Source organism: Diplotaxodon limnothrissa, linkage group LG4 (assembly GCF_057381915.1).
Source record: "Diplotaxodon limnothrissa isolate DT_005_m linkage group LG4, D_limnothrissa_male_GT1.1, whole genome shotgun sequence".
NCBI classification, from domain to species: Eukaryota; Metazoa; Chordata; class Actinopteri; order Cichliformes; family Cichlidae; genus Diplotaxodon; species Diplotaxodon limnothrissa.
Genome location: NC_140599.1, coordinates 21,991,586 through 22,063,674, shown reverse-complemented (window position 1 = coordinate 22,063,674; position 72,089 = coordinate 21,991,586). Strand labels below are relative to the sequence as shown.

Here is a 72,089-nt window from a genome sequence, read left to right as displayed (position 1 = left end):
ACGAGTTGAGTTTATACCAAAAAGTTCTACTTTGGTTTCATCTGACCACATGACATTCTCCCAATCCTCTGCTGTATCATCCATGTGCTCTCTGGCAAACTTCAGACGGGCCTGGACATGCACTGGCTTCAGCAGCGGAACACGTCTGGCACTGCGGGATTTGATTCCCTGCCGTTGTAGTGTGTTACTGATGGTGACCTTTGTTACTTTGGTCCCAGCTCTCTGCAGGTCATTCACCAGGTCCCCCCGTGTGGTTCTGGGATCTTTGCTCACCGTTCTCATGATCATTTTGACCCCACGGGATGAGATCTTGCGTGGAGCCCCAGATCGAGGGAGATTATCAGTGGTCTTGTATGTCTTCCATTTTCTGATGATTGCTCCCACAGTTGATTTTTTCACACCAAGCTGCTTGCCTATTGTAGATTCACTCTTCCCAGTCTGGTGCAGGTCTACAATACTTTTCCTGGTGTCCTTCGAAAGCTCTTTGGTCTTGGCCACGGCGGAGTTTGGAGTCTGACTGTTTGAGGCTGTGGACAGGTGTCTTTTATACAGATGATGAGTTCAAACAGGTGCCATTCATACAGGTAACGAGTGGGGGACAGAAAAGCTTCTTACAGAAGACGTTACAGGTCTGTGAGAGCCAGAGATTTTCCTTGTTTGAGGTGACCAAATACTTATCTTCCACCCTCATTTACGAATAAATTCTTTACAAATCCTACCATGTGGATTCATGGATTTTTTTTTCACATTCTGTCTCTCACAGTTGAAGTGTACCTCTGGTGCAAATTACTGACCTCTGTCATCATTTTAAGTGGGGGAACTTGCACAATCGGTGGCTGACTAAATACTTTTTTGCCCCACTGTAAGTAAATGGAGGCCAATGGTAAGAGTGAGTGGACACACCCAGTCTCTCCACACTTGTAGAAATCGCTTTCCTTTGCCAGAGTTTTGTGCAATTTCAAAGTCAACTGGCACAAAAAAGAAAAAAAATAACAGATTACTTTACGGGTGGTGACATTGTGGCTATTTGCTGTCACTGTTTAATTAATCACAGCCAAATCTGGGTCATTCATAATCATTCATTTTTCATTTTTTTCTATATAGTTGACAGCACAAAAACACTTTCTGAAGCATTTCCCCTGAAAACTGAACCTGACACCTGCCGAGACTTTTCCTAGTGTTTGTGTTTATATCAAAGTGAGCCGTTGCATGTTGCAACAGATGCTAAATTCTACATTGCTGATCAAGTGTAACCATTCCTTTCACTTTTTGTTCTTCGGGTTAACAGAATAAAAGAAAAAAACTACCCTTTGACCAACATTTAAAGTTAAAGAAGATCTAACATAATCTTGTACACATTTCCTGTCTTGCCAAAGGGAGGTTGTTTTACAAAGCGCTTCTAGCACAAGGTTTAATTAACCCCTGTCACTGTACTGCGCAAAACTCACGTCAGACTTAAATGTTCAAAGAAGCTTAGATGCACAATTTACTCGTAAAACTTAACTAAAAGCTGATTCTTCTTGGCCCCTCAATGTCAAACACACTGAATTAAAGTCACCAACAGCAACTATGAAACTCAAAAGACTCTGAGCACATTTACCGTTGATTTTTCCCGTAACCAAAACTGTAGAACCTAAAACATGGCCTGAAAAATTAACAGGTCAGTGAGATTGTTAATAGTGACTGTTATTGCCGTGACGTCCAAGGTTGCGTGGGGAGAGCCAGTAAACAAAAAAAGCTTCCTTTGAAGTTTGTGTGTGGGCTTTGGGAGGCCTGTGGAAAAGCCTCAAACAGCACAGCGATTAATTCTTCTAGGCTTGTTTTTGCTACTGCCATTTTCATGGAACTGCTAAGAGCCGTTTCTGGAGAATTTTCTGAGCAGTGTGTTGTTCTCTGATATGAAAGGTCTGTCTCAAGTCTATATGTCCATGACTGTACAAGTAGAGTGAATGGGGTTCTGTCAACACCCTGCCCCCCTCTTCTGTTGGATCTTCCAATAGAATTAGAAATCTAACACCACTGTATTTTTTCCCTTTTCTCTTCTATGAAATGGGGTTTCATGTGCAGATGTCTCTGATGTGACTTTTGGTTCACTTGTAATCCTGTCTCATAGTACTGTTACACCCCGGCCTAGGCAACCGGGGTGCAACGCAGAAAAACAAAAATAAGGAAAAATAAACCACAAAAATCATCCCAAAACGAAAGTATCAACAACTAATTTCTTTAAAGCAAAACACAATATTTATTTACATCACACACAAGGCGCCAAACTATTTACAACGGGGGGGAAGAAGATCGCGACGTTGACATACAGAAACACAGGGCTTAAATACATAGAAGGAGCAATTAGGGAATGGACCACAGGAGGGAAACACAGCTGGGGCAAATTAGACCTGACGAGACAAGGAAACGTAAACTGAACACACTAAGATAACAACAGACCTTCAAAGTAAAACAGGAAACACATGACAGTCACGCAAAAACAAAACACTGACAACACCGAAACGTAACATTTCCCCCCACCCAAAAATCAAACATGTAACCCCAAGTGAAATGTTTGATCAAAAGCGGATGAAGGCTGGTGGAGGCTGGAGCGGTCCCACGGACCCTCCAGCAGACGACGAAGGCTGGAGCGGTCCCCCGGACCCTCCAGCGAAGACGGATGAAGTCTGGAGCGGTGCCTCGGACCCTCCAGCGAAGGCAGACGAAGGCTGGAGCGGAGCCTCGGACCCTCCAGCGAAGGCGGACGAAGGCTGAAGCGGTCCCTCCAACGGACCCTCCAGCGAAGACGGACGAAGGCTGATGAAGGCTGGAGCGGTCCCACTGACCCTCCAGCAGACGACGAAGGCTGGAGCGGTCCCTCGGACCCTCCAGCGAACACAAACGAAGGCTGACGAAGGCTAGAGCGGTCCCACTGACCCTCCAGCAGACGAAGGCCGGAGCGGTCCCTCGGACCCTCCAGCAAAGACAAACGAAGGCTGGAGCGGTTCCCCGGACCCTCCAGCGAAGGCGGATGAAGGCTGGAGCAGTCCCTCGGACCCTCCAGCAGACGACGAAGGCCGGGACGGTCCCTCGGACCCTCCAGCGAAGGCGGATGAAGGCTGGACCGGCCCTCGGACCCTCCAGCGAAGACAGACGGCTGAAGCGGTCCCTCCCTCGGACCCTCCAGCGACGGCGGACGGCTGAAGCGGTCCCCGGGCCCTCCAGCGAAGACAGACGGAGGCCGAAGCGGCCCCCGGGCCCTCCAGCGAAGACAGACGGAGGCCGAAGCGGCCCCCGGGCCCTCCAGCGAAGACAGACGGAGGCCGAAGCGGCCCTCGGACCCTCCAGCGATTGGACGAGCCCCCATATGTTACACCCCGGCCTAGGCAACCGGAGTGCAACACGAAAAAAAGTAAAAATAAAGAAAAAAAAACACACAAAAAAAAAACCCACTAAGGCTCTCCACCAAAGACGTCAAACTATTTACAACGGGGGGAAGATCGCGACCATGACATACAGAAACACAGGGCTTAAATACATAGAAGGAGCAATTAGGGAATGGACCACAGGAGGGAAACACAGCTGGGGCAAATTAGAACTGACGAGACAGGGAAACGTAAACTGAAAACACTAAAATAACACAGACTTTCAAAGTAAAGTAGGAAACACATAACAGTCACGCAAAAACAACACATTACCAACGCCAAATCGTCAATCCCGGAGGAGCACCTAGACACTCAAATCCACACACAATTACGGTCACAGTCGTAACAGTACGATGACCTATGGTGCTACAGAAATTTTTGTGACTCAAAACACAAAAGAGAGTTTTGATTTGTAGCGTCAATGCTTCTTCAGAGAACTCCAGAGTTGCACAGAGTTTTGAAGAAAATATACAAGTTAGGACCTGCCATTAAACACATGACAGGGGATTGAAAGCAAAATTCATAATCCACACACTATAAAGCAGCAGTCTGAAAATAAACCACACTCAGGCTCACTCAGGATGCATTTGCACAAAATCCTTTCTTTGTTGTTGTTGTTTTCTGGGGCGGGGGTGTATTTTTTTATTTTGTTTTTGTGTGTTCTCTTAGGCTTACTACATTTCAGTGCCGTTTAAAAGCTAACCACAGGCTAAAGCAGGGAATGAATCAGTTCTAACTAATGTCCTCCATGACACAGGATATCCATTGTTCCTTTTAATGGAACATGCTTGTTTTTTGACAGAAACACAGCTGTGAGAGTGCCCCCAAAAATAAAAAGCTTAATTTCAATAAAGCTTACACACACACATATGGATAGGCATATACTCAACAAGCTGGCAGCAGTTTTTGATGAAAAATACAAGTAGAAGCACTGCCAGAGAGGAGATATGGAGTTGGGTGTTGTTTGTTTTTTATCCGGGTGCTCTGTAGTGATCAGCAGTAGGCAGATGGAAATCAAAATCAGCTTTCCATTATAGTTGGAGAGATCACCTGGCTGGTTCAGATAAGATTGTCTAGCTTGCATTTGCAAAAGTCCTCAGGAAAGAACAAACAGATATCAAAGAGGCCCAATCTGGTAGAGAACAGCAGAACTATCCAGCCTTTAAGTACCATGAACTTGATATAACAACAGGATACCCAAAACCATAGCTTTCTAGGATAATGGCAAGCCATAGACTGCCATAATATAATGTCAGTGGCATCATTTGAATTGGAGTGCTGCGTGATAGTTTAAAAGTTGCAGGCATAGACTGTAGGTGAACTAATTTGTGTCTAATTCAAGACTTAGACACAATTTAGTTCAAAGTAAGATACAAATAAATTACAATAACTGACTTAACCAAACGGGAGCACAAACCACTAGTCAATAAATTGTGCGGCACTGGAATTTATTTATCATTAAATTTCAATCTTAAACCTCCTAGGACCTGGTGTCCACATATGTGGACATCACATTTTGGGTTATTTAGACCAAAATACTAAATTTTGCTCTACAAGGGCCTGATATCCACTTACGAGGACATTATACTGCTACTGTTCTACTGAATTTTTAAACGAATATCCTCATATGTTGCTCTCATTTTTCTTAGAAACAAAAATTAGGTAAAAAATAAAATAAAATCTGATAATTCTTTATTTTTACATTCATCAGGTCCCAATCAGCCCAAATATCAAAGAGAAATTAAAAATGCATGCCGTGGAAGAGTTTGGGTCTTAAAAAAGACGAGAAAAAAAGAAAGAAAAGAAAAGGCACAGTGGAGAGGCCCGATCTGGTGACTTGAATTAGGTGATGTGAAATATAGCAGACAGCTTCTGTGTACAACCATCAGGTGTAAGTCAAAGTGGTTACAGTTCCTGCTCAGACCACCCCATTTCCTCTCAGTAGTAAACACTGACGTACTAGATGAGGCAGCAGCAGTAGTGAGGGAAAAAATACTGAGAAAAAAAAATACTGAGAAAAAAGCAGTGTGAGTGGCCCCCGCGTCGGAGACAATAACTGTTGGCCTGTTTGTTGTTCTGAAGAAGTGTGGGGGAGGGGGTGTTAGACAAAACTGTTAAATATCTGCATAACTTCAAAATGCTAACAGTTTGACACATGGTCATGGTCTTGTACAAGTACACACACACACATACACACCACAGTTACTACTAAGGCAGTTACTCAATTCTGCATTAGATGGTGTCCTATAAATACCTTGTGCTGCTTTTCAGTTAACAATCTGACAGGTGACTGTGTTAATCGGGGTAGATATGTGTAACTGAGGTTTCACAAATGTCAATGACCTGGATAAAGGTCTCTTTAACCAGTACACACAGGAGTATGACATCGCATGCTATATATCTATTGTGCCCCAGTCGCCTTCTTCAGGGAACAGAAGTTACAGACATAACATTTATTTTCATTCACTAAGTTTGGAGCTACGGTACACAGACAGTAATTAACAGTGCAGGAAGGTGGTTAGCACTTTTACCTCACATCATTGGGTTATTTTCTTTTATATCCACCCAGGATGATGAACACATCACTGCCAGCATGTCCCGTGTATGTTACTTTCAAGCACATTTCTCCTTTGCTCTTATAGGATTTATTATTGGCCAGTGTCAGGTGTCACGTCTGATTGGTGTCTGCTGCTCTGAACTGATGTCTTAGCTTCACAAACTACAACGCTTAGCTAAGAGCTTTCAATGGAAAAAAACACACGCATGTGGTCCACAGTATGTTCATGGTTTACCATTGTTCAATTCGTGAGGTTCCTTTTAGTTACAGTGTGCTATTTTACGCTATCTGTTCGACTCATGCACCATGCCTCGGTGATGGAAAGCAGCACACACTTGTTTAAATACTGAATAATAATTCTGATGATGATATATTTATAAATCGAAGCTTTGCTGCTGCATTTAAAATTAGCTGGTCCAGCACTGTTTCCCAGCACTGTGTGGGGTCATGCAGGGTCATCACCATTCCCCTAATAACATCTGTTACAGGAAAAACCTGCTGATTCCACCTGACTGAGCATTAGTGTTGGTTGTTTTTGTTCTGTTTTTATAAAAATATTGCCCATGTGTGCAGATTCAGAGTAAATAGTAGAACTTCCAGCTAATTTTTAACATATAATTAGCTGCTTTCAAAAAACTTTTTTTTTTGTTGTTTTTTTAATGTTAACCGCTATAAACCGGAACAGTTCTTGCTGCCAAGGGTGGCACAACCAGTTATTACGTTTAGGGGGCATAATCTGAAACATGAGTGTAACAGATGAGCAAAAAATAAGACGTGAATACTTTTTCACAGGACTGTATTTAATACAATAGAACTTTACACTTACATAGAACTGTTACCCATTGTGTGATATTTGGGCGTGCCGGACAAAACGCCCTACTTTGTCAAAACATCCTACCATGGCGTAAATTTATAGTCATGTCTATCAATCCGTGTTACCTTATCAGAATGTACTACCTTACGTGGTTTATGCCTCCATCGTACATATCTATAGGTAGGACGTTCTGATGGCCAAATCACACTATCAAAACATGCCTCCAGCACACATTGTTTTTACACATTAGGTAAGACGCAACGCACATACAGTAAATAAAACGACCAATGTCAAGGTTAAACAACGTTATCGCTCAGTATGTATACACAAGTATGTAGAGCAATATTACTGTCTTCGACATAACAACAGAGCGTGGTGTCCACTAACTGCAGGAGGACTAAAATTAATTGACAAGGTTTACGCTGAATGCCAGTTTACAGAAGTTTAGAAGTACTAAATCAAGACTTGAAATATGACTTCAATTGAGACTCCAAATTGGAGTATTTTTGCACATAAAACAAAACACACGTTAGCTTGAAAAGTTAACAAATTGACAACAGCTTAACAAAAACAATTGTCAACTATAATAAAGAAGTAAAACATATAATACTAACCTTTTTTCATCGGGGTAGGATCAAATAATATGTACTATTAACACCGAAACCATGGCCTTTTTGAGTTGTGCGCATGCGCAGTAACAATAAGTAGGTTAGCTTGATAGGTAGGGTGTTTTGTCAGAACACCGGCCCACTTTTTAATGGTTTCCAAAATAATAATTATGAATTTTATTGCCATTTCAACGTCATTCATCACTTTAGCTCACGTTTAGCTTATCTCTCTGAACAACACATAAAATAAAACAAATTTTCAGTGACTTCAGACTGTCCGTTCAGAATTTGACAATGAGTTGGAAGACAAGGATGAGACTGACCATCAATCAGCTACAATTTTCTTGTGTAATTAATGGCGATCAGGAGATGTTTCTAATCTAAATTCTGTTCTACATCCAATAACAAACAGAGGAAGAGCTGTGTGTGTCCAAAATGATCTGGAAGACACACTATACCTGCCTCGAGCACAATACATAGGAAACACACACAGCAAAACTGCTGTATAGGGCTATGCAAATAGGCTATTTGTTCAGTGGGGCGAAGTTGTGCAAACATGGTAAATATCTGCTATTAACTATATATGTTTTCTGCATGGCTTGGAATCAGGATAACGTAAACATCTGTTACGCATTTTTACATTAACTGTTATGAGTGTATTGATTTAATAACCCAATAATTCAATTTGACTACCAGACCTGCCAACACTGGCTTCCTGTAAGACCATTGTTGTGCCAAAAGTGAAAGGTTCACATAGTTTTTAATTGAATGCAGAACTTAATTTTTAATGCTTGTGGCTTTTTGACGTGCCATTTACAGGGATAGAGGTAATTGTGCTATGACCTGCCAAGGAGAACTCAAGTCTTCAGTCCAGCTGGCAGCCTGAAAGCCTGCAGGCATCTGCTACATGTCTTAACTAAGGATTCGGTGCTGTGGTGAGCGAGTATTCACAGCAGCGGTACAGTGTGAGCGAGATTGACTTAAAATGTCATGCAGTGGCCTTGGTTTTCATATAAAAGTTACATGCTGCTGCAATCTAATTAAGAGCACAACAATACATAATATAGAGCATACAAAGCATGCAAGCAAGTAATAAAAGTAGAGTGGGTGTGTGAATGTGTGTGTGTGTGTGTGTGTGTGCATAAAAATTTATCTGTGCATCTGTTACGTGCCTCTATAAAAAGTCAAGCTCATAGGAAATTACTGAGAAACGACAAGCCGGGCCGCATTTGTGTTGTGTGTCTGCCAGCTGTTATTTTCTGTTTGATATGGTACACCACAGACAGACAGACAACTGTAGGTGTGTTAGATTCTCCTTCGAGGTGTCATGTATGGTGTTGTCATTTAGAGAGCATTGTTGGTATTTGAGTTTGTGTGTTCACTACACAAGAACCATCAGAGGAAATCCCTGGAATAATAATAATGGAAGTACTGAGTACTTCTCTGGAAAAGGGCTTGGCAGCTCTTGCAAAACTATACAATTTCACTAGAAGAAGGAAGTTGCTGAGTGTTCTTCTCTATTTGGCATGTAAATCTGCTGACTTGGGTGGCAGAGTGGTATTTTGGGAGCACACAATGTTTTTATCAGTGCAATTATGAGAACTAAACCAAGACGTCACTTTTGTCTTTGAATATTAAAGAAGCGGCGCTGTCAGAGCCAGATGAGCGTGAGCAGCATGTGTACTCTGTTTTTACTTTTACAGAGTACAGACTGTACTGTACAGTGTAAGTGTTCATCTCTCATGCGATGACAGCTTGTGCTGCATTTACCAGCTATGTCTCAGTATGCGAACAAATTTCCTGACGCAACAAAGACACACCCAGTTTCAGTAAAAGGTGATATTATGTCATACAGCAAAAGTTGTCGTGCCATGTGTACATTATTTATAGAACAAATGACTATTGTTAAAGGGTTTCTCAGTAAGAAAAGACTAAAAGCTTAGAGTGTCGCGAGAGTAGTGTACAGTACCAAACTTTTAGGTGACCTCACCACATTTTTTCCATCTTACACACTCCATTAGGTGTTATTTGATTGCAGTTTGTGATGCTGTGTAAGTGTAGGATAGGATAGGATAGGATAGAACTTTATTAATCCCTCGGGTGGGTTCCTCTGGGAAATTCGACTTCCAAAAAGCACAGCAACGACCGAAGTTACAGTTACAGAATTGTTATATATATATATATATATATATATATACACACACACACACACACACACATATATAAATACAGAGACAAATATAAATAAAATATACAAAGGGGATAAATAGAATAAATAGGAATAAAAAATAAAAATACAAGTGAATTGCACATTTCAAGTATTGAGTCTATTGCACTGTTGACTATTTACAAAAAGTATTGCACAAGGTATTGTACAGTGAGGTGAAGAGGCACTACAGCTTAGTTGTTCCCCCCTCCTTTGTCCTCCTGTTTCCCCTCCCTCTCCCCTCCAGAGAGGAGTTAAACAGTTTGATGGCGTGTGGGACAAAGGAGTTTTTAAGTCTGTTAGTTCTTGTCTTGGGGAGAAGCAACCTGTCACTGAACAGACTCTTCTGATTGTTTATGGCCGTGTGCAGAGGATGCCCAGCATTGTTCATAATGTCCAGCAGTTTCTTTAATGTCCTTTTCTCTGCCACTGTCACCAGAGTGTCCAGCTTCATGCCGACCACAGAGCTAGCCCTCCTGATCAGTTTCTCCAGCCTGGATGAGTCCTTCTTTGCTGTGCTGCTCCCCCAGCACACCACAGCATAGAAAAGTACTCCAGCAACCACCGACTGGTAAAACATCCTCAGGAGCTTCCTGCAGATGTTAAAAGACCTCAGCCTCCTGAGGAAGTACAGTCAGCTTTGGGCTTTTTTATACAGGTGCTCTGTGTTGCATGACCAGTCCAGTTTATTGGACTGGTCATGCAACACAGAGCACCTGTATGCCTGTGTGCCTTGTGTTTTTCCATTCTGTAACTAATAAAGACTGTGTTTGCACAGTGTATGGAAGTGTCTTGTAAAGCACTGATATTCAACTTTGAGAGACACATCAGGCTTGTTACAGGGTGCTGCCTGGCCTGTCAGCACCCTCCCTGTTGGAACTCTTTCAGATGTAACCAAATCATTTTTCTTTTTAACTTCGGCTACTGGATGCTATAAAATAGGTCTGGTGTTGAGTTGTTGCGTGGTAACCATGGACAAGAAATATGTCATTTCATTCAGAGCCAGCTTACTGCTACAACAGAGCACAGATCTTTTCGTAGCAATGACTCAGAGGGTGTTTCCCAGCAGTGCAGGAGGACGTTTAAGGGATTTCTCTTCAGCTGACATTGTTTACATTCTGCACTCACATGACAACATCAGCTAACTGTAACTTGGTACCTGAAAATAGAGAAAAGAAAGAAAAAGTATCGGTGATTTACTTGAACTGGAGGTGTTTCTGTAATTGATTGTGATCATTATTAAATGAAAGCAAAACCTCTTTTTATTCACACAGCATTCTCTCAGTCTCTCTCTGATTAGTTTTTATCACCCATAGAGTATCACATGAATTATGACCGGTGTGATTTGTCGTCTTATTGCCCACCACTGACAGCTCCCTGTGCAGGTGTGTGGTAGCATGCACAGGCATGGCTTAATTCTGGCTGCTGTGTGACTCAAGTTGTCATTTTCACGACAAAAAAAGGACAAAGTCTGTGACTCGAATTAAATTACCAAGGAAATGTAAGAATTTCAGAGTGGCTTGTTGTACTTGTATGACTGGTTTCCAGTAAAACTGTAGACAGATTCTCACACTACCTGTGGAGCTATATTAGGAGTGACACGTTGTTGAGTCAAAGCGCTTCTCTATAACTCCATTTTAAGCATGACCACTACAATCGAAAGAACCACGTGTAGTGGTGGCTCCTCCCGGGAGGTGAACAAAAACAAAATCCCCCTAGACAACCACCTGAGCTTGACTTCATGCGTAAACTAACGCTAAGCTCAATCATCACCTTAAGTAAAATCACAAAATCTATTGGTTAAAACTGTGAAACCTGAAGTAAATCAATATAACTGCTTAGTCATGAATTTTGAATCTAAAAAGGCAATAATAAAGAGCCAGCAAGAGGTTACTGATGGCTATGAAAATGACAAACATGCCATCACTACATAACACTAGCAGAATAGCTTAATAAAGCTATAACTCAAAGGTTTATTACTGTAACTAAACCCTCGCTTATGTACTGATTACATAAAATCCAGGGCATGTGTTAAGAATGAAATGACTGCAGCCCTCAGAGAATGCTCGTATGCAAACCAACCAAAGTCAGTGAATGGTTTATAATCAAGGTCTAATTGTGAAGAATATTCTCGTGGGCTTCTTCAGAATTCCTTCCTAGAATCAAAGCAAAACAGGGAAACCTAAACCTTAACCTGCTGAAGCGACAGAGAGTTCCAGTTCTAGTAAAACCTGAATATACAAGTGCAGATTTACAGTATTTGGCAGTGCAGTAAAGCACATGAGAGTGGAGTGCTAACAGTAAGTCCAGAGGTTTGACGGAAGAAAAGAGCCAGCATGCCAGGAGAAGAGACTCAGTGGGAGGGATTTGCGGGCTGCGATGAGTCATAGCTTCTCCCCGGTTGGTTTTGATACCTGGCATCTGGAGATCATTGGCAACAGCTCCATAGAAACGAGCAGTTATGGAATTGTAAACAGACTGAGAGAGTGGAGAGATGAGCGGGAAGCTAACTTTCACTGTTTCTCCACAGAGGCCTCCAGAGCTCCAGCTGAGCAGTCAGCTCGCTGTGTGTATGCGTGCTAAGGCCATGCAGGGAGGCAAAATGACAGCACAGATGCAGAATATAGTATTGAACCTCGAGCTGCACTCAGCAATCAGTGGGGGTATTGTTTTTATTTATTTGTTTCCTTTGTTTGTTTGTTTGTTTTTCATTTTTCTGCAAAATGTTCATTATTTTCTATTCTGTGTCAGCGAGACTGTGAAATCTGAACCTTTTTCTAGGTCTGCCTTGCTCAAGAGCAGAAGATAACTTTATCACAGGAAATGTACATTGTGTACTTTTTGATAGCATTCTGAGTAGAACTCAGTGGCTTAACTTCTATAAACTCTCATTTGTTGCACAATCTGTACTTAGACAACTAGAGAACAATTCCCTGGGGAATAAGTTATTTTTTATCACATTTATTTTCTTCCCCATGGGAACCCATAAATTATTTCAGTTCATGTCTCAACATCGCTTTGCTGGTCTCGAGTTCAGTGTGGATGTGTAAAAACACAGGAAAACATTAAGCTCCACTACATGTCTGCTTGATGGTTCATCACTTCACTAGTTAGTTGGCTGAATAATATGAGACCATAATACTCTTAATAAAAATGTGTACGTTTAGCCAGTTGGGTTTCAGGGTCCAAGTATGCGTCCTGCTGTCCTGCTGCTTTGTTGTATCTAATTGGCGACAGTCATGCTTTTCCTGCCATGACGAATCAAACCGTGTGAGGAGAAAAGGGACTGCTAAGTTAAATAGCTTAGCAGCTGTGCAACGCACTGAATATTTCAACCCCCCCCCCCCCCCCCCCACTCATCTCAGTGAGGGGAAACACAGGTGTTGTTACTTATTTTGGCTGATTTGACTTCTTCTTAGAACCAGATGAATAGGCTGGGTGTGATTAGCATATATTTAACTGCAACGTTCATTTTGGACATCTTTATATTTGTTAGTATGTGAGGTTTGGTGACACAGATGGTTGACATTGCCTTACATTGCATTTCAAGTATTAAATTAAAGAATTAAAGCCAGAATATGTGTGCAGGGCCTGTGCTACAAAGAGTATAACCCTAACCTACTAGCTACCCATTTTGATCATTTTTATCACACTGAGGAAATGATTATATCAGATTAAAGCTATTTTTTTAGCATCTCAGATTTAAAATGTGACAATATTTGGAATTCTATTAAGTAACAATAAAGTGTAAAGTAAGTTCAAAGTAAGCTTAATTTTCCATCCATTCACTTCTGCTTAAGATCTGTCATCCTTCTGTAGTATGGGATTAAAAAACCACAGCGCATGTATTCTGATTTATGCCATAAATGGCATTTTATATGTAACTATACACTACAACACAAATTTCAGTGAACACCAGGGGAATTTATTTAATTGATGTGGAAGTGTACACGTCACCTATAGCCCCCAGCTGAAGTACATACCTTCTTCAGACGATATGACATGTTGTCCCAGACAGTCCACAGTCGCTGATTTTTATCACTGGTTTAACAACAGAACACGTCATTCCTCTGTGATAACTCAGTCAGCATCAACATTGTGGACATTGTGTTCAGTGGAGTAGTTTTCTCAGGAACTAGTCTCATTTACCAGTGTACTACTTCAAATTAACATACTGTAAAGGTGGTGGCTGTGGCTCAGGAAACAGAACAGGTTTTCTACTAATTGGAAGGATGGTGGTTCGATCACTGGTTGTTCCAGTCTGTGTACCAAAGTATCCATGGACCTGATACTGAAACTCAAGTATTCACTGGAGTAGTGAATGGGAAAGCACTTCCACATAGCAAAAAAGTGCTTAGTTGACATGGTGTATAAGCGTTATATAAGAACCAGTCCATTTCCCACAATAGGGTAATACTAAAAAAGAATAATAAATAAGAACTATTTCCTGTTCAGTCGGATTATATTGTAATACATTTTATAAAAAGAGGATAAAACAGCTTGTTTAAGCAACACTAATGATGAATATGTTTCATTACATTATTTGTTAGTTTTAAGTTCCTCTTTATTGCACAAGATTTTTTTTTTTTTTTTTAAAGAAATGTTGTCTTCCCACTATCTGTTTTTCTAGCGTTTTGTGTCAACTGTATAACAGGTTTGAATACAACTACAGACGACATACGGGTACTTCCTGTGAAAAAAAAAAGTTAATGTGGGAGCTGTAATGGTTTCAGATTGGTGCTTCAGACACAGCAGTTGCCTGGGGGTGTTGCCACTATGACAAATTTACGACTGTGTAAGAGCTTCAGAGCTCGTTCTCTAGAATCACATGACCATCACTACCAGAGAATTTCTCCCGAGCAGCACGCCAAGCCAGCGTGCTTTTAATAGGACTCTACAGAAGGTCAGGCTGGTTTCAGCTGCCATTCAAGACTGAAATATGCCACAGTCTTTTTAGACAGAAATACATTTTAATGTGTTAACTGCAGTTGTAATTATCAGACAATCAATGGCACATACCAACATGGACCACGGGTTTACTTTGGAAATTATTGTCTCATTTCTTTGTTGCTAAATATATTCGTGGTGATGGCAAAGGTTATGTTCCACACTCTGTATTAACTGTGCTAAAATGAATAAAACCAGAAAATTCAAATATAACATCTACAAACATTCCTTTTGACTGTTTTTGAATATTTGAAGGATTAAAGCCGGTTTCTGAATATTTTACACGTTCCCAGTCTAGTCATGCAGTTTTCTCCGAGATATTAAATTGCATTTCTAAGCAGTGGATGAACAGTGACATGATATCACATCAGTATTATTATTAAAAGTAGTAGTAGTATTAAGAGAAAAACTAAAACAGGGTTCTGTACATATACCACAGAGCACACATCACCTCAGTCACCCTTCATCTCTCTGACATCTCTGCACTCAGCTCCAGAGGCAGCGAGAAAACAGCAAAGTGCTGTTGAAGCAAGCAAAGTAGGAGCTGTAATTATGCTGCACATTGAGGTTATTGCACATTCCTGGTCATTTATCAAGTAGCTGGCTGCAATTGTGTATGTGTTCCTTGCTGTAGTCGCTCTTGATATTATGTAGCAGTATACACTGTAAGAGATGGTGTGGCCGTTTTTTCGTGTGGGTGGAAAAAAGCATCTTTTATCTTGCAATACATTCAAATATTTTTTTCATAAACATTTATCCAAGCGGGGATGCGATGGGCCTCAACCCTATCCTGGCTGCAAGGTTCCCCGGTGCAGGACCCGGGTCACAAAGAGAACACAAAGAGAGGGGTAGACGACAACTGATGAATCCGAATCATCTGATGGGGATATATTTAAGTCTCACTTCCTCAATGTTGATGTTCCTACTGACTTTGTATGTGTGTTTTTTCCCCCTTCTGATCTGATTAACTATGCATTAAAAAAATAGAGGTAGCAAAATACAGAACTGATCATAAATCATTGTTAATAATGCCAGGAAGGAAATAGATATGACTGTTGGTTACATAGCAGCAATGCTTGTGTTTAGGCCCATTTAAATCCTTTGTCAGCCGAGACAGCCTTCCTTTCCAAAGGAAAGATGGCCCCGGAGCTCAGGATGTGTTGCGCTCATAAATAACCAGCGCAAACAGAACTGCACAAGAAAGTCGATCTAATCTCTCGTGTTTGGGAGAATGGCTCACATCTTTCCTGTTTTGTTTTCAATCCTGCAGCCCTGTAGTACGGCTTGCTGACGCAAAACTGTTGTCTTAGAGCAGAAACGTTTCAGACACGCCGTGGTAAAACTTAAGAACTGACTGTTCTTAAGCGGGCTAGCGGCTTTCCACGTTATTTCACGACTGACATCATATGAAACAGTGAATACGTCACCTCTCTGAATTTCTCTGTACTAAACTAAACCTCGCGTGTTGACTTATTTATACATTTGTGCGCAGGGTGTTGAGCATTTCTGAGAACCAGACAGAGAACACGAACACTCATCAGATCCATTCGTGTTATAAGCAGACTGCGGCATCATTATGTCTGTGCATGTGCAAGCGTGTTAAGTCACACCAACACCTACAAAGAATCCAGTGAGTCACGCAAGAATAAAGGACGCAGTCTGTACTTCTCTAGAAGACTAGATTGTTATACAGTTCTGGAGTATTTTGTGTGTGGCAGCTTCTCAGTTAGAGGAAGAAATACTCTTAGGAAATAACACTCAGAAATAACTTTTTTGTTTGAAGTTCAAACCAAGCATGCTGTCTTCTGGGGAAGCTAATCTTTTAAAAGAGAAAGTATAACACCTTTTATATCTTTGTGTTTAATACATCAAAAAAGAAAAGAAAAAAATAGCGTCAGATATAGAGCTGTGGTTTCCCATCTCGGTTAAAGGTGGCGCTTGGTAAACTCTAAGTGGAAATCATGAGTAGAAATCTTGTGACCTGAATTATGTGGCAAGAAAACTAAACTACATGTGTATGTAACCCTAAGTTAAAGATCCAGGCGTGTCATGTCAGCTTTGTGTCCACCACAACTCCCCATCCACACACAGGCAAAGTAAAATAAAACAATGAGATGTCAGTTTTTAGAAAAAATATCACTCTTTATTATAAATTAGTGAAACGTTTGTACACATATAAATAAGTGCAAAGTTGTATCAGTCTGCTTGCTTCGTCAAACTTCTCAATTATCTTCAAGCATCCCCAGCAAGTGGTTGGGCTGGCAAAAATACATCTTTATGAAAGACGGCGCATACAAGCGCACACACACAAAAAAGATCAACCATTTCATTTTAGCTCATGGTTTTAAGGAAAATGATGTTGACATTCATTTGAATGCAGTAATGATCCTGCCTGTGCCACAAATACTAAGACACCGTTCAGCCAATAAAAGGGTGTCTTTGTATTTGCTTAACTTGGCAGTGGTGCTCCTTTCTCAAGTAAAATCTCTGAGGATTCAGTCTTGTTGACCTTCCAACAAACTGTGGTCTTGTTCTGGCAAAATTTGGCGTAAACATGTTCTATAAATCAAAAATATAAATGTCCACATTTTCCATTCTTTATACATCCCACACAAGCTGTTGCACAAATAAACCCAGAAAACCAATCAGTGTCCATTTATTTGTACTCTGGCTTTTTCCATTTATCGTCTGTGGATTTCCAGCGAACACTAGACCAGAAATCCCAGGATGCTAACACATCCAAGATTCTCATCCAGTAACAAAGCCAGTCCAGCTGTAATTGGTGGATCATTTTCTAAGGCTGATGTGTGAGCTAAACAGCCTCACAGTACACTGGTTAGCAGCAGCAGCGGTGGCAGAGGGAACCTATGTGTCACTGCACTGTAGACAGCTGGCTGTGAACCTCACTTCGGTTTTTACTAAGTTTCACGTCATCGGTGAGGCAGACGAAGATAGTGCCACCAGATCACAGCAGTGCTCTCGTTCTCTTGGCCCTCTTTGTGGATTGGTCCTCAATCCAGTGTCTTTTTAAATGTCTTTTTTGAGAACAACACACATCTTGTCAGTACACATGTGGTCCCCCTTCACAAGCTCAGTCCTGGGCTCGATTCTGTCGACTCTACTGCTTCATTACTCCTCAAATGCAGCTCCCGACTGTGTATAGGTGCTCTGAAACCAACCAGGTTTTTTCCATTACACTCTTAACACAGGGATCAGTCAAATGCCACTAGATAGGAGCGTCATACTCCTGGAGGAAGTCCTTCAAATTATGAGGAAGTTGGTCTCTTTTGGAAGAAATGTTCAAATGTCCATTGACGGTTTTCCTGCACAGGTGCTGCAAAGTGGACATGCAGCAGGAGAGAGGTCGGATGAGCTCCAGAGGGATCTTCTGCCCACTGCAGTAAATGTAGTAGATATTCCCACTTTGAATGTTCCCTTTATTCTGAGCCATGTAGAAATGAACCAGCTTGAGAACGCAGTCAAAGTGGGGAACAGACTGAACGTTCTTAGGGTCAGTTTGCAGGTAAAAAGAGTTTGAATCATATTGGATGCGAAGGTTCTTGGTGCCTGAGGCCGTTTTGACACTGAGGGTGAAAAGGTGTCGGTGGTCAGCGCTGTCACGGATCAGAAACGTGCCCACTTTCTCGGACGCCAGCATGGCATTGGCCTCCTTGCCGGTGATGGTGCTCCAGTAGAAGCCACTCTCCTGGAGCTTTTGAAAAGTGGACAGGACCATCTGATACTGAGTTTTCGAGGTGAAAGTTTTGTAATGGTAAGACAGCCGCATTTTGGAGTCCAAGGGGCTGCTACTCATCGCGGAGTCAAACTTGCTGTGAGTTACCATGGCGCTATGCCCGCTTTCTTGGCAGCTTGAGGAGCACCGGGTGCCGCACAGACGAAAGAAGAGGTGAGGTGGAGAGGGTTGTTTGAGTAGGCAAGAAGCGGTCTGTTTTCAGCCTTTGCCTGAATGAAACACCTGAAGTAAAGAAAGAAGAGGCTTGGGTTAAAACTCAGTTTTGATCACACAGACATTAAAATTCTGATTTAAACTTTAACTACAAATTCAACTTGAATACTCTTAAAACTCCCAGAGGCACTACTGGAAACTTTTTTTTCCTTCCATAACTGTATGTCATGTTTAAAACTTTGGGGCTACCCAGCCTTACTCTGCTCTCCCTGTTTGACTAATATCCTTCAGCTAACTTCCAGCCGTTTCGGGGAAACTTTGTGTATGAGTGTGTATGTGCGTATGTGTGTGTGTAATCTGCCCTCGGGATTGAGGCACCACGGTCAGTTCCAGTAAAGACAGCATAATATTCATTGCGCAATTTACATGCCACGGTCGGCTTCTCTAAACTGTTTGCCTCAGTTAGTTAAACACCCTTGACATGAATTATACATTCTGGTTATATAATAAGGATTTTATGCTACAGAGAGAGAGTGCAAAAATGAGAAAAGAGACTGGTCCGTACCTGTGATGTTTCTCCAAAGTCGCTCTTTTAAGTTAAATCCAAAAGCTTGCTCAGATAGTGAGTTGTCCTGCCTCCTTTTGGGTGCTTGAGAAAAAACTTCAAAGTTTTTTTTTGTCTTGCCTTTTCTTTTTGGCAGGTTAGTAAAGAGCCTTCTCTGTGCGTAACAAGCTGAGTGCGCCTCTCAGAGAGCAGTGAACCTTTTTATACAGACGAGGCTGAGTCTTCAGACCCCGCCCCCTCACTTCCAGTAAAGCTGCTCTCCTGGCAGATTGACAGGAAGCGTGTGTTTATTTTTTTTAAAGGATTCCTGCTATGAGAAGCGCACTGCCCCCTCCCCCCGCTGCTGTTCCTCCAAATGAAGTTAGTGAGGAGTTCCAAGCAGTCCTCCTGCACCTTTGTGTTTTTGTTCACACAAAACTTTTAACTTCATTGTAGATTTCGAGCCTCGATGCTTATTGACGCCGACCATAAATCTATATTTGGCTATGTAGTCATTTTTTTCCTATTAAAAGTTCCTCTTTTAGTGATTAGCGTGAGGTAATGATTCAGCTGCGACGCTTTGTGCAATCGGTTTCTGAGAAATTCATAGTAACAGAGGGTTGAATGCTCATCGCTGCCTTCCCATAGAGGGCGACAGATTTTGGGAAACTTGATTTTATTTCTCAACCGGCAACAGCTGGTTTCCAAGGGCAGCGGATTATTGTTTACTTCTTGTCGTCAGATGGTTTAACAGTTTTCCCGTTTGCGTTTGTGCACTTTTAATGAGCGCCCTGAGATATTTGAGCGCTCTCTTATAAACCTTGATATGCTTTAATGTGACGCGGTGATCATTTGTAAGGTATTTATTATGTCTTGAAGCTACACCTGCATAGTTTGTATAATATTGGACATCAAATAGAGCAGTTTAAGTCCTATGTTAAGCTCTTTATACACGTATTAATACCAGTTTCCATTTTGCTTCTCTACAGAGACTGTGCTGCTGTTTTTCAGCTGAAAAAGTGCCTTTGCAATTGTTTATTTGCCCCCTTTTTGGTGGGTACACATGAATAAAAACGGGTGTAAAGGCAGATTATAAAATAAATGTTTAAAATATGTTTTTAGAGACACTTTGAACGGGTGTTATAAGCCAGTTTGTAGAACTGTTAAACAAGGACTTTTTTTTTAAATTCATCAGAAGTCAGTTGTTCAGTTGTGGAAATGCCTATCTTTGGTAAATTGTGACTGATAGAGTGCTCACACTGTCCACCTCATCTTGTTCCCTGTTGACTCAGCTATGACCATCAGCTTCAGCTGGTTGTTCTGCTGTAGATTAACCCCAGGCTGTTTTTTCATGTCAGGATCTGTATACAGCTTACTCATTAATGCTGAGATCTATTAGGCAGGGCCATGGAATCGTACAGGAATTTGACATTTCTCAACACAAACTGGAATCCATAGAAATAAAGAGAGAAAAACCCAATTTTTTTTCTGTTTTTTTTAACAAACTTCAGGACAAGAGGGGGAGCTTGAGGGAAATAGAGTGACGCCAGAGTGCCTGATGGCCTTTGTTAAAGACCAGCTGTGTCCACAGAGGTGAGTCAGGTGCTGTCTAATACAGGCAAGCAGGATGGGAGAGGATCACTAGGATAGCCCTGTAACAGCGTGCTTGTTTCCAGAAAAACTATGGTGTCATCAATGTAAAGTATTAATTTGGTATTCAAAGGCTCCCCAGGGTCCATACTAGGAATGACTGGAACAAAAATGAACTAGTAAGCTGACTGAAGCTGGGAAAAATAACCTGCCTTCCCAGTGCTCAACAGGAACAATTGTGCACACTATTATGGGATGCTGACTTGGCTGTTTAATGTGTGTACTGTAATTTTACAGGTCGATTACAATAAACTGAGGCTGTGCATACATTTGTCAGTCAAGGTGGCAGGCGAACCAAGTGACCTGTAGCTGAGGCAGCTTTCTTCCCTGTTGCTGTAGCACACTGTGGGACTCCGGTTAAACATCTGTGGCTGGAAGGTTTGGCAATGACACATTTGGTTTTTTAGGCTAAGTGTGTGTGTGCATGTGTGTGTGCCATTCCCTGGCGTATATTTATAGTAGTCTTAGCGAATGAAAATACTACACCAAAAATGAGCATTTGTTCATATTTAAAGGTTCGAATGCATGAGCTACTGACAAACAAATACATCGACAACAACCAAATTTTCTGTGTAGTTCTTCTTAGAATTAGTTCTAAGTGGATTAGACAAGGCATCACATGGCAGCGGATGCTAGCTTTTAGCTATAAACCACTGGTTAGGGAGAAAAAAAGAGACAGTTGTTTAGGTTTTCCCAGACTGACTCGGAAATTTACCCTAGCTCGTGGTTCCCGTAAACCCACTGGGTATGAGGGCAAAATAGCAGACCTATCAACTGGAAAGGGCGGCGAAAAGCAAAAAAATATTATTCAACAAAATATTTTGGAGCTGCTTTTCTTTTTTTCTTTTTGTGTTTGCACAGCTGAATGCACTGATCCTGAATTCCAGTTGAGTCAACAATACTGGTAACAGCGTTTTTCTTTTGTTTTTTCCTTTTAAAATCCTATTATGCACAGAAGAGCCAGAATAAAATCGTTATTTCCTAATGCGCTAACTTACACAGACATTGTATTTCACGAAAGGAAGGACTGTAAAAGGAAATCTCAAAAGTTCCCGTAGAACTGCTAGACACTGATGAACTAAGGTAATCTGGTAGATTCCTGGTATGCCTGTCAGTCTAAAATGTGCTAGTCTTTATAATGAATGAACAATGGCACTTTGTGTCTCTACCTGCCTATTTCCCCTGTTTCTATTTGTCCACTTACCGCCATTTGGAACTAAATTACTGTAAAACTTCCTTTTTTTGATTGGGCAGGGCAACTTCTGTGTTATTACCAATCATTCAGTAATGATTTCCTGGTAACTTTTTCAGTGTCTTTCTTACAGTGTCGCTATCAATGTCGGTCTTTGTGCTTCTGTAAATTATGGGAAGTCTTATGCATGACCACCGCAGCTGAGAATGCCACAAAAACCCAGATGGCAACACTGTTTTTCACAAGCTACTCTTCTGCTTCTTCTTCTTCTTCTTCAAATTTATATGTCCTTGTATATGTTGATGAAAACATATCCATGTATTTTGTGTTTACTGTAACCATTGTGGAGTTGTCTTTCACGACATACGAGGTTAGTCCGGGAAACACTTGGGAATATTCTGTTCATGCGCACTACGAATACCATTCATCACTCTGATTGCGCAACTCTTCTGTTGCAGATGTGTTCCTGTATTTTGACAGAGACGAGTGCTTTCTTATTAATATTTACTCTTTCCTATTAATGAGAACTGACGACACTACATGAGAAGTAAAACGGTTTTTTTCAGGAAAAAGAAAGAAATTCAAAATAAAATTCCAAAACCGAAAACACACCCTCCATTCAAAGCTCACAGACAATCAGACTGTGCAGATTTTTTTCTCTTTTATTGAATATGCATACTGCCACATAGTTGACTGTATTTCTCTGTGCACGGGTGATTAAACGTGCAGGTTTTTTTTTTTATAAATGGTTGATTCCCACTTGATGATCTGTAAAGTTGTGAAAGCTGGCACTGACATTGGGTGTCACGTTTTGGCACAGGCAGCATTCCTCGCTTAGTATCACATGGTGTCTATTTATGAATGTCATAGCTGCCTTCTGGGAAGGGCTAAAAGCAGAACGTAGCGCTATTAATTTACTCTTCACACTAAAACTATCATTGCAATGTTTGACAGCACTACCATGGGAGATAAACACAACTCTTTAATCATGTTATGCACCCAGTGCATAGATTATTATCTCTGGACAAAGTGTTAATGTTAGGCTTATTAAATTGCTGGGAAAGCTTCATGAATAAATTATTTTCGATTAACGACTGCAAGCAAACGACCAGCAAACTTATCCAGTCCAAGCAGTGTTGCAATATTTACATTACAACACACTATGGTCCATTTCTGTATAAATGCCAATTATTCTTCTTCCTTCTAGATGAGGAAGTGGAAGTGGAATATACTTGCATTTGCATGTTCACTGTTGGCCTTGAGATCATTTTTCCAGACGCGGGTTTGTTTTCATATTTGCCATCATCATGAGACAAAGGGAGGAGTGCTGTTTTGATCAGTTCAATCTGAAATATGCAAATAGTCATTTTAGAAAATTTCCAGTAAGGATGGAGCTCCTACAAGATTCCTGACATCTTTAAATCATATAAGTCATACAAATCTTAGACCCCCTGGGATTAGTGGCTTTTTCTGACACTGACGTGCATAATAAGCGAAAATTGATTCAGGAAGAGTTGGCTCTGCGATTGTGTGATTCATTCACTCTGATTACTGTCAAAATTAAGGAGGAAAGGGAAAGAAAAGGAACAAATGGCATCAAGAGTTGTCGCCTAGATCCACATAATTTTCCACAGAAAGTGGCTTCGGGTTGGATGTTTTTTGTAGGTACAAGTGAAGCTTTCTCACAACTGATCCATACCAGTACATCCCATTCTTCACTTCAAACAATAACAGGCCAAACATGCCGAATCTAATGCAACTAAAATGCATTTATTGTTAAAGAATAGTTTCAATATTTTGGGAAATATCCTTATTTATTTCTGGCCAGGACTTAGTTTGCGTAGCAGGCCCTGAATATGCGGCTACATAATGAAATTCCTGGCTCTGTCCAAAAGTAACAAACTCTGTGTACCAATGCCTGTAAAGTTCACTAATGAACCCATTCTATTTTGTTTGCTTAATCCATCTAAAAACCAGAGTGTAACAAGAGCACTTTTCTTTTTAGTGGCCTAAAAGTCTGGCACACAACCACACCATGAAATGAAAAATTTGGGTTTTTAGATATCAGTTTTTGTCATTATGTTAAGTCAGGCGGTGGCAACATATTGAGTCGTATAAATCATCCAGCTCTCAACTGCGGGAGAATATCTGTGTTTTCCACTGATTTCATTCAGATAACTTAATGCATGAGTGATGCACAGCTAATACACAACCTGAAAAAAAAACAAAACAAAAACATCACATTGGGTTTCACAATCTGCACCTCCTTGATCACTGCATAAGTATGTTAGGGCATACAACCGTGCACAGACCATGAGCTGTCTCTGAAGAATGCACACGTGGCGCGTTCCTTGAAATGGCCGGTGTCCAGATGTGATGGGTTGCCTCAAAACATTCAGATCGGTGCAGATAATATGATTGATGTGACGCTGTCCGCCTATCTTGGCTCATCTGCCTCTGCCGCCACCATTCTTTTATCAGTATCGAATGCTTGGGGACAGAGGGAGCTAATGACATAATCGGGATCTTCAAAATGGACTTTGATTCCCACAAATCCCAGAAATAGCTGGCTGATGTCATTCAGGCAGCTGGTAATAAATCTGTCTGCGCCATAATAGCAGGTTTGCTGAGGGATACTGTTAACCGAGAACACCTTGTTTAAATGCACTCAACTGAGGGGACGTGCTGCCAAAACACGCATGATCGCCCTTGTGTTGCGAGGAACACACACACACGTGCATGCAGACATTTATTATATGCAGATGCTAGAATGATGTAGGGCTCATCCAAATGCACCAACATGCAAACACAGAAACGCAAACTTCCTCTATAACGCAGTAGTAGTAATTTGATCCCATGCTTTGCCAGTAAGCGCGATATTTCCGGAAGGATTTATTGTGTATATGTGCAACGCTCACACACAGGTTTTGCGGTTACTGTTGAGATAAAAGTGCTGATGGAGCCTTGTGATACGGACTAGGGACAGGACAGGGACATTTCAGTGGATCAGAGGGGGTTAACCTGGAAGATATTCTCAAACTGTAGATCAACCTCATCTCAAATGAGGATTTTGCATTTACTGACATCATTCTGGACAATCTAAAAGATCCGACTCAGATATGTGAGAATACGTCTCGGGATATATCAGTCACACGCGGGAAAGCTTTGATCGCAACTATTCTCTGTATCTGTAAACATTTCCGTATGTCTGTGAGACCTCATTGACCTTGCACGTGATCTCCGCGGATACAATGAAGTCATATCATGAGACTATAAATGGACTAAATGTCATTCGCTGGATTGAATGGAGCCTATTGTTCCTAGCGCAGGTGTGTTTCTGTCTGACTCTCTTTTAGTGTTAGAGGAACGTTCTTTCATCTTTTCCATCATCATCTGCTAGTGTTTGTTTCCTTGTGTGTCATAAATCAACAGCTCAGGACAGATGCATTTCTTCTCCTTTTGCAGTTCTGTTTTCTCGATAATCCTGTTTTTTGCTGCCCTGCATCAGAGAAATGCAACTCCTACACTTTGAGGTTTGCGGCCTCCGAAAACAGCAGCTCAGTGTTTCCAAGAGGCCCTAACAGAGGGAGGCCCTGTCTGCATGGCCTTTCCTGCGTATTTCAGATATGTTTTGTGATTACATATTTTACAAAGAAGGACTTTTTACGCTGGCTCCGTGCCTAATATACAGCAACATTTGACTCATTAGCAAAGACATTAATCACAAAAAAGAACAAGTGTTAACCGGCCCTGAGTTAGAGTTCAGAAAAGTGCTTTGCAACTGCCAGACCTTTCCCGTTCTCTTTCTGCAAGGCATTTCCTTTTGTCCTCTTCTAGTCGGGCACTCCCTATAGACAGGAAATTCTTCTGGACTTGTTCCAAACCACCGCCTCCTTTCCCCTCATTTTCCTGTTCTTAACTAAAAATCTTGGAAGGAAGGTACAGCCTGTTCCAAAACATACGCTTGCATGTAAACAAACAATCTGGCGGTTCCAGAAATTACTCCAGCTTATCCCAGTTTCCTGAAGTTCTAATCTCAGGTTCTTCGAAGTCCTGTGGCTGCAAATTATACAATACGCTTCAATCGACATGAGGTAATCTACAGGACATTTCATTTGGACGTGAGATTAAACCACGCGAAACTCGTAGGGAAGAAAAACAATGTGCTTCTCTTTCTCGGTGCACGCACATACTTACTCACACAAATATTCAGTTTCCCAGAATTAGATCCACCCACAGCTCAACGAATGTGCAGAAAAATTCATAAATTCCTGTTTTCCCACTGAAACAAACAACCTTCTGTCTTTTTTTCCTCCTCTCCATTACTCCATTGCTGTGTGTTAGCAAGTTCTACTCCTACTCAGCTGAGCACTCAAAGCACCACTCTTAGCACTGGTTAACATTTGCACTCTGATATATGCACCGGGGTCAACTCATAGTTCTGTGCGTCGCCCAAGGATACTCCAGAATGAGAGCCTCTGAGCGTCAGCATGTTAGATGCCCTGCTCTATGGGTACAGTCCAAATACATGCATGTTAGGTTAACTGGCGATTCTAAACTGGCTGCTGATGTGAATGTTTCCAGGTGGGTAACAAACTGCTTGGTGCATGGATAATAATAATAACAGCAATCCAATTTCAACCATGAGCCCATGCCACCATTGTTAACTCATACTGAGTAAAACTTTATGCAGAGAGTTGCTAACGCTGCTTTGCTGCTCTCCTCTGCTCTCTGTTTTGCTCTGGAAGCATATATGAAAGTTTGCACTCAAAAAAGTCAATCACAAAATTAAAACCGACCCCTCCGTCACACAAGAATCGTTAGCCCACGCTAAGCCCACTGTCGTGTTGAGTCTCTGATGCGGCTTTGCTGCTCACCTCTGCTTTCTGTTTCAGTTTATGTGAAAATATGAAAGCTTTCAAGAAAAAAAAAAGAAACGAAACAGTCACAACCATTAGTCCGTGCTTGAACACTAAAGGATGCTGAATGGCTGTGATACGCTGCAGAAAGCCCACTGATGCAAAGGCCAAGCCCTTTGACAAGAGTCTGCTCTATAAACCGTCAGGCGAGGAGAGCAGCAAACCCCAGCGCAGAGCTGAAATGGAAAAAAGTGGCCCCAGCGCAGGTTTTGCGTTCACTTTAACGCTCTGTATAATTATATCCAGAGCTACCAGTTACAAAGGAAAGAATTCACATGTAGATGAACTCGTTACCAAAACAGAAGTCAGAGAAGTTTTTGTTATGACACGAACAGAAGGAGTGTAACCTCAATTACTCCACTATATCACAACTGTGTGTACAGACAAGTGGCTGTCTCATTTCTCAGCTACAATGCCGGTAACTGCAATCAGCATACTTTCCTTACAGGTACTAATCAGTTACGCATCCTTTAGTGATCTTTACAACTAAATCATAAATCTACCAGTAGACATTGTCACCTTGTTGATTGTTAAGAGGAACCTGTTTGTGAGCACTTTTTATTTCCTCCAAGCTCTCACAACTGGGTCACTATGTCAGCGATAAAGAGGACGTCCTCAAAATGTATGGGAAAAACTATATTGTTCAGGGAAAGTAAGCAACTGTTAGGAAAGAAGAGGGTTTTTAAGCGAACATGTCTGCTGTTTTGATTTTATCAGAAAGGTTTTTTGTCACGTATCTTAAATAAAAGCTGGAACACAGATCTCCTTCAGTTGGTGTTAATTAGACGTTTTCTGAGATTTTTTGTGCAGGAAACTTTTCAAACGTACACAATTGCATGCTTGAGATAAAAAACACACGCACAAACACTTTGAAAGGAGATGAAGTGAACTTTTTGTTCCATGCAAGCTATGTTTTCCTGCTGTTGACCATCACAGTTTTAAACAGGGCTCCCAACAGCTAGCTTATGCACAACTCACTGCACAGTAAATATGCTGTTTGCATAGTTATAGGGGTATGTCAGGCAGAGTGAGATGTAAGGGGAGAGACAGTTGAGGGTGTGTGTGTGTGTGAGGGGGGGGGGGGGTTGTGTGGGGGGGGAGTCTTGTCTTTGTTGTCTCTTCCTTTTAACTCCCTTTCTCAGAAATCCTGCCCTGAGGTTATATTCATTGTCCTTTACCAGAGAGATTGCTAAAGTGATCTGAGCGGGATCTTTTCTTCCAGTAAACCACCGACACGTGTCAGCACAGCACCTAAAGTGTACATGCACCTTGAACGCTGCACAATCCTGCATTTGAAAACATGCTTAATTGCCACCTGCAAACGGCTCCAGCCTGTCTGTGTGTCGTGCTTTGTCTCTGTGTGTATTTGTGTTTGCTCAAGCATGATTCTTTTTTTTCTTTTTAGCCATTTGAGATCAGGTTCTTCCCATTGTAGAAGAGCAATGCTGCTTAACATGAATGATGACTTTTAGACTTACTAGATCAGCTTAAAAAATCCCAGACAAACAACACACTCCTGTTTTGGGTTGACTTGGTAATTTTATGCAAACCCGAGGCCCAAGAGAGCAGTCAGAGCAAATGCTGTGCAGCTGTGGATGGGTTTGGGTGAAAACATCCACAATGCTGTGTTGCATCTCTCTTTGCATGTCACAGTGTTTGTATGCGCATGCCTTTCTATGTGTAACATTCTTTGCTTGCATGAACCACTACGAGAGAAGGCCCATTTCATGCCAGCTGAGGTCAGGTCTGGACACCGTGGGGTGCACCCTTCTCCCACAGAGGTGGGCTGAGAGGCAGGGGGAGGATTCCAGTGCTTCTGGGAAATAGTCTGGGCCTAATTGGAGCCTTACTGGTCTCACATGTCTCCACTTACTTGAGAAGACGGAGGATCCTTCTCCCTGGCCTATAAGAGCTGCAGTAGGCCCAGACCTTCCCCCTCCTTCCTCAGCTTAACCACAGAGAAGTGAATCCACCAAGCAAGCCTAAAGTGACAGCACAGCCGAGTGGTGTGTGTTTCAGCGCACAAAGGTCGGCTATGTCATACTGAGCCATGCCATTTATACCGTGCCTTCGTTTTTTTTTTTAAGAATATTTGGCTTTGAATAATATTTGTGAATACAGTTTGTTCCCGGGATCTTCTTTCAGTACAGCCCGTCCACTCCTTTCTCCACTCCTAATGAAGAAAATATCACCTTTCCCTTTGTCACGCACACTCCAACGTCGAGTGAGACATGCGAGAAGCGAAGAAGAGTGCAGAAATGTAAAAAAACCAAAAAAACAAAGACTTCCCTGCTTCTGCCGCCGCTTCGCAACCACCACACGTTCAGTTTTTCACTTTTTTTTGTTCTTTCAGTGGCAGCGTGCCTCTCATTTCCCATCAGTCACGATCACCTCCTCGCTCTTGCTCTGCAATTCTCAAAAATCACCCTGTTTCACAGCACGGGTGCAAAATATTACTTGAATGCGGCTATGCAAAGATGATCAGGGGCCATTTACCAACCACTTTGATTATACAGTAATGCACTTAATAACAGAATGCATTGATGCAACGCAGGAATTCAGGGCTACAAATCTCTTGTCTTTGTCTTCAGTGCACATCTGGAACAAATTGTTGCATAATTTGTACCCATGTTTTCACAAAACACTGCAGGCAATGGCCCAGAGGAAAATATCAAACAAATAAGCAGAGTTTTATTTAGCCTTGATTTTAGACATCGCTTGTTTGAAAGGAAAAAAAAGCAACAAGGTTTTAATCTTCCACAGATCACAGAACTTCTGTTTTTTGAGGGTTTTTTGTGTTTTCAGTTCAGATAAACACGTTTCAACTTTAAAACATTTCGACTATCTACATTAATTAAAGCCCGAGAAGAAACAATATGTAACTTTATCAATCCATGTACTCAGAAACAGCTCGTATGCACGAGGACAATTTAGCATTTCCTGCAAATATTTAGATGGGATTGATTTGTTTAACTTGTGTTTTTGCAGCTGAAATGTTTACCCAAACTACTTTGAAGGGTCTTGTGTGAAATTACACATGGACTGCTGAACATGATGGAAAGAATAGGGAAGAAATATGCAGACCATTCATCAAAGATGGTGTTTTTTCCCCCCACAGAAGCAGCAGGATTGTGACTTTTTTTTGCTTCCTATCATTTACTGCTTTACAAAGTCATTAATAATAAGAAACAATCACTTTTCAGCCAGTTCTTTCCCATGACACTATGACACACGGCATCAAAATGGAACACAAATCCAGCTGCATCTTAGCCTTTGTGACCCCAGATGTTCTCCCTTTGCACTGCATCCCAACAGTTACATCCTGCTGGTTCCTGCATGCCTGCTCCATTGAGAAAGTCATTTCTATTGATTTGCCTTTCCAGGCATCATTTAATATGATACATATTCACTTGTGAATATCGACCTTTCCCTGCTGTCCTGACATTTCTGCCATAAATACTTTGAAATCAAGCCCGTGAAAAGATATGAAATGTTATAAGGGTAAATAAGGCCTGGTTTTAAACAGTAACAGAAGGGGAGGGTGGATTTTATAAGGGCAAATGTTCTTTGGGACTTGTGTGTTCGTTCAGGACACAGAGGGCATGATTCAAATTCAAGGCTGCCCTCAAGTGGAAGTTATAGTCACAGCCATATATGTGGCTGACTGGCAACATTTAAACCATAATTTGATTTAGGCATCGATTTGGGGAAAGTGCATTAATTAGCAGCATAAAAGTGCACAATAAACCATTTGCAACGGAAAAAATAGCGCGCCTGTCTTTGCAGCACAATGGCCAGTGATCCTTATCACATACTGCCACCTGGTGGTGTCATGTTAAAACTATGATATGCTTCAGTGCTCTATTTAAACGAAACAGAATACAACAGTCAGCATTGTGACAATTCGGTCTTTATTACAGCTTGGTTAAATGGCATTGATAGAAACCTTAACTCAGTCATTCTAACAGAGTGCCAAAGGAAAATGGCAAAACAAATAAACAAAATTAGAAACACAATACCCACTATACATTTAAATATGTACAACTTTGATAAATAAACCAATACTGTCTAGAATTATGATTGTTTTGCATTTTTGCTTAATCCTCTAGGAGTAGTGCGCTGGGAAGAGCAGAGAGGAGAGGAGGAGACCAGGAAACAGGACGGCTGGGGGTGGGATTAGGGACAGCAGGCACAGATGAGATGAGAGACAACTGTGGAGCAGTCGAGACGATGGCTTGGTGTACAAATCAGACCCTATTTGTTTAACTGTACCCTCAAAACTAGTTTTTGCTTTTTTGGTGCCTCGCTAATCAGCCATTCTGCCCTCTCTCTCTCTCTCATATATATATATATATATATATATATATATATATATATATATATATATATATATATATATATATATATATATATATATATATATATATATATATATATATATATATATATATATATATGGTAACAAAGAGAGGGAAGGTAGTCAGAACTGAGGGGATTGAACTACCAGAAGGCAACATTGCAGACATAGAGGACAGTTACAAGTACCTGGGGATCCCGCAGGCAAATGGGAACCATGAAGAGGCCGCTAGAAAGGCTGCAACCACCAAGTACCTGCAGAGGGTCAGGCAAGTCCTGAGGAGTCAGCTGAATGGTAAGAACAAGATCCGGGCCATCAACACATACGCCCTGCCCGTGATCAGGTACCCTGCTGGGGTAATAGGCTGGCCAAAGGAGGAGATAGAAGCCACTGACATAAAGACAAGAAAGCTCCTGACCATGCATGGAGGGTTTCACCCCAAGTCCAGCACCCTGAGGCTGTACGCTAAGCGGAAGGAAGGGGGCCGGGGACTGGTGAGTGTCAGCACCACAGTCCAGGATGAGACAAGGAACATCCAAGAATACATTGGGAAGATGGCCCCAACTGACCGAGTGCTCAGTGAATACCTCAGGCAGCAGAAACCCAAGAAAGAGGAGGGAGACGAGGAACCATCATGGAAGGACAGGCCCCTGCACGGTATGTACCACCGGCAGATAGAGGAGGTGGCTGATATCCAGAAATCCTACCAGTGGCTGGACAAAGCTGGACTGAAAGACAGCACAGAGGCACTAATCATGGCAGCACAAGAACAAGCTCTGAGTACAAGATCCATAGAGGCTGGGGTCTATCACACCAGGCAAGACCCCAGGTGCAGGCTGTGTAAAGATGCCCCAGAGACAATCCAGCACATAACAGCAGGGTGCAAGATGCTAGCAGGCAAGGCATACATGGAACGCCATAACCAAGTGGCCGGCATAGTGTACAGGAACATCTGTGCCGAGTATAACCTAGAAGTCCCGAGGTCAAAATGGGAGATGCCCCCAAGGGTGGTGGAGAATGACCGAGCTAAGATCCTGTGGGACTTCCAGATACAGACGGACAAAATGGTGGTGGCTAACCAACCGGACATAGTGGTGGTAGACAAACAGAAGAAGACGGCCGTAGTGATCGATGTAGCGGTTCCGAATGACAGCAATATCAGGAAGAAGGAACACGAGAAGCTGGAGAAATACCAAGGGCTCAGAGAAGAGCTCGAGAGGATGTGGAGGGTGAAGGTAACGGTGGTCCCCGTGGTAATCGGAGCACTAGGTGCGGTGACTCCCAAGCTAGGCGAGTGGCTCCAGCAGATCCCGGGAATAACATCGGAGATCTCTGTCCAGAAGAGCGCAGTCCTGGGAACAGCTAAGATACTGCGCAGGACCCTCAAGCTCCCAGGCCTCTGGTAGAGGACCCGAGCTTGAAGGATAAACCGCCCGCAGGGGCGTGCTGGGTGTTTTATATATATTTTGGTTCACCACAGTACATTCTTCAGTATTGTTTCACCTGGCACACTGGATCCTGAGACAGGGACTAAGACAAGGATCGGACTGTTTCTATAATACAAACTTTTATTTCTGCTCCTTTAAAGCAATATTCATAAACTACAGTGTGTCTTAAACATAACGATGAATGAGGCTGTGCTGAAAATGTTGTTTAATTATAACAGTAAAAGCAAACCTCTAAAGAAGCGTGACAGGTGGGATGAGTGGAACAAAGGAAGAAAAATATATATCTAAATTACTTTTGCTAACCAGCAGCATTTCTCATCACATTTCATCTAGGGCACCAGGCACTGTGCAGCAGTAAAGTAAGTTTTCTGACATTTCAATGACTTTTGCATGATACGGGAATATAATGATTTGGTTTTAGAGTCGAAATGAGACAACGAGGGGGGAAAAAATGGGCCGACTTTTTGCTTCTCCCCCCCCCCCCAAATCCTCAGACCTCAAAAGCCCAAAGCGATAGACAGGCCCATAATCCCCGGGATGCATCCCCTCCCAGACAAGCAGACGCCTTCTCTGCAGTTTCACATACAAACACAGCTCAGCCCGGGCCTCCGTCGTGCCTTTGAATGCATCTCTTGAGTTGTTTACATGATCCAAGTCAACCCACCCTGTAAAGTCTCTGAACATGGTAGCAATCTCCTGAGTGGCAACTTTTTTTTCTCCTTTTTAAAAAAAAAAAAAAAAGTTTGTTTTCTTTTTTCTATTAAAAAAAGAAAAAAAAAATCACTAACAGTTGGCAAATTATAACCCTCCCTCCCTCTCATAGCAGCCCCTTTACAGCTTCTATCTGAACATTTTATTCTACAAAAGCAAACAACAAAAGGCTCGAGAGGACTTGACAGTAAAAGCTGTAAAAATAGACACGTATTACCAAAACATATTAAAGCACGTCAGAAAAGATCTTTGCTTTTCTTCCACACAGTGAGGAATATTCTGGTTGGGGTGCCACACTCGGTCAGACCTGCTGAGTTAAAACAATGTGTGCGACGGGGGAGGACTCCATGAAAGTATGCTTGTTGTGATGTTGCGTATGTATGCAGTGTATATGAGAACTGTGTTGTTTTAACGTGTCTTCAAAAGGGACTCTGAGTTGCACAGTAACACTCCCTTCCGGTCTCATAGACAGAGCACATATAAAAGCTGAGAGAGAAAGCAACACATTCAGACAGGAGGTTAGAGGAGGCGCTCAGCCCAGACTCTTATCTAAAAACCCAGCATGCTTTCCTGTTTTTTGTTTTCTGGCCTGCAGAGTCCAAAAGTCAGACCTGTTGTGTATCCTAGAGAAAAGCCTTGGGGAGGTCAGAGGCAGACCTTGGTCATGACCTCTGCAATGGCCCAGGAAGGGCAAACAGACCCCGCGCCCCTTATTCTGTCAAATGCAACGTCCGGAGAGCCGAGTGCCCCTAATGTCTCTTCATGGATGACACCTTCTTCTTCCTGGCTGCCAGCATCTCGTAAAAGGGGTCCCTGCTGATGGCAGCTCTGTGGGTGCAGAAGCAGAGAAAAATGTCAGCAAAATTTCATAAAATGTGCAAACTGACGCACTCATAAAACACTAATGTTAGACACGGCTCAGCTGTGCAAGAAGGTCAAATTTTTCTCTTTTTTGTCTGGAAAAAAAACATTCTTAGGATGAGTCTAATTAAAGTCATTTGGAAGGCAAAATTCTTCTTCTGTTTAATTCATTCATTTAGGAGCTAGTCAGCATAATCAGACTCAATATACTGTTCTGTACTTTTGAAAGAGCGAGGACAAGAAATCAAAATCTGTTTAGAAAAATATGTGCCTCTGAAAACAAAATATTTTGGGAGAATTAAAAGAAATGTGAAAAACGGACAAAGATTTTACACAAATATGTTCAGATTTAGCAGCTTTAAAAGTCGTTTCATTGCTTTGCATGGCTTTCACAGATATCAGCAGAAAATAATCCACCCAGTAGCGGTTTTTGATATGGGCGACACGGGCGGTTGCCCGGGGCGGCATCACGGGCATCGGAAAAATTTATTTTTTTAAATTTGCAAAATTAAAACCAAGAGGAGGAGAAACGAAAGATACAGGTAAGCAGATGTGTCATTGGATAATGGCGGGTTATGTATCCTGAAACAATCAGAATAATACTTTTTTAATCCCTAAGGAAATAATGTGGGTTACAGTTGCTCCAAGAAGAATTGGTAAAAATAGTAACAAACAATACATTATGTTACAGATTTTAATTACAGCCAAACAGGCTAGGACCGCCACTGAATCCACCAATAGTGTTTTTGTACATTTCAGGGCACCTTACAACTGAAAGGTAAAAACTGATTTGTTCTCACTCTGTGGTTGGGTCACTCTTCCACTCTTTAACACCTCTGGGTGTTAAACCCTTATTTCTATTTTCTGAAGAGAGCAGTTTCTGTCACATTTAAGGACTGCAGACTCCAGAACAAATGAGTTTCAATCAGAAGTTAGTGAGGGTGTTTTCTGCCTATACAGCTTACTAGGACTACTCTTGGAAAAACCCTAAACCTTTATTTATATAAACTGAGCTGTCAAAATGTATCATTCAGGAGATCAAATGTTGACTTTAATGGGAGAAAGAGTCAAAAACTCATGTTTTGACATGTGGTGACATTCACTGCCATCACTGAAATTAAGCTACCTCAAAAGAGGTAAAGTAATTAAAAACATATAAATTACTTGATGCTTTTCATCCAATCTTCTTTCTCCTCAGCTGTGGGGGCTGAGATGCGGTAGAAGGTGTGGTTGCCCTCCACGACCCGTCCGTCAGCCTCAGTTTTGCATGCCTTTATCACCTGGTCCTTGCTGTCAGGTATGAAAAGCTCAAAGCAGTTCTACAGAAGTGATGATGATTTAAGTTAGAAATGACAATGCCACAAAAATAACTATTTTAAAAATAACTGTTGATTAAAAATGCTATTTTGAGTCTCTAACTGTGGGTAATCCACAGATGAACCACTAGAGGGAGCTGTACGTACAGGCTTCTTGTCCTCCACCTCCTTGATACTCAGGTTCTCCAGTGGGATGATTCCTCTTGGCTCTTTGTCCTGCACAAATATAAAATGAGAGCACTGCACGAAGGAGCAACAACAGCAAAGGAGGGTACTCTAACAGAAAAACAACTGTACTCACTGTGGTGTACTCGAAGTAGTACAGACAGTTGTCTGTGAGAATGAACCACCTCCTCTTCCAAGTTTTAACTCGTCCCCCTGTTGAGCACACAGCAAGCATCAGAAATGCTCAGCAAGAGAAAGCGATATGGAAAGAGAAACGAGCACCAAAGCACCGTATCAAGCAGCAGACAGGCAGACAGATGTATGAGCAGACAGACAGATGACGGCTCCAGAGGACTCCCTTTACCTAAGGAACCCCACAATCCACCCTAATCCACATCCATGCCATGTGCTCCCCATCACCACACCACTTGTAGCTATAATAACTATTTTATCATTTTGCTTGTATTTGTTGATTTATGGGCCTGATTGCTATTTTCCAGTCTGATATACTGTTCATATGATAAAGAAACTCCTTATAGGTGATAAATGCATATAAAAACTACCCAGAGTTTACATCTGGGGATTGAGTTGAAAGCTGTTTGCTACTTTTCAATCATATTTTGACATGACTGAAAAAACTGGCATCTCCTCTCTTGGCTCAACACCATTTTACTCAGAGGGCTAGAGAGCCAGAATCAATAGGGAGCATACAGATCTATATGCTCTGCATTCACTAAGCTTGATGAACCACGTATGTTACTGGGCAACAGTTAAAAAGCTGCAAAATCCATATATAAGGGCTGAACATAGAAAGTGAGGAGGGACTGTGGATTAAGTTCTCTTCTTCATTTTAAAGTGCAGCAGGGGCTCATTACTTGACTCTGCTCTTGTTGATCTCTAGCTGAACTCTTACCCCCTTTGTCACCCTGCTTCCTGTGAGGGGAAACATGATCACAGTACCAGATGGCAGCCACACTCTGGGAGGATAGGATGCCAACGAAGAGAGAGGCAGGAAGCTCAGTGCCTGAAGTTATGCTTAGTCTCTCCACAGGCATTTCAATCTTAAATATCCTGTTTGGGCTTAGTTAAGCAATTTTGCATCTATATAGAAACAGTATTTAGTTATTGGGGAGGGGTCCTTCTAACGATGACAGTCATAAGCCTACTAAGCCAAGTCTAGACTAGGTTTTCCCACCACCAATGTTAGTAAAAAGCTGCATTTTGAAACCCATTTACCAAAAGCAAGGGTTTGAAGATGTTTCTATTGACATGTAGAACACACTTGTATTATCATATAGCAGCAGACACGCTGTATATGATATCCCATCATATTACAGACATCATGACAGGCACAACATTTCAGTCTACGTTTAGTAGCTACAGAAACTGTCGACACGCCTGAACTGGCACACGGAAATGGAGATATAGGGCTCTTCGCCGCACCTTGACTCGTCAGCATGTTGCAACAGCAAAAAAAAAGAAAAAAAAAAAAGAAAAGAAAAAAAGACAAAAGCAGACCGACAGAGACCACAGACGCGATGGCAGAATCACACAGCTGACGGGCTTAAAAGTTGATTGGGTTGGCTAAAAGTAGCGATTGGTCTGATGGCCGTGTCAGTTCCTGTCACTCTGAGAAAAATAAAGAGTTCACTGCCTCCTGTGCAAGAATGTCTGGGACGAGGCGGGACGTCCCAGCAGATTGTTGCAGAGAGGTGTGTGGACGGTGCAAGGCCCGAGTGGGGCTGAGTGGAGTGAGTCACCCATGCAAGATGGGACTGTGAGAGGCTGGACGAGAGGAGGTTAAGAGGTGGTTGTTTATTTGAGGATGATTTTTCTCATTCTGGTCAATTAGCAATTGATGATTAACAAACCCCGAGTTGAATTTAGTTACCCCCTTTTTTGTAATTTAAAGAAAACATGCACCACTAACACCAATATATAAATTTATCATTAAAACAACGTCTGGCTCCTTTCAGCACACTCCTCTGTCCATGCCATCTTCCCACAGCTTGGTCCAGTCCAGGCCAGCACCACACCAACCTGAGCCACAACGTTAACCTTCAGATCCACGTGTAGGAATTATACAAGGAGATAAGGAAAGCTGCATTGATGAAAAGGTGCAGTATTCCCTTTCCATTCAATCAGAGAGCAAACAACAGCTTCCAATGTGTACACTGGTTCATGATCAATTTTTCAAAGCTAAGTCCTTTGTTGCGCTCGCTGTATGGAAAAAAGGTATAATGCAGCTTCCAAAAAACGGGAGATCAAAGAGAGTGACCACCACAGTGCAAAGAGAGAAAAAAAAAAAAAAAGGCCAAATTGCTCAGTAGTGTGGTCACAAAGCAGTAGCTCCCCGAGTCGAGTCCACAGGGTGACAAATGCACCTGGCGACTGCCCGACAAAGATAAAAGAGCATGGACAAAACCACCAGCTCCATGAGAGACTGAACAGACAAACAAACATCTGAAGTTCAAATGAGTCAATGGGGAGACAAAAAAAAAAAAAAAAAAATCTACACACAAAATAACTCTGTATGAATGTAATAAACGAGGAAGAGAACGAAAGCATGGCAGGCCACCGAAAGCACCTGAGAGCTGAGAGACGGACTAGCGTTGGGGAAGAGCAGGTGTACATACCTCCTGAGGAAAGACAACAGCCAAAATCATGGGAACAAACAAACAAACGAAGAGGAAAAGAAAACAAAAATAATCAAATTAAATGATAAAGAAATATACCACCACAGTCCTTTTAATCTGGTCGCAGTGAGGCTTCAATGCACTGCTTCACAGCTTTCGCCATCAGCAAACTTTCCCATCTGCTGATATCAAGCCAATCCACAAGAGGGCGATCTAGTCTATGTGGACTTAAGAAAGCTACTGTGAAGCACTACATGAAATATATCCCTCACTGGGTTCTCACCTTATTATATCAGGTAATTTTTTGACCTTCCACCCTGATTATTTTACTCAAATCTGCCATTTAGGAGTAATTGGAAAGAGATGATTTCTGACTCCCTTAGTACAGTCTGTTGTAAAGATTCACAGTGACTGAAGGTCTTCACTCTATACATTCATGCATTCTTTTGTGAATTTATACAACAGAGAGAGATATGTCAGAGGAAACAGAAGATGAAGAATTGGCATCCAGGAGTGATTTGAATGTGACCACTGAAAGGTTCGTTACCATCCTGTAAACATTTCTAATGATACAGGTTATGCCTTTGCTTATGTCAAACTATACAGTTGATTTACACATGAGGGACAAAAAGGCCATAGAAATGTCACTAACATTTTCAGATTGTCCCAATCTACACATCTCAAATATCAAATTCAGTTATAAAATGCACAGAAAATGAGAACAGCTTCCTGAAAATGTCTGAACTTCAGAGTGTGTTTTGTGTGTGTGTTTTGTGTGTGTGTGTGTGTGTGTGTGTGTGTGTGTTGACTTGATTTACAAGTTTTGAAACGCAGTATTTGTGTGCATGTCAGGCGTGTCCATATGCATCATCGTAAATAATTCAAAGATCTCCACATGTGGTGGTCTGATCTCAAGACCACATTTATAATACATTAAAGCGGGGAGACGTGTCTCTAGCCATTCGCGTGTGTTCACAGTAACCTTTAACACACACCCACACGCACGCACTCAGAGGCGATTTACCTCGGGGGAGACACTGGTTATCGGGTTATGCAAAAATATGTGCAGCTTTAATGACACAACAAAGTCATCTATGGGAGCAGTCATGAGGGTGAAAATAGCCTCTCTATGTTCTCGTGTAGCTGTGTACACACTCACCCAGTTTTAGCAGCCAGCCCTCTCTGTCCGGGTTGAAGAAAGTGTGTGTGAGGTCATTGCCGTCATCTTCTGGTATTTTGAAAGGCTCGTTCTTGATGCTCTCATACAAATTCTAAAACAAAGAGTAAAGAATGTGTGAGATTAAGGAAAGAAGGGTGATTTCAGGGAACAAAGTTTGGGAAGGGCTACCCACCCTGAGCAGATCTTCAGGCAAGTCACCTCCATCGTTTATGCCTCTGTTCATGGAGATAAACCGTTCCACGGTCGGCTTGTCCTTTACATTTGGATTGTGGAGGCTGGTGTTTAGCATGATGATGGCGAATGACAGAATGTAGCATGTGTCTGTAAGAAAAAAAACCCAAACAAAACAAAAGTGGGATCGCACTATGAGAGGGGGTGAGGTTCGAAAGGCAGTGAAAGGTTGCCGTTTACCATAAAAATGGTGTGGGTGTTTAATGTTGCGTTTAAATATGAATGTAAATTAGTCGAGCTGAAAGGACTGCACTTAGGGGACTGCAGTCAAACTGGGAGGAAAAAGGCAGATGTAGCTTCATTAGGGCGCAGAGTGGGCAGGAGAGGAGGACTGCATGTGGGCAACCAAGTATGCATGTGCTGTCTAATGTATGAGTGTGTATACATGCATAAGCTAAAAGACATTGAGGCGAAGCACAAGGCTGAAACAGCAGCACTTTATAAAAACCTGTTAAGGCAGTCCCGTGCATTATTTACATCCACCAGCATCCATACTGGATGGAGTTGTCTGTCTGCTAGTGTCATTATTTCCCAAAAGCCAGACACTTCCTGACACAGTTCACCACAACAGACTTTGTGTCTGCTAAATGATCCAGCTTTTACATGACTTCCATTGACCTGTCACTGGATTGCAGCTCAACATGAAAAGGTATGAGTTTAAAGAGATACTACTGATTAATTGGGGTTGCTGTGGCTCAGGAGTAGTGCAAATCGTCTACTTATTGAAAGATGGATGGTTGGATCCCAGGCTGCTCTAGTCCACACGTCAAAGCATCCTTGTGCATGATGCTGAACCTCAAATTGCTCCTGTTTATCATACTGTGAATGTTAAATAGAAAGCCCTTATATGCAGAAATAAGTGAAAGTATGAATGAATGAGACACATTGCATAAAGTGCTTTGAGTGCTCAAGAAGAGTAGAAAGGTACTACATAAGAGCCAGTCCATTTAATCAGGGTAACACAGAAGACATTTGAGGAAATTTACATTCACCAACTCCGTTGGCAGATAATGATCTATTCAACAGGCCAAGTTTAACATCTAAATCTGTATTAAGATATTTTATTAGGAGAAAGTATGAAGTGAAGTCATTTTGTTCTGTTTCACTGCTCTAACATTTATGGTTATTTCTGTTTTTATGACAGCACTAAAAGCTGGGCTAGAAGACACGACGGCTATACCTGTAGACTGGAAAACACCAGGGTTGCAATGGCAGTAGCGCTGAGCAAAGGTTTCCATCATGCGGTCGATCTTCTGGGCTTCTCCCGGCAACCGAAAGCTCCATAGGAACTGTCTGTCAAGGGACACAACTCTGCAGTGAGCAACAGACTTCCTTCAAGTGTCAAAGAATTTATTTATTTATTTCCTTTTCTTTTCCTCCTCGAGACTGAAACTGGCAGCTGCATCCTTACAAACTGCAAATGAGGCTGTTCGTGAAAACTGATGTTAGTGCAGGTGATTTACATAAACCTGCAAGGAAGCAACAGTATGAAGAGTCAGCCGGGTGGCTAACAGATGTTAGGAGGATATCTTACCTTAACGCCTGAACCAGGTTGAGGTCTGTGAACTCATGAAGCTCCACAAAGGCTTGGAGTACTTTGATATTGAAATCATCTCTAAGGTAGATAAAAAAGGGTAAATTGTCCTGTCAGTGAAAATGTCCATATTATATTCTGCTAATAAGTCTTAAAATAATAAAATGGTAGTATGCGTTTGATAAAATTTAGCATTAAATGGGGGGGGTGTTAATCTGATAAGCAAGAGGTTGTGACGATACAATGGATGCTCCCAGCAAACCCCACATAACGGACCACACACACTTCCCAGCCCTCTTCACTTATCTAAACTAGAGCATGACATCATCCCCGACCTTTATGCCCTTCACAGAAAACAATCTGCCCTCTGGGATCACAGCAAGGCTTTAAAGAGCTCAGAGTCATATCCACTCAACACCATCTCAAGTGGACAAATGACCAATCGTGTCTTAAGACTAGCATGCTGCCACAGCCCCTCCTTACAGAACCAGATAGCTTGATAACAACCAAAAAGCATACGTCAACAGCACTCCAGTCCCCGCTATGGCCTTACAGACCACACCCTGCCTGTAACACTGCCATCCCTACAGTCCCCGAGCAGTGCATACCGTACATTAAGCCCATCAATATTTCCTGTATTATGTGTTCACTCTAACACGGATGATCTCTTCACTCGAGTGAAATCTTTAATTGCTTTCAAACACACACATTCCAAAATTGTGAGTCTATTGACCAAGTTACTTGTGAGTAAGATAATCAAGCACAGATGTTGGCTTTAGAGTAACGATCATTGTCTTGAGAGGAAGGTCTAAATGTGGAACCAATAACCTGTGTTTGGGAAAGGATGGGCGTGAGCTTGACCCAAGAGGAAATACAGCAATAAGGAAACTATGTGTTCTCTATTTGATACTTTTATCAACCACGTGTATGGTTGCTGACTAATGGGCCAGCATGAATGGAAGACAGTTAGAGAGAGAGTGGATAAAATCTTCTTTCTGACCTCTCTCCGAGATAATCTCCGATGGCTGTTTTGTTGAGGCCCTCTCCTTTGTAGAGGAACTGAGCAATGTCGTCGCTGGTATTCTTCAGTAAGTCATTCTCAATCAGAAACTGGATCCCCTGAGAAAGAAAGTGAACCCCAGGTTATATCCTGATTACGAAAACCACAACAAACAAATCATATTTCTAATTGAGCCACGGTATCTTTTTTACCTACCTTTTTGGGGTCCATGTTAAACTTCTTACGGCCCATGGCCACCTGTTTATTCCTCTGCATATTTTTCCTTTAAAAGAGAGAGTTTGTGTTGTTATTTATACTAACATGAACATAATGCAGAATAGTTATACTATGATAACCTGGTGACACAATGACAATGATGGACATAACAGATATTACTTCATTATCAGTTATTTGGTAATTATTTACTGATCAATCAACAGTCTTGTATGCAAAAACAACAATCAACTGATCTGAGGAGAATCAGGCAGAGCTTAAATGAGTAAATCATGACTACAAAATAAATTAGATTTAAATTGCATTGTAATATGTTAATAAGGACCCAGAGCTGCACATATCAAATGTTAAGGAAATCTCTACGTTTTGTATGTTTGAAAGAATAAAATACATATATTGAATTTATACATCAGTTAATATCGGTATCTGTCAGGCTCTATCACCTATATTAGAAAATGGTGAAAAATGCTTGATCAATAAATAATAATCAACTAAAGCAGTATTTTTCAGATCTAGTATATATGAAGCAGTGACAAGAATTTGAAACTCAGAGTTTTAGATAAACTGAAACACACTCAATTTACTGCTCAATTCACCTATCTCAGTGTCTGTCTCTTTTTAAAAAGGTCTGTCAGGAGCTTTCCCATACTCCGTCTCAACTGTGATGACAAGGTGTTGGTCAGACACAGTTGTTAAAGGTTAGCATGGATATGGGAATGTGTGGTTTCTCAGGCTTTGAGTAATTTCAGGGTCAAAGTGCAATCCTAGAGTCCGCAGTCACCATGGTTACATTTCCATCTCTCCCCACCGATTCAGTCACACTAGCATTCCTTTGGCTTTTGTCAGCAAAAGTCCAGCACTCATGTGAAGAGCAATAACACACACTAACTACTATGTACCATCTCCAATCAATGGATCACAGAAATATCTGATCATAAGCACCCCTAATGGGGTTTTAGGTACCACTGAGAGCGTTTCAGAGATTTCCAGCAGCTGATGGAATCCCTATCCACTAGAGTAGACCAAACCCAAGCACTCCCTCCCCTGAGACCACCTATTGTCTGCTTCTGCCCGAACACCCACTGCATTATTCAATGAGGCCTCCCATCATGAGGGTGTGCCTGATGAAACATTTAAACGGCTTTAAAAGCATAGCCAATTTGGTGAGATGGGAGGCCCAACTTAGCCATCAAACATGAATAATTGACAGCTTCATTTGCTAAGTTAATAGAAAGCAAGCAACTTAGACACAACAGAGAAAGAAATGTGTTTGCAGGGGAGGAAAGTCACTCCAGTTCTCTTACCTCTCCTCAGTGGAACCCAGGTTCTCAATTTCACTAGTAACTTCTGCTATCTCATTCTTCAGCCGCTGCAAAGGAAAAAAATATATATATTAGCCTTGTTGGGAGTCAGGAACAGGTTAAACATATGTCCATCAACTTCCCTCGAAGAGGCGTGGAAAGGGATAACCGATGCAAATAACATGCAAAGCATTTGTATTTACAACCCCCCCCTGTCTGTAAGTCAGGTGGCCTTTTGTTGCATAAATACTCACATCAGAGCAAACAGTTTAACAAAGAGAGAAAAGTCACTTTTTGGCCTCTTCAGATAATGCTGCACATGCAACACTGTGTATGCTCCTTAAACTATAAAGTGATAGCAGCTCCTATTTCACAGAAAGTCTGCTAGGATGTGTCTGAGCCAAACAATCCTCTCAATCTGAATTTCACTGGGCGGAAAACATTAGGGGATAACCTCAATACAAATGGAGTAAGTAAGCATGGAAAAGGATTATATTTTGTGTGGTATTTTACCGATTAATGGTCTCAGAGGCAGATTTAGTTGCCAGACCTGCTGGTGCCAGACTGGCACAGTAAAGGCAGAGGATGCAGAGGATGAGATCAGCTTGATCAAAGCATGGGAGAACAGACAGTAGCATAAGAGAAGTCAAATATAGATCTCGTTTGCCTACTAACAGTAATCATCAAGCCTCTTCCTTTACCATGCGTGACAATGCAATATTTCTTGTACACAATGCCAACTTACCAACTGTGAAACCACAAAGACAACATCTGTCCATTCAAGGCCTGCGCAATCACAACGCATTCCTCAGATGCTTATCTGCACAAACAAAGGCTGTGCTCATACAGAAAGTAGAGTGGGTGTGGTGCTGAGGCCTTCACATGCGGGGCCAGCAGAGGAGAGTGTGGGAGCCAGTGAGGAGGAGAGGGGTCAGTGTGCAGAGCACCGAGAAAGAGACGAGGACAGGATAGAGGCAGCGGCGGCAGCCATAGAGGGGGAAGGGCAGTGATGGTGGCCTAAGCTCATAAAAGAAAGGGTGACAGATCACACCTCAAACATCCACTGGGGTCAGCAGAAGCCAATTTGCCCACTGGGAATTCAGGACACCATCATAATTCATTTCAGGGCATGACAGTCTCTCACCTTTGTTGCGAGCTATTTGCTTATTATCGCTGCTTACTGAGTGAGAGGACTGACCTACAGATAGAGCTAGATTCACGAGCTATGCCCTGGTCTCAAGTTTGAAGCCAACAAACATCATCGTGGGCCATGGACAGGAATCAAATAAACCACTTTATGGAAATTCAGCAGAGCTGCTTTGAATCCTGGCTCTGCTTGTAAATCAGGAGGGATATGCTACTAGCTTCCTGCAAACGTGCAGTCATAAGAACATAATCACCTTTTATCTGTGTGTGGAGCCGTTTTTGTCAGATTGAGATTAAGATAACTTTATTTATCCCCAAGAAGGGAAGCTTACCCACTCAACCTAGTCACACAACATACAGTCTTTAAGCTGTGGTCACAAACACTGTTGCACTGTTAGCACAGATCAACAAACAATCAGGATAAAAATAAATAAATAAAAAGAATAAAAAGGACAAGTCTAAAAACGAACAACGCCAGAAAATAATGAAACTAAAATAAACCCTGTTCAGGTTTGATGATCTAATAACTGAGGGAATGAAGGATCCATTTGTTCTACACTCGGGGTATAAGGTAGTGACGAGCAGAAAACAACTTCCTGAACTCAGATGACAGCACATGGTCAGGATGGTTGATGTTTTTTGCCTTCCTTGTCACCTGATTTCCCCAGAGTGAACGCAAATCTCTCTGTTTGAATACCAAGGTTTTCAAGCATGAGTTAAGAATGCTGCTGAAGGAGTTTCTATCCTTGAAAGATAAAACACTAAACTGGCAGATAAAAGAAAATGTTAAAATGTTAACACTTTCAATAAATGAACAATAAAAACGACATCCAATTTCCTTACTAACATTAAAAGAGTCTCTTTTGACACTGCCTACATATCCTCCTCTAGGATTACCTGAATGTCCTCCAGCAGTTCTTGCTTACGCCGGCGGATATTCTCCAGCTCCTGCTGCTCCTCTGGAGTGAGGTCGTCCGGCACTAGAGACACAAGAGAAAGAAGATGAAGGGTTAGAATAACCAGTGAAATACTGTCCCAGTGTGTGAGGGCTGGTAATGATCCACTAGGGTTAAAGTAACAGCAAAGTCATGATCCAAGTGTGTACATAAGGCTGTACGCAGACAGAGGCATACCATGCAGACGTGCCTGCACAGACACAATACAAGTGCCCTGAATGTGCATCAGTCCTCCACAAGGAAAAGAAACAATACAATAATGGCAAGTTGTCAGCATGCATAGATGACCATGTGCACGTCCACTATGTAGCACAATCCCTGCCATTTTCTATAAATAAATGTCCCTGAAGCATTTCTTCAACATTCCAAAAAGTGATTACACACATAGCAAGGAATGTGGAAGATGGTACGAGGAACAATGAAAACCAGCGGTGATTTATGAGAAGACATTTTCAACTGCAGGGGCTACCGTAAGTCGTAAGACAATACAGTGAAAGTCCTTCTTTGTTAAAGTGTTAGTGATGGCTCAAATAAGCCTTTGCATTACAAACACTAAAGAGTTCAAAACGCCTACACCAACAGAGTGACCTAATCAGCAGCGGTCACATGCGGATCAAACAGGAAATCAGCTATTGTGGAACTACAATTTTTTTAAAAAAATGTCTGGTCAGCCAATCAGCACTGAGCATCAGTGCATAAGAAGCACAAATGTGACAGGTATCAAAGTGCTGACAGTCCTCCTGTCACTCACACCTTAGTTATTATTAGCCTGTTTGATGGACAACGTGCCTGCTTGTCCACTTGAGCGAAAACTAGATGCGTGGACACAGAGCACTGTAAGCACAGCAGCACTCCAAACAGTGCGTTTCATTTGCTTTACATTTGAACAAGAAAGTTTACATTTTCTCTTTAAAAAACAGTGACAGTTTCTTAATAAAGCAATCAGGCTATTCTGTCAGCAGCCCTATTAAGACCAAGCATAACTTTAAAAATATGCTAATAATGACTTAGCTGCATCTTGTGTGTTTGTGTAATTTATATATTTAACATAGTCAATTTCTAAAAACAAGTATTGATTAACTGGTTTACTTGATAAACAAAATGTATGCTATACCATGTAAAATAACAAAAACTAATGGTATGGAGTAAGGGAAGTAGTCACAAAGTGTAGTAGTAGTAGTAAATGTCATTAATCTGCATTGTTCGTAAGGTGGATTCCCGATGGGAAACAACACATAATGACATTTCAATATAAAACAAATAAGACATTGATGTTGACGTTGCTATTCAAATTGTTTCAGTGGCTTCTCTCATAATTAAAATTTTTTCCAAGAAAAAGGTGTGTGCCCAAAACTGTCTGCTCTGCTGTAAAGTGTTGCTTGATAATCAGCTGCCTTTAAATACTTGCATTAAAAAGACAGAAGATACATTATTTGGCATGCGAGGCCATTTCTCCAGTTCCTGCAGTGGCTCAGCACAAGATCTGTTCTGTAACCTCCTCGTTTCATTTCCTCAGCAGAGTTTAAAGGTTAAAGGGGGTCAAAGGTTGGATGACTCTATGGATCTCAGTGAGTCTTCAGCAGTTAACAAAGTAACAGATATAAAGAGACGAAAGCTGAGGACAGAGGACTCAACATAACTGTAGAGGTAAAATTCTTGATTCAATGAGACTGGGTAACACACAGTGTACCACATGTAGAGCTGGGCGATATGAGATTTTTTCATATCACGATATGTTTTTTTCATTTCAGGCGATAACGATATCTATCATGATATAAGCCAAATAACTATATTTGTAAGATTTAAATGTGCCGTTGCTCACAAGTAAAATGTGAAATAATCAGCAGCTTGTTTTTATTTAAATATTTATTTCCCATAATAAGTTCAACAGGGTAGATGTACTTAAGGAACATGAGACTTTTTCAGATAAATAAAGGCAAATATTGCAAACTACACAAAAGGCAGCCACTAAAGCGTTTAAGTTTCAAAATAGAACAAACAAAACAGACTAAATTGTCAATTCCACTTAGAAACAAAATATTAATTCTAAAAATAAATCTTAGTTTGTTTTACAGAAGAACAGACAAAACTGACTAACTTTTGTCAATATCAAATAAACTGAGAACTAAAAGGAAATTCTCAATCTCTCCTTGTTGTATAGCTGAGCTTTTCAAACAGTTTTAACAGTTACTTTAGTCTGACAAAAGCCGAATGACGAATTAGCGCTTCCAGTCAGAGACTGAGGCTACGTCCACACGTACACGGGTATTTTTGAAAACTGAGATTTTCCGTTTTCGTTTTAAAAAATAATCCCGTCCACACAAAGGCAGAAATGAAGGAAAACGCTGCTATGAACATGCCAAAGCAGCAGGTGGCGCTAGATTCCTAACCGTGCAGAAATGTTGGCCAATCAGAAGTCTAGAAGCCTCGGTGGGAAAAAGTAAACAAAGCTGCGGCATAGAAGCAGAACCGAGTCGTATGTGTGGAGGGACAGTAACTGTGTGTATATGTAAGCATTTAAACACTGCAGAGAGTAGAATTAACAGTAACAGTATTGTAGAAATTCATTTCACCGAAACAATAACGTGGCGCAGTGTGACGCATGCACCAGTTTATTGTATTTCCAGACTTGCTTTCGGCACAATTTACAGTGCATGCTACTCTGTTTTTTGTCAGACTTGAAATAGCCGAAATACCTTCCCACTACGGAACTTCTATGGCTCTTCCGTTTGACAATCTCTCCGGCATTGGAACCATCATCTGTTTTCTCTTCGGTCACGCTCGGTTGATTTTTCTAGTCGGCACACTCATTTCCTCCATTACGCGCTGGCTCCATTACCCGCTGGCTGCTTCCCAAACAAACACACGTGCGGCTTGGCACTTGTGCTGTACCTAACAAGTCACGCGACGTGACGCTGCGGCTGTGATTGGTTCGGCTCTGCGCTACTTAATTTGGATTGGCTGACCTTTTTTTTTTTTTTTTTTTTTTTTTTGAGGACAAGAGCGGCGAGGTCTATCGCGATAGCTTAATTTCTCTATCGAGTAAAAGTTATATCGCGATACATATCGTTATCGTTCTATCGCCCAGCTCTAACCACATGTAAAAGTGTTAGTGGAATGATGATGGTTTTATATTATAAAAAAAAAAAAAAAAGAGAAGCAAGCAATCGAAGGATACAACTGACATTCAGAAATTATCCTAAGCACGTCACTCATAAATGACGAGACACAAACATACAAAAAGCAAAAAAAGAAGAAAAAAAAAATCCAACTTTAAATATATAACCAGCAGAAAGAAATCTGTATAACTGAGGATGCTTATTTTAATAAAAGAAGCAAGTAAACCTAAAGACATTGGGGTAAATAACTATGGCATTTCCCAGAATTTCTGATAATATTTAACACAGGGATGATAGACGATGAAAGTTAAAAAACAGGGACTGCTTTAGAGCAGACTGAAGGAGCACCAAAACAATGCCATGCTGTCTTCCTGTTTTGCTTTCAGACAGCTGGGGGAAAATGGGAGTCCACATGAAGCTGACCTTTCACACATCAAACCTCGACACCTTAAGTAATTCTGGCATACCGGACATATACATACCGAGCATTCTGCTATTTAAAGTCACAGTGGGGTCTGAATAAATTTTGTTTATAAGCGGGAGCTGACAGGATGATACTGAGCAAAGACAAACCCAAATATATATGTGCATTTTTTTAAAAATCTGGTCACAATTCCTCCTCGCAGATGCACAAGAAGGCACCACCTAACACACAAACAAAGTGGTGATAGGTCTGAGAATATATGGCCCTCCTTGCATTTAATGACCTTATCTCCTGATTGCCTGGATGAGTTAGTGTCACAATGATGAAATCCAGAGCAGGGGCTTGTGTTCAACAGCCTAAAAAAAATAACAACAGGGAGGATGATCTCAAAGACGAAAATTCAATTGTCTTTCTAGAAACACGATGTCAAGTAGGGGGCCTGGCAGACCCTAAAAAAAATGAACAGGACACAGCACAGGACAGCAGGTCCCAATATGAAACAGCCACATTGCTCCAGGCCTTAGAGGAGGACTGACATTAGAGAAGAGCTGCATACAGGACTGTAATTTCACTCCAAGGAGAAAACTGAAAAAATTAGCAAACTAATAATTTTAAGGAAGGAAACTGTTTATACACTTTCCTCTTTTGAGAGCACATAAAAATAGTTTGTGCAAAATCCATATGACAGATGCACGATGGCACCCAGATCCTGCAATCAAAACGTACACTGCATCCCGACATGTCATCTGAATCCGCATGATCACGGAGCAACGTGGTTGAAACCATCGATGCTTTCCTTGCTCCACCCAAAATAACCATAACCACAGCACAGCAGGGAAAGGCCCTAAACATGCTTGCTTCAGAGGTGGGCACCAAGTGGGTGTAATTTCCCAGAAACCAGCAGATGAAGAGGGAGTTCATCAACGTAAGAAAATGCTTGGAGCACTGCTTGGCTCGCATTCAGCAAACCTCTGCACTGACACAGCCGATGAAATGTGGCTGTCATCAGAAATAGGCAGGACGTTAAAAAGAGAGTCAGAGAGGGTAGAGGAAGAATGAAGGGACTATTTGTTTTTGGAACAATGAAAATAAATGGTCTTATTAAAAGATACTTTGTGATAACCACCTACTATCCATATTTTATTGTTGGCATTACAATATTATAGAAAAGGGATAAATTAGGCATTTCCTTCCACGCACACCACGCCTCCTCATCTGTCTGAATTCTTACTCTCTCACATGCAAAAAGGGCAGGGTCGAACCTGTGATGACCACAGGCTCCACAGACTGTTTCACAAGTAAAACACATGACGCCCACATCTCACTGCTTTCGGAATTGCAATGCGTGAAAAATAAGTCATCTAGGGGAATTACATGCAAACGCACATGGGGGCGTGTTTGCACATAGTGCCGTCATGCAGAGAGACCAGGGAAAAGTAACATGGACTTGCACACCCACATATAAACTAATGATCAGCACTCTTGCAACTTGCTTTTTGTTTCATTTTACAGCACTAACACCATCTGACTGTCATTTCCAGCACATCATTACGAAACTGTCACTCCCAAAGTGTGTTCACCTCTATTCAGAGGCCAGTATTACAAAGTACTACATTTATTTTATTTTAAACCAAAGATAATGCTTTCCATTTATATACCTTGCTGAAAAAGATGACAGTGTGAAGCAATTGGTTAATGGTACTGACATAAGTGCTCTTTTGCTAAATCTGGCATATTACAATCAGAGCTCTGTCCTGCAGTGGCCTGGCCCTCATTACTCCTGGGTGCAGTTCAACCCAAATGCATGACTTGAAACACTCAATGCACTCTGCAAGAATAATCATGGCACTTACTCCTGAACTGGTACATCCCACTTCTTGTCAAATACATTCTGTACTTTAGGTAAAGTGCTTAAGAAGTTTTTTTTTTAGTTTCCCCAAAGCTTCATTTGAGCCCTAAATCAGGTATAAGAATAATACCTTGTCTCGGTGCACCCTTACTTTTTTAATCTAAGAGTGCAGACTTCCTAGATGGGTGAAGCATTTTTTTTTAGTGAAGGCTGGGTCAGCAGAGCGCACCAGGGAGGTGGCATCAAGAGAGATACCAATTATAGATCACTCTCCCAGGGCAGCAGAAGCCACTAATACTCATCCTGATTGCCATCCTGGCAAAAGAAGCAGACGTCTCATTTCCACCCAGATCACTGAAGAACTCTCCTTGGAAAATACGGAAATTAGAATTCCGAGTGCTCGTAAGATCTTTTAGCTCCCCCTCCCTGCTGATGTGACCCAATTTAGGGAGCTCCTCCAAGCACACAAGGACCAAGAGAAAAAAATTATTAACTAGGTAATTTCCTTACTCAGGCTGCTCCAGCAACACAGATACTAGACATATGTACGTATTGCATGTAAGGAAGAAACTAATGCTGAGCGATCTTTATAGTAAAATGACAGTTTAGTAGACAGATGTGTATTGGTGTTTTACAGCAGCAGATGAAGACGTCAGGAATATATTTACACCTACAATTTGCTGAGTGAGGGAATATGCGAAGACACACAGATCACTGTTTTTATTTTGATGAAGTGCACACAGTGATGGAGGTAAACAAATGACACTGTCAGCAGCAATCATTCTTTGCACAAGGTTTTGTTGTTGTTTGTGTCTGCAGGTTTTCTCCTTCATGCACCATCCTTCTGGTCTGACCAACTCCTATCTAGGCTTTGCACTCCCTTCTTATTCCAGCCGATCTCATTTGAACTGAGAACATCAGTTTTCTCGAGTCAACATCTACCTGCTCCTCTCCCCCCATTCCATCAGGTTTCTGTTGCTGCTGTTCAACATTTGACCTTATATTTACACTGACATTCCTCCCTTTAAAACCTGGCCACTGGCCTCAAGAGCCACGTAGGCTCCAATCAATTGACCCCTAGCCAATACCAATAAGACCAATGGTCAAAAGAAGCAGTCCACTTCTTGATAAGGTTTAATTAATTCAGCACAGGACACACACAATCGATTATGGTGCTGATTTTCAGTCTAATAAATAACTCTAAGCTTTCTGATTCTTGCTGTGGTCTGCTTAAACAGAAAGTGATTTAAAATGTGACTATCTCATCCACATATCTCAGACTGAATCTCATTACTTTAGCAAATCCCACGGGTACCCTCTCTCATTTATATCTAAAAGCACACACACACACACACACACACACAGGAATAGACATTCTATAACAAAGCAGATCAAAGGCAACAAAGCTAAGGCTGTTTTGAATGTGGTCACCAAAAGGAGAAAAAAAATCATTCATCTCTGACCTCCTCCTCTAGAGCACACAAAGAAACAGAATCCACACACCGGACTGAAAAGGACCACCAGTTATGGATTAATAAGAAGAAAAAGGCCCAAATCCATTCATTCTGACCTGTTGGTATGAAATGTGAAGAGGGACTGGCAGAGGAGAGACAACAGGAGAAGAAGCCCTGTGTTTAGCCAGGGAAGCGTGGGACAGCAAATGGCAGAAGAACACAGAAACTGTGAGAAGAGAGGTGGGATGATCACAGCTCTCTCTTTGTGTCGACAAGTAGCTTCATTCCTTAACAAGGCCCAAACACATGGGCTGATGATAAGGAATCGCCTTTACTTTTACCAGCTTGATCCTTGTCAATTTTGTTGAATGGACCTATCCCATGTGCGCCATACAGACCCCTGATGATGTGGTGTTTAAGTCCAACTTCTACATACATCCGTCATCAAAAGGGCTTCATTCATACCAACTAGAGCTGGGCGATAGAACGATAACGATATGTATCGCGATATAACTTTTACTCGATAGAGAAATTAAGCTATCGCGATAGACCTCGCCGCTCTTGTCCTCTTAAAATAAAAAAATTAAAAAAATTTTTTAAAAAAAGGTCAGCCAATCCAAACTAAGTAGCGCAGAGCCGAACCAATCACAGCCGCAGCGTCACGTCGCGTGACTTGTTACGTACAGCACAAGTGCCAAGCCGCACGTGTTTGTTTGGGAAGCAGCCAGCGGGTAATGGAGCCAGCGCATAATGGAGGAAATGAGTGTGCCGACTAGAAAAATCAACCGAGCGTGACCGAAGAGAAAACAGATGATGGTTCCAATGCCGGAGAGATTGTCGAACGGAAGAGCCATAGAAGTTCCGTAGTGTGAAGGTATTTCGGCTATTTCAAGTCTGACAAAAAACAGAGTAGCGTGCACTGTAAATTGTGCCGAAAGCAAGTCTGGAAATACAATAAACTGGTGCATACGTCACACTGTGCCACGTTATTGTTTCGGTGAAATGAATTTCTACAATACTGTTAATTCTACTCTCTGCAGTGTTTAAATGCTTACATATACACACAGTTACTGTCCGTCCACACATACGACTCGGTTCTGCTTCTATGCCGCAGCTTTGTTTACTTTTTCCCACCGAGGCTTCTAGACTTCTGATTGGCCAACATTTCTGCACGGTTAGGAATCTAGCGCCACCTGCTGCTTTGGCATGTTCATAGCAGCGTTTTTCTTCATTTCTGCCTTTATGTGTGGACGGGATTATTTTTTAAAACGGAAAATCTCCGTTTTCAAAAATACCCGTGTACGTGTGGACGTAGCCTCAGTCTCTGACTGGAAGCTCTAATTCGTCATTCGGCTTTTGTCAGACTAAAGTAACTGTTAAAACTGTTTGAAAAGCTCAGCTATACAACAAGGAGAGATTGAGAATTTCCTTTTAGTTCTCAGTTTATTTGATATTGACAAAAGTTAGTCAGTTTTGTCTGTTATTCTGTAAAACAAACTAAGATTTATTTTAAGAATTAATATTTTGTTTCTAAGTGGAATTGACAATTTAGTCTGTTTCGTTTGTTCTATTTTGAAACTTAAACGCTTTAGCGGCTGCCTTTTGTGTAGTTTGCAATATTTGCCTTTATTTATCTGAAAAAGTCTCATGTTCCTTAAGTACATCTACCCTGTTGAACTTATTATGGGAAATAAATATTTAAATAAAAACAAGCTGCTGATTATTTCACATTTTACTTGTGAGCAACGGCACATTTAAATCTTACAAATATAGTTATTTGGCTTATATCGTGATAGATATCGTTATCGCCTGAAATGAAAAAAACATATCGTGATATGAAAAAATCTCATATCGCCCAGCTCTAATACCAACAAACTCACCACTGCTGACATCACTCTGTTACCCAGTTTTGGGGCTCCAGCTCTGGTATACAGTCAACACAACAGGCCAGCCAGGAGATTTAAAACACATAAATATTCATATATATGAATCATCTCCCAGCAGTTTATTTATAAAGCATGCATTTTTTCCAGCTTCATTGATTTTACCCTCAAAACTGTCAAAGGGCAACTGCAGGCACAGACTCAATGAAACCTGACCAAAGTCCCACATGACAGCAACATGACAGCAAGCAACAGAAAACAGCCTTGCAATTAATTAATCAGCTAAACACAGAAGCATCATCAAGATTTGGTGCTAACCTGAACAAGAAAATCTCCCAAGTGTTACTTTTCTGGGTTTCTGAAGAACTCCACTTCTTCACTCCACCTTGTTGTACACAAACAGGCTCACCAGCCCTGGCTCCTGTCAGATTCTACCGCTTAATTCTGGCGATTCAAAACATCCACACGTCAAGTAACAGAAGGAAGAGTCCTGCTCCTCCTGACAGGGAGAGAGACACTGCCTGATTTCCTCAGCACAACTATCAGCTGCCAGCCGGCTCAAGGCACACAGCCACTGATACAGTCCATTTGGGAAGGAGCCTTACTCACTAGCTCACCACCTCCTCGCCCTCCCTCTTTCTCTCTCTCTCTCTCCACATGCTTTCCTGTCTCCACGACAAACATGGTGGCTCCACCCGGTGGTCATTCCTTTAGCTGCTGCCCCTTCTCCCAAAAATATGCTGCATACACACCTGTAGGCATACGTTCAACCCATGCTTATAACTCAACATGCTGAGTCCTAGTTAGAGGATGAAATACTTTTCAGGTAGTAATCCAATTACTCCCCCCCCCCCTCCATTTCAGATTTTTTAAGTGTGGAAATTTGCCCTATTTGTATCAGGAATAATGAAATTAAAAAGCCCAGAACCATAAGACTGAAAAAGAAAAAAAAAAAAAAAATCCAGCCTTTCTTATGTTCGTAATGATGATTAATAGTTAAATTACCAAATAACTACATGATGATTGGTTCCTCCTCTGCCGTCATCTCCCACAGAGACAGCGATGATATATTCTACTATGAGCTGGTGTTGTGAGTAAGCAATTCAAGCCAGTTCTTCATTCTCCTGACCAGTCATGCAGCCAAAATTACCACCTCCAAACTCCACTTTAACAACGGACTCTGTGCTGGAGGCGAGTATGTGTTTATTGTTAAGTCTAGGCCATGAGTATTATCCTGAGTCTAATGATCTTTTAAGAGAATGGTTCTCAGCACTGCTCCTCACTGTGTGTGTTTTTACAGTATGAGTGTACACTTGCCCCGGGTACGTCTGCAGCACAGAGCAGACATGAGCGCTTGTCTGATGTCTGTATAAAGACGAATGAGTCATCCTGGAGCCCTCTGCCGTGCTGAGTGCACTCTGCAGCCTCGAAGTGACTGAGCTTCTTCTGATAGCTGTCAGGATGGGATCCATGTGCTGGTGAAGTTACACCCATTTTTCACATAATCCCATCTTAGACAAGAATGGAATAGCAACAGTAAATTCACTTGTAGCATGCCTCAGGATTACAATGATCTATGTTGGAGAGTCAAAGGTGTTATTCTCCTAATGAATGTTCCAATAAAACATAATGCAATACAAATGTAAAGTGATTTGAGAAAGCAATAAGACTGACAGATCCCTTTCTTCTGCTTGTGCCATCAGTGCCAATCTCATTATTATTATTATTAAATTCCTAAAAACATCAGTATTGATTTTAAATAAAATTCTAAATTTGAGGGGCTTCAGATGTCACCTACTGGTCACTGAAGTCCTGTGGTGAAGCCAATGGAAACTTGACAAAAGTCTGCCCTGAAGCATATGCTGCTTTATCAACATTCTTGACATTAATGGGGAAATAATTTAATACATACACACCATATTGTACTAATATACTTGAAAATAGTGACTGTGCCCATAAATACACGAGGAAAGGGCTTAATTAGGTCACAGACAAGTGATCTGAGGAAACATCATCTCATGGACTTCTCTGCATCTGGGGTTTGTTTTGCAATCAGAGGACACCCTGACGTTTATTAGAAGGAATGCCACTTTAAGGAGGAGCACTAGTTTCACTTTTCAGTGGATTTTTCCCCTCTCATGTAGTCCAACTTGGTTGTCTTCCAGAGCTCTCAACAGGTGAAAGTGCAAAGCATTTTGTGTTTGTGAGTTTTTGTGTTAAGAGAAGATGTTTTACACCCTTTAAAAAGGCACATTAAAAAGTCAATGCCATCGCAAAAGAAGACTGGTCAAACAGAAACGACCCCGTCACTCCCCTGACAGCCCAGACATAGTTCACAGTGGGTTGGCTAGCTTTGTTGACGCTGCTGTGCAGGAATGTAGAGACCCAAGGATGTGAGGGGGTGGGAACTGAGCCTGAAGAATGTATAGCAAGGCCTGCCACCCTACACACTGTGTCAGCGTCAGATTCAGTGTAAAGCAAACATGCAGAGTGCCCAACAGCAGCATAGCAGCTGCATGCACATACATAGACATAATCCACGGTAGCAAACACAAAAGATGAGCTTTTTTTTACATAATCCCTGCTCTGTTTTATTGACATTAACTTGTTTTTAGAAGCAACCGAGGAGGCAACTCTGTGTTTTCCCTCAAAAGCGGAAGTGCTATTTCTTCCCACAATACATGCCTTTGTCCTCTGATCCCGTTAGCCTTGATTCTAATCAGGGCTTTCCCACTAACAACATCCTGCCTTCCCAGTATAACACACACGTTCTGAAAAACATGTGGTGGAAAAGCTGGAAGAACCAAAAATCTTTATCTTTTAGCACCTTTATTTTTGCCTCAGTGTTGCTTTTTCTGCTGTAGAAGAGTGAAAAAATGGACCCATCACACAAATTCTAGGATGCCTCTTCCTGCCAAGCATATCATCAAACCCTTAGTTTCCTGTTTGGGAGCTGCTCTAACAGATCGGCGGAGGAGTGAAAACTGCGGCGAAACCCTCCCATCCTGTTGGGAAGGGAATAAAATAGGCATTGGTTCATTGTGCTCTGAACAGTGGAGAAACACCAGGAGTAGACCAAGTATGCACAGCTCAAATCCTGAGCTGCTGCACAGCTGCTTGATTGGCAAATCAGCATACTCCTTTAAAAAGGCATCTATCAAGAAGTTCCTCCCAGCCGCCATTTTGGATTCTTTCACATTACCAGCAGAAGTCAGACTTTTTTTTCCTCCCCTTCCCGTAATAAGACAGCAACTCCAGGCATGTCTCTACCTGTTGCAGACGAAGCTGAGTGTCACTAAAAGTCAGTAACTTTGAGAGAGGTGAGGAATAACAAACTGCTAAGCTTTGAGATTGCAGTGTGATTTCCACTCCTAGAGAAAGAATAAAGGAAAAAAAAAGAGAACTTGACATATTTCTTTCTGAGAAACCGAGAAGGAAGTGAAAACAGCAGTTCAAGTCTTGCTACACCCTTATCTGCACTCTCAGCATCATGACAAGATGTCACGAAATGTGGACAAGAACACAATACTTTTCTTGATTAATCTGCGAAATTTTTAAAAGGAGCTCAATTTATGATTAATAAATGTAAACTACGATAGCTGAAATGCTTGGCCAGAAAGACTTGGACTTCATTTATCTGGGATTATAATAATGACCTGACCGCAAGACATGACAGACTTCCCCAACTAATCATAGCTCGCCATCGTGACGTTACGAAATCATGATGTGCGTCACATGATGTCACATGAAGACCAAGCCCAGTACCAAATAGAAAGTCAGTTGTAGTTGACCATAATAACAATGCAGGTAAATGACAATCCAAAACAAACTCCCCCCCCCTTGCCTTGACTAATTAGAAAGAAAAAAAAAAGTTTGTTCAGCACAGACTCTCATGAAACCATTGCAATATTAATGTGACAGGTCATAGTTTTAAATCTGCACACCCTTCATTTTCTCTCCTCTTTCAGTTGCGAGATCACTATCAACATCAGCGAAAACAGCCAACCAAGTGCTGCTGACCTACCAAACAGACTTTCAACAACACCTCACTAGTGCTCTCTGCTCTAAACACATTTTCCATTTCAGCACCAACAACGCAGAGTGAACGATGGTCTGAGTGGAAAGGAGCGCTGCAACTGATGCAGAAAGAGAGCTAAAATATGATTATGGCGAGATGATGACGATTATCAAACCACGGGGGCATTAGTGCCAGGGAGGGTACACTGTACCAGAGGCCCCATTAGAGCTCTCAGCGCCACTCATTAGGGAACCATTAGTGACAACTACTTTAATTTCCCAGACCACCCACCGCTAAGTGGCAGAGACAAATGGACTCAAAAGGAATCGAATGGACCTCTCGCTCACCTCGCTGCCTCCAAAAAAACAATGCAGCTGTGTGTGCCAGCCAGGTTCAGCCAAGGCTATGGAAGGAAAAGAGAGAGGGGGGCAAAGTGTGCAAGTTCCCAAGAACAATAAAGGAGCAGCAGCATATAACAGGATCAGCCACTGTTCTCTAACAGGATTATTAGTGACGCAAGGCAAAGTTCCTGATTAATGCTGCCAGGCTAACCAAGTCAAAGAGAAAAGATGAAAGAATGATGCTCAGCAACAAAGGCTTTCTGTCTCACACCAAAGGCTGCACACTGGCTCATTATGACTGCACATCATCAAACTGATGTAAAGGAATTACAGCCACAAATGTAATTTGCAACAGTTAGCAAGGCTTCTCTGGCATAATTTCAACTAAAGGTGGCCCATCCAAAAGCTGGAATGATGAAGTATGACTCATGTAAAGCTTGCTGGAGGAGTGCGCGGTCTGCTCTCACACCTGTTGCTGAGTATTCAGTGAAAAATGACACCGACGATATTTACTCTGACCGTGTTAGAGTCTGCATTAAGTCTACAGAGTGTTACTACTAAAGTGCTTGATAATGTTGACACCAGCACTGCTCAAAACTAAATGTGAAAATACAGCCAGCTCTTTGATTTAGTGTACAAATATGTGGTAATGTGCTGAATTTTGTAGACAAGGATCAGTCAATATGATATGGATAAACAAAAATAGACTTTAAAAAAACCCCAAATGATTGTGTATACATATTTTTTATTTGCTATATAAGGCTCAGAAAAGTGCCGCGCTTACACAAGCAGCAAAGCAACAATAGGAGAATAAACAATGTCGCCAAGGACAGTTACAGTCCACTGAGATTTTCCATTTTCATACCGTCAAGTTATTTTCTCTGATATATATATGTATATTTTAAAGGCCATGTGGTGCCATTTAAATTACTTTCACACGAAGTAAAACGTCTCTCCCTGAGTAGCTCACTCACCTACGCCGTCTTCCGACTTTAACACCATGATGTCTGTGCCTCAAGGTTTCGAGTCCGAAAAGTTTCTAGAAGATTTCCGAGAGTCAAACCTTTCGCCGAATACAATTAACGACAGCTTTATTGCCTTTTCAACTCTCAATTGGCGAGTTAAAAGTTACTCCGAGGATTGACTTCTAGCCTAAAACAAGACTGTTTCGGTCCACGACTCAAGGGAGTGGTTTGAAGTGACGGACTTTGACCAACCAGCTTTTGCTCCTGAGAGCGAGAAAGTAGCAAGAGGAGCAGGCTTGGCACAGAGGAGCGCTTCCGGTTGTGCCTTTCAAATTAAAACACGTTTTAAAGAATGTTTACAAAAAACGTTATTTGGATTACACAGTTACAAATTTTTGTTGTTTCGACTCTTTCTGTGATTTGGTATTCATAAAGGCACCATTAGCCAAACCAGTTATCTTCAGGACAGTACAAAACTTAATATAAATTCAAGAAAACACTACTCTTAAATTACAAGAACTTTATATTGATTTGAATATTGAGGTGTATAATGAGACTGACTCAAGACATTGTGGCACCCAAACAAGCATTCAACTGGCTAAATCCCCGTCATCCTCACATCCAAATAATTTCAAAGAATAACTGTCAGTTATTAGTTTGGAATTGCCCTGCAGCATTGCCACATAAACTTGGAGAGGTATACCAATTTACAGAGCTCAAAACTCCTGTTTGCATATGTGTTGGTGCTGGTATAATCAGACCATAACTTTCAGCACATAACTTTCTTCTTTTTTTTTTTTTCAAATTAGGCTTATCCTGCAGGATCCTACAGGTTTATGTTTTATACAACAGTTTTGATTTGTGTCTTTACGATGCCAGTGAGTAGATGAGAAAAAATAAACAAATATATAAATATATACATGTGCATATAAATATATAATGTACATATTACATTTTTAAATGATTCAGTTCTTCAGCATAAACGACTTCCCGTTTGGATTACTGCATTGGTCTTTTTACTTGTTTTAACAAATTAGCTTTGCATAGTCTTCAGACTTAGTTTTAACCTTTAGGGCCCTACATGGTCAAGCTCCCCAGTATATATCTGACCTGCTGAAACCACATTCATCTTTCCAAGCTCTAAGGTCATCAGCTCAGAGACTGCTGGTGGCCCCACGCGCTGGATTTAAAACTCATGGAGATCGGGCCTTTCTAACCCTGAAGACTAGATTTCAACTAATTTATTGTTTTATGTTGTATTTTACTGTTTTACATTGTTATTTGCTGTATTTCCATTCTTTTTCATTTTCTTTCTCTTTATTGTGAAGCACTGTGTGATTTTTATGTGTGAAAAGTGCTATATAAATAAATTTTACTTACTTACAAAAAGTAAGGTAGGTGTCAGTAGTTCATATACTGGACTTTGTAATTGTAAGTGAGACTCTTATTTTGAAAGGAATTCGCTGCCTATCTCCGTCTCCTGATTATGCAAACTGATTAGAGCGCAGCGAACGTGCCCTATGACGCGTCTGCCCCACTGTGTTGCCACCCTGTTGCCTTCGGCTCTCTCCCACACACGCACACACACACATGTGTTGGGGTTTGAGTGGGGGCAGGGAGTGAGTTAGACTCACCGAGGCAGAGCAGTTTACTGCTGCTGATCTTGCTCTTTTTAAGGCTTTTGATTCACCACATCCGCCGAGAGTAGACGTGTGTGTGCAGTCAAACGTTTACCTCAGAAACAAATGTTAAACCGTTCTTTAGAAAATAGCAACAACACCTGCACAGACAAACACTTGTGAACACCTGTTGGATATTCAAACTCGCTGCACAGCCTATTCTCACATGATATTATTGCAATAAATAAACAAATAAATCAAAATGTTTCAGTCTAGTGCTTTAATGGCTCTGGATTTATTTCCCACATTATCCTGTATAATCTTTTGTTGTTGTTGTTGTTGTTGTTGTTGTTATTATTATTATTATTATTATTATTGGGGATGATTGAGTGATTCTGAAAAACAGCTGATTTTCATTGCACTCTTATGATTACACCACAACAATGCAGGGGCCTACCAGTAACGATGAAACAGGTTTGGCTACATCTTGGTGATACTCACCAGAATGTTTGTGCCTAATGCAGCTTTACAGTTTTGATGTCATGACCTTCACCTTTTCCCCCCCTGTGATCAAAGGTTTGTTGAAAGGTCGTTTTTTCCTAGTAGAGAGATATTTCTTGGCGGCATTTTTTAAGGAAACTATGAGGGATTTACAGCCCCCTGTTGAAAGTGAGTAAATTAGTCTTCTGTTTGTGTAACACCTGCACAGCCATACTGCTGTCAGATAGCAGAGGATTGAGCCTGTCCTTGCCTGTTGATGAATACCTGAGAGCCAAGAGGAATGCTCCACTCACAGCCAATGACAGAGGCCAGGTAAGGGGAGAAAACAGCTCATCTGTTTTGTTTATCTGACGTACGGTAGAAAAATGTGTATGAGCTGTCCAGCTGCATTTTAAAAAGATTCTGAGCACCGACCCAGGAATCAGGACACAGCTACTAAGAAGACTACGGTAAAGTGCTACAGTCTGCACTGAATCTTCATTTAGGGGGGATCTCAACTTCATTCTGTGACCCATGAATGCTTCAGCTGTGTCGCGCAAACTCAACAGCTGACAATGCAGCCTGTGTGTAGCGACCCCCGTACACACAAAGTTTCAACTCATTGTTAGAAGTGCATCCATTCCCCCAAGCAATGCTGTAAATCTGTGCTCAAGGACCCAGAACAAGAGCACACAGGCAGCTGCCTGACCTTTAAATGAAAGGATTATGAGATGACATAGACACATGAAGATTACAGTTATCCACAGCTTCCTGAACGAGCTAAAGTAGAACGGATCAGCAGATAAATGGAGGATTTATGCAAACTTTAAATCAAGACCAAAAAAAGAATAAAGACTGTGCTAAAAGGTGCAGCAGATTTTGAGTTTCAAAGGAAAAGAGAAATTCCTCAAATAGACAAAGGTCTGCTCGTCTTAGAATCTGTAGGACGTTAGTTCTTTTTTTCAGTTTTAAAATTAAAATACCATTACCGCAAAACCTTTAACTATGACCTATAAAAGTCTCAACTATGAGGTCAGCCACAACCAAATGGGGAAACTAGGTTTACCTGTGTAACGCAATATTATTTTCCAGTAAATGCAATAAGATTTATATGAATTGGTGTTGATGATATGACACATTTACTGAGGATATCTTTTTATTACAATTTTATTCATATATTATTTAGAGCATGTATGTATGAAGACCACAAGACAATATTAATTTGTCTTCATGTCAGTAAGTTTGTGTGAAGTTGTTGGCTTTGTCCAAGAAACTGCATGGTGTCTGTAACAGTGCTGCTACAGCAAAGGTAAACATTTACTTTAACACTGCTTAATTATTTATAACTTCTAGATATCCCACGCATGCGTTATTGCTGCAGGCATAAGATTACATTTTATGCAGCATTTTGCAAGATGTACATGCAGGACACATTATATATAAATCAGGCTGTGTTGGATTTGTAGCAAAGCTTTTTCTGACAGCTTTCTGGTATCACCCTCTAAGTCTACATAAGGTGACTGTAGCTCTCTAGCCTCTAGGAATGTTCTGACCTCACACAAGTCTGGCTCGTATTGTGAAATAGCTGTTGTTCAGTCTTACGGTGCTATGTTAAGAATGTGGATTTCAGGTGTGATTGCAAGTGCGAGTCTCAAAAAAGCTTGTGGTTTTAAAAGGTGCCCTCAGCTGAGTGTAATGAACACATGATTGAATGTTTTGACTTCGATCATTAGCACTCATTACTGATGTGCAGGTCACTACCAGGTTTTTAGTATTCAGCGACACCATATAAAGTTTCGTAAGTAGTGATTTCAAAATATGAATCAAGGTTGCAGGATGTGAAAGAAAACGATTGTCAAGATAATTCCAACAGAGGGGCGAATTTTATTTTATGTCTGACCGAGCTCCAAAACACTCCACTTCACAAAAACTACAATTTGCGACTCCCTGGAAGAGGCCCAAAACCAAAGTCCTAGTTTATAAGGCAGGCTTGCCATAAAAATATAGCCTCCTAATCCAAGAAACACTGATGCAATACGTTTTCAAACATCAAAAAAAGTCTTCAAAAACACAGAAGTTGGAAAGCAAAATAATGTTTTGCTTTTTGTGTTTCTGTGTGTGTATATATGTGTAAAATCGGTTGTGGGTGTGCCGGGGCTATTATAAGTGAAACCACAGAGTCAAAACAATATCCTGGCAGCTCCTGAACTAAAAATACATCTTTATTTTAGACTTTAAATTGCCTGAATTAGATGGAAAATTGCTGTGTGAGAGAAAATAATCCCCATCATTAAGACAAAAGGTACCAAGAGTGACTCCTGCTGATCATTTGTATTAATTACAGCTGCAGGAGGGGAGAAAGAAACCCACAAAGGAAAATTTTAGAGAAATTTATCTTTACTATCAAACAGCAATGATTTCAACCAAAAGCATTTCAAAATTAACTACACTGCGTCATATTGAAGTTGGGTCACTGTACAGAGTCATGTTGCTTTTTTCTAACTTACAAAACATGCAAACAGGAGGTTTATTGAGAAACAGGAGGTTAATATCCACAGACGAGCTCGAAACAAGGCATGAAAAATGGTTCTGCCACCACGACAATTACAAACCTGCACGGCAAATATTCTTTGGCATTAGACATGGCTCTGCTGATCTGCTGCTCGACGCATGAGTCACTGCACAAGTTGACTTTGAAACCACTGCTTTCCTTTTACAGGTGCAATCACAGGTAATGAGACCTTTGGTTCTATGCACTCTGTAATTTTCTGGGTTAGACGGAATTCAGGACTGAACGATTAATTACTGACATGAGTCATGTGCAAAAAAAAAAAAAAAAAAAAAAAGCAGAATACATCTAACTCTGGTGCTATTTTTCTGATGTTTGCATGTCAGAAAGAACTCTGTGGGCGGCCAATCAATTTGCAATTAAAATAGAGAACTCTACACAGCTTACAGCAGGACCCACCTACACGCAGTAATACTGCTGCCAGAAACTGTTTCAGGAGGAGCATGCAAAATTTCCAGAGCTTCTGATAAAACATGACAGTTGAGAACCTGTTTGCATAAGAAAACGTACTCATCTCATGCTAGTCGTGCAGCGTTCTGCACCGCACAAAGTTTTGACATTTACATGGTGACCCCAACAAGAGATGGCACACGGTGACAAAGCGACTGCTTATCTTTGCTGAAAAATTCATGAGTTTGACTAATAAGCACTCCAGAGAAATAACTAAATATACATTTTGCTCTTTATAAACAGGATTCTATCTGAGTCATAAAAACTAAAAGATCGAGGGCAGCAGGTGCATGCTGCTAAGCAGTTAGCGTTAAAGGTGAAAACTGACGGTCATGTCAGATATAGCCAAAATAGCACAATTATGAACATCAATTCTTTACTGTCCTATCCGTTGCTTGTTCTTTCCTAGAGCATTTATCAAGACATAAAAAATATCTTGAGACATATCCTCCCATAACACCAAAAGGAACCCACTTAGTTAGGTTTTGTGAGTCTCTCTATGTTTTCATACACTCTTCCCTGAAGGAACTTCCTGTCAGACTTCTCACTGTCAAACTCATTCAGCATAAACACTCACAGGACACTTTATTGGGTACTCTGTGCAACCCATGCTTTTGCTTCCAGAAATGCCTCATTTCTTTTTCCACACAGATTTAACAAACACTGGAAACACTCCTCACAGATATTAATCCATATAGATATGATAGCATCACGCGGTTGCTGCAAATTTGTCGGCTGAGAATATCCTGTCCACCACATCCTCCGGGTGCTCTATTAGACTGAGATCTGGTGACTGTGGATGCCATTTGAGTGCAGTGAACTGTACATGATGTGAATTTTGTGACATTACGCGTTATCCTATTGGAAGCAGCCATCAGAAGGTGGGTACACTGGGGTCATAAAGGGATGGACATGGATGGACAGCATTACTTGTGTTTCTAGGCTGTGGTATTTAAAAGATGCTCAACTGGTACTAAGTCCTCCAACGCGTACCAAGAACATTTTGCACCATTACACTGCTGCCTGCCTGAAACAGGGCCTATATGCACCGAGTGGCTGCCATGTGATTGGCTGATTAGATATTTGTGTTAACAAACAGCTGAATAGGTGTACCTAATGAAGTGGCTGATGACAGCATTTATAGCTCTAGCTCAAAAAGAGCTCAACCTGTAGTGGTTCTGGATGTTGTTCATTGTACCTTTTTTTCCGTCAAAAAAACTATTGATTTTATCTGACTTGTGAAATATCTCATTATTTTAATAATCAATAATAAACTGATATAAAAGCTGTTAAAATAGATAACAGTACAGTGTAAGGCTCCCAAACCAAAAAAGGCTGGTAACTGCTGCCATCACTACAGTCTCATATATAACAAGCTGATAGGGCAAATATTCTCAAACACACGCTGTTGCTGACGGCCTTGTTGTGCTTTCGCACAGATCAGTGTGTCCTCAGCTGTCCCTGGAGCCCACGAGAGTAATTTCCGCGTCAGAGAGCCTCGGCAAATCCGGGGCACACCTGGCTCTCTGCACAGATGACTGATGGAGCTGTGCTGATATCACTCGGAGAAAATTTCTATCATGTCTTCTATAAACAACACAGTACTTGGGATCGCTGTCATTCTGTGGGCTATGATGATTATTTAAGCATGCCGACTCACAGTGACTGTCACTGTGAGCGTTTGGTTAACAATAACAATTACATTGTGAAAGGTGCAAAACAGTGTGCGTGTGACTCAGTAATTTAGATGCAAAAGGGAACTGAAGAAAATAAATGATAAAATAAAAGTCTGTATTTACTTTGGAGTCTGATATTACTACATGAGAACAGACTAAGAAGGAAGTAATTTCTTTTTACTTCTTCAAAAGACAAGACTAGTTTAATTTCAATATACATTCTCCTCTTAAATAAAAGCATTAAGTATTATTAACATGTCTTATTAGAAAAATCTGATGTAAACAGTTATTGTGGGCGGAATACACTCATTAACCACTTTCTTAGATACACCTGTTAGATACACAGCCATTTGTCGAGTGGCAGTTCTCTGGGTCAAAATGCCTTGCTGATGTCAGAGGTCAGAGGAGAATGGACTGATTCAAGCCACAACAACAGAAGACCACACCAGGTGATATTCCTTTCAGTTAAAAAAAAAGAAAACTGTGGCTACAATTTGCATGGGCAGCATGTTTGGAAAACAGAAGACTGGAAAAATGTTGCTTGGTCTAATGAGTCTCCATTTTCACTGCAACCTTTGAATGGTGCGGTCAGGAGTTAGAGTAAACAACATGAAAACATGGATCCATCCTGCCTTCTTTCAGGCAGGTAGTAGTAGCTCCATCAACTGGGGTTTAATGGTCCGGGAAATATTTTCTTGGCACACTTTGGACCACTTGGTACCAACAAAGCATCATCTAAACACCATCTACCTGAGTGTTGTTGCTGCTGACCGTGTCCATCCCTTTATGACCGCAGTGTACCATTTTCTGATGGCGGCTTCGTGTCACAAAACTCAAATCATCTTAAACATGACATTGAGTTCACTGTATTCAAATGAACTCCACAATCACCAGATCTCATTCCAATACAGCACCTTTGGGATGCAGTGGAATGGCAGATGCGCATCATGGATGTGCAGCTGATAAATCTACATCAACTTTGTGATGCCGTGATTTCAATGTGGACCAAAACTCTGAGGAATGTTCCAAGCAACTTGTTGAACTGTGAAGGTAAAAGGAGTGTAACCCAGTACTAGAAAGGTTTAACTGACAATGTGACCAGTGAGTCAGTAGATAAATTATAGTTTCCGTCAAGCAGTTTTTAAGAGCTTTATATGTTGTGTGTGCAAGAGAGTAAAGCCACCAGATAAAAGTACACCATTTCCTACTGAGATGTCATAACAGCGAAATGTGATGCAATTTGTACGCAAGTACAGAAATCAAATAATTCCCCAACTTATTTCAGGAGTGGTTTACAGTGATAGCTTAGATGACACAACGTGAACTTGCCTAACAACAGTTGGATGAGCCACACGAGTCATTCGTGATTCACCATTAAAAGCAGAAATACCAACACTAACAGTATCAGCCAATGTCATTACATCACAAGTGGCCCAAACTCTTAACGGTTGCCATCACAACACAAACTTCGTTTTATTGCCGTTTAATCAAAAAACGTGACACAAGGCAGGCAGTTGGCAGCTTTGGTAATACGCTGCCCACAAATTGCAGGGAAGGCTGAATGTACAAATGCAAGCCAGTGTTTTATCTAAGTGACTAGAAACACCCAACATGCCATTCAGTTCTGTTGGCCTGACAAAAAATAAAATAAAATGAGCAAAAGTCTGCTGTCATCACATTTAGTACCAGAACAATCCAGATTACTTCCCCGTTGAATATCCAAATCGACAGGCAGAGCCCTGGTGCTGATGTGGATATTTTGAAATGACTGAGGCAGCAACGCTTCCACATGCTTCGCACAAAGTCAGCTGATTCACTGCCACCCAACAAAGCTTTTTAAGTCATGTCAACACGCAGTTTAAACACCCCCAATGGGAACCTGCACACCATCCTGCAGTGCAATGTCATCGCGGCGCTTAGCAACCAATCCAAAACAACAAACACGCACACATCAGCTCCATCGCTGTCCAGATGGTGAGTAGCAAACTTCTAAAGAAACCAACATCTTAATCTGTGTCTCTCTGTGTGTAATTAAACCGAGAAACACAGAAAATTCATTTTACCCAGCTTTAGGAGGCGATCACCAGTAAGCACAACACTGCCAGTCCTCTTTGTTAAAGGACGGAAACACAAGTCTTTGGCAGAGCTGAGAAAGTCTGGCTCGCAAGCTGAGATTTCACATGTTGTCGGCCAACATAAGGATTTTATGTACATGTGTGAAAAAGGAATGTGAAGTCATCAAGAAGGAGGCAGCCCTGCTGCAGATTCGATCAGCTGAGTGAGTAATAACATTAGCTCACGCTCTATTAGAGTGCGTGCACGCAGAGGGCAGAGGTTTAAGCTGTGCTAAATGAGAGCCTCCCTGAGCCTCGAGAAGCTCCTTCTATTTCTGTCCGACTGTTTGTTTTCATCTCTGGTTTAGTCACATGTTCGTGCCAGTGGTCACAGAAGCACACATGACCACGCTCACAGGTTGAAAACACATTCAAAAAACAAATGCTCATGATAGTTTCAACACTGTAGGTTTATAGTAATGATGCCAAAAGCCAGCAAAATGAAAAATGATCTTCCTGAAAACAACTTTTACTTTACCTGGAGCTTCCTCGAGTGGCTTCACAGCAGGGCACAAGAAGGTCTGAAAACTGGACACACATAGTTCACCGACTGTCCCCATAGCTCCGGCGTGTTAATCTCCGTATCTGAGTGTATGTCTCAGACTGCAGCTGTGTATCGTCCTGAGTTCCTCCCTCCTTATGACTGTGATGTGAAAGAAAAGTTGTGAAGATCCCAGTCTCCCCAGTGCACCTGTCACTCCTTGCTCCCAGCTGTTCCCTCCATGGAAGGATTCCAACTGTAAGATCCTGCACTGTGTCACTTTGCTTCACCTAATCCCCCCCCACCCCAAGTTGGATGACGCTCCTCGGCCAATGTCTTACACTAACCTACTTTCTCTTCCCCTTTGTTGAGAATGTGCAACTTGCTATCGGATGCTAAAATCACTTCTGCTTTCTCCCCCGTTCCCCTTTTCCGTTGGTATCTGAACCTCGCTCTTATCCTCCTCTGCTCCCTCTCTCTCCCTTTCTCTTTCTCTCCCACTAGCTACCTCACATACTAATTCTTGACAGGCTGCACACAAAATATATTAACGTATCTGCGACTGCTGCAGCAACCGCGTACGACTGGTCCAATCTGAAAAGTCGCTTGAAGAAGGGATGGAGTTCTGTTGTTTTCATGGAAATTATGGCAAAAATAAATAAATAGATGAAAGTCAGCAGTATGCTTTTTTTTGTCCACTCCAGATTTTTATTTCCATCTCCACCCTCTGCTGCTTTTAGCTTTTAGTCTATGGAACTCCAAAGTGTTCAAAATTAAATAAATAAATAGGTCAAGATGAAATAAATAACTATGTGAATAAATAAGACACAGATATGTAATGTGAGAATGATATTGTGAAATAATGGAACACATTTTGAAAAAAATGCTCATTATTGTGAAATATATTGCATTCTGCTATATAAATTTACTTATTATTGTGAAATATTATTTCATGGTCATTATTTTTCACAATAACAGAGATTATTCCTGAGGCATTTTATTTATTTCCAGCCGTTTTTAGTCCAAAATGACCTTTTTTCAAAGTCAGTTTTTATTTCAAAATCCCGTTTTTCCCGATGGTCTATTTATTTCATAATGCGACTTTTCAGCAGAATGACTTTGTCTGTCAATCAATGTAAGTGGGCTGGACCTTTGCACCTATTGGCTTATCGTTTACCATCGACTAGTTTTCCTGGATACCGGCTCCGCGGACGGCTGCTACAGCTAGCAACAGCGTGCTAGGTCAAAAGTCACGGAGGATGGCGGACTGGTGTGAACTTCAGCCAGTTCTGCTCATTTAAGCAAATCAGATAGAGAGGGATCATTTACCTGTAGATACTGTTTTGAGTCGTTTAGATGTTTCTGAAATGCTTGGGATGATAATTGCTCTTCAAGATGTTCGCATCGATGACAGCATTGTCAAAGGTTTAAGATCAATTCAGCACCGTGTTCGTTTGGAATACGCCGAGGAAGAACAGTCTTCAAATGTTGGCCGTCCACGTCTAGAAATCCCGGTGCAGCACTCAGGACTTTAGTGCTGTCCGGGATAACCGTCGGGGTAATTGCCGATACATTTTCTGTGTCTCCGAGCACAATTAGGAGGAAAATGACGGAGGATGGTCTAAGGTAAGTTTATGCTGTAATTGAGCACCTGTGTGATTCTGTACACAGCATTGTTTAGGTGTTGACCTTAATTATGACGTTTGACAATGAATTATTATCGCTTACTTTTTTTGGTTACTGTCTAAACTAAGTGGGGCAGCTACGGCTAAAGCTATCGGCGCCATCTCGGCGTTGAGACACGTTTAGCAGTGTTAGCTGTTAGTGTGTTAACTCGGAGACTGGGGTCAGTGGAGCCTGTAGGAACCTTTTACACAGAGAGTAGACCCACCAGCTTTCCACAGTCTACTTACTTATCACATCTTGTTAGACAACAGGGTCATTAGTGCTTTAAATAGTACATAGTTGAATGTTTCATTGCTGTTTGCAGTTGATTGTTCTCTGATAACGCATAACAAGGTTGATGTTAAATAGCGAGTTTATTGAAATGGTTTTGTCTATTTCAGCAGCATTATAGATATCATACTTTCTCTGGTGTCTTCGGTAAAGCTAAAACAAGAATACATTTACATCCTTGGTTCTTTCAGCATTAATTGGAAAACTTTGAGATTTGCTGTGCGCCTCCCAAGCCATTCTCTTTTATCCCACCTGTCAGGTATAGATGGCAATACTTTAAACAAAGTTAAATTTGTTATACCTGAAGAGAACCAATCCTGACCTAGAATGGGTGAATGAATAATTAGTTGGTAGCCAATGCCTAAGCAACTCACATAGGCCCTGGCAGACTCAATAAGTCCATCTAGGAACAGCTGCAGGAAACACCTCTTCAGTTTAGATTTAAAACATGTGCATGCTCTTTCAGGTTGATGAGGATTATGGTGTGGACTGGACAGGACAACATAATCGCTGCCCATCAAATGAGATCACCATTCCTGAGATTCAGCTCCCAGATGCACTGAATGAACAAGACCCTGCTGTGCTACCAATACTTCAAAATCACTTGTAGAAAGACATTATTACATTTAATCAGTTTCTATGTCAGGAGGATTTTTTTTTTTTTTTAATTTCTACAGCTTTGTAGCTAATACTGACTCAAAACAGCATAACCAATTTCATTTTCAACAAAACAGTGAGTGGCTATAAAACAGGATTTGTTTTATACAGCTGTCACTTTAATGATATTCATTTCTTGGTTGGATATACAGTACATGTCAACTCTGAGCAGATTTAATACAATGAACACAGTAGAGTAGTGTAACA

General features: G+C 41.3%; 2 protein-coding genes across 3 annotated transcripts; both read right to left on the bottom strand.

Moving 5' to 3' along the window:
- Positions 1–16,661: 16,661 nt before the first annotated feature.
- LOC146633767 (suppressor of cytokine signaling 3-like) lies at positions 16,662–19,175 on the bottom strand. The gene is made up of 2 exons (XM_085352483.1): positions 19,012–19,175; positions 16,662–18,515 (listed from the first exon to the last, which is right to left on the bottom strand). Exon 2 carries the CDS (start codon positions 18,381–18,383, stop codon positions 17,766–17,768), a length of 618 nt encoding a protein of 205 aa, XP_085208609.1. The 5' UTR covers positions 18,384–18,515; positions 19,012–19,175; the 3' UTR covers positions 16,662–17,765.
- A 14,111-nt stretch (positions 19,176–33,286) lies between these two features.
- On the bottom strand, positions 33,287–69,515 carry cyth1a (cytohesin 1a). 2 transcript variants are annotated; one of them, XM_085351643.1, is made up of 13 exons: positions 69,267–69,515; positions 45,769–45,851; positions 43,729–43,793; positions 42,407–42,473; positions 42,191–42,309; positions 41,191–41,271; positions 40,837–40,949; positions 39,598–39,746; positions 39,405–39,516; positions 35,746–35,822; positions 35,592–35,660; positions 35,293–35,447; positions 33,287–34,095 (listed from the first exon to the last, which is right to left on the bottom strand). In XM_085351643.1, the coding sequence occupies exons 1-13, from the start codon at positions 69,346–69,348 to the stop codon at positions 34,017–34,019; spliced, it is 1,251 nt and encodes a 416-aa protein (XP_085207769.1). In that variant the 5' UTR covers positions 69,349–69,515; the 3' UTR covers positions 33,287–34,016. The 2 variants fall into 2 exon arrangements, with proteins under 2 accessions (XP_085207769.1, XP_085207770.1); XM_085351644.1 differs by lacking the exon at positions 69,267–69,515 and adding an exon at positions 59,890–60,161 and having other exon boundaries at positions 35,746–35,824; positions 39,404–39,516.
- Positions 69,516–72,089: the final 2,574 nt, after the last annotated feature.

Coding starts and splice junctions, on each gene's coding strand:
- LOC146633767 (XM_085352483.1), bottom strand. CDS start 18,383: ATGGTAACTCACAGCAAGTTTGACTCCGCGATGAGTAGCAGCCCCTTG.
- cyth1a (XM_085351643.1), bottom strand. CDS start 69,348: ATGGGGACAGTCGGTGAACTATGTGTGTCCAGTTTTCAGACCTTCTTG. Junction 41,272..42,190: donor GGAGATTATCTCGGAGAGAG/GTCAGAAAGAAG, acceptor TATCTACCTTAG/AGATGATTTCAATATCAAAG. Junction 39,747..40,836: donor TGGTGTTTTCCAGTCTACAG/GTATAGCCGTCG, acceptor TTTTTCTTACAG/ACACATGCTACATTCTGTCA.